Below are 72089 nucleotides of genomic sequence, written 5' to 3'. Positions count from 1 at the left end.
CATACTTCACTCTGTATAACAGACTCTAACTCCATCCACCTCATTACAAATACCTCCATTTCACTTCTTTTTATGGCTGAGTAATATTCCATTGTATATATGTGCCACATCTTCTTTATCCATTCATCTGTCATTGGACACTTAGGTTGCTTCCATGTCCTGGCTATTGTAAATAGAGCTGCAATGAACATTTTGGTACATGACTCTTTTTGAACTATGGTTTTCTCAAGGTATATGCCCAGTAGTGGGATTGCTGGATCGTATGGTAGTTCTATTTGTAGTTTTTTAAGGAACCTCCATACTGTTCTCCATAGTGGCTGTATCAATTTACATTCCCACCAACAGTGCAAGAGGGTTCCCTTTCCTCCACACCCTCTCCAGCATTTATTGTTTGTGGATTTTTTGATGATGGCCATTCTGACCGGTGTGAGATGATATCTCATTGTAGTTTTGATTTGCATTTCTCTAATGATTAATGATGTTGAGCATTCTTTCATGTGTCTGTTGGCCATCTGTATATCTTCTTTGGAGAAATGTCTATTTAGGTCTTCTGCCTATTTTTGGATTGGGTTGTTTGTTTTTTTGTTATTGAGCTGCATGAGCTGCTTGTAAATCTTGGAGATTAATCCTTTGTCAGTTGCTTCATTTGCAAATATTTTCTCCCATTCTGAGGGTTGTCTTTTGGTCTTGTTTATGGTTTCCTTTGCTGTGCAAAAGCTTTTAAGTTTCATTAGGTCCCATTTGTTTATTTGTGTTCTTATTTCCGTTTCTCTAGGAGCTGGGTCAAAAAGAATCTTGCTGTGATGTATGTCATAGAGTGTTCTGCCTATGTTTTCCTCTAAGAGTTTGATAGTGTCTGGCCTTACACTTAGGTCTTTAATCCATTTTGAGTTTATTTTTGTGCATGGTGTCAGGGAGTGTTCTAATTTCATACTTTTACATGTATCTGTCCAATTTTCCCAGCACCACTTATTGAAGAGGTTGTCTTTTCTCCACTGTATATGCTTGCCTCCTTTATCAAAGATAAGGTGACCATATGTGCGTGGCTTTATCTCTGGGCTTTCTATCCTGTTCCATTGATCTATATTTCTGTTTTTGTGCCAGTACCAAACTGTCTTGATTACTGTAGCTTTGTAATATAGTCTGAAGTCAGGGAGCCTGATTCTCCCAGCTCCATTTTTCGTTCTCAAGATTGCTTTGGCTATTCAGGGTCTTTTGTGTTTCCATACAAATTGTGAAATTTTTTGTTCTAGTTCTGTAAAAAATGCCAATGGTAGTTTGATAGGGATTGCATTGAATCTGTAGATTGCTTTGGGTAGTAGAGTCATTTTCACAATGTTGATTCTTCCAATCCAAGAACATGGTATATCTCTCCACCTATTTGTATCATCTTTAATTTCTTTCATCAGTGTCTTATAATTTTCTGCATACAGGTCTTTTGTCTCCTTAGGTAGGTTTATTCCTAGATATTTTATTCTTTTTGTTGCAGTGGTAAACGGGAGTGTTTTCTTAATTTCACTTTCAGATTTTTCGTCATTAATGTATAGAAATGCAAGAGATTTCTGTGCATTAATTTTGTATCCTGCTACTTTACAAAATTCATTGATTAGCTCTAGGAGTTTTCTGGTAGCATCTTTAGGATTCTCTATGTATAGTATCATGTCATCTGCAAACAGTGACAAGTTTTACTTCTTCTTTTCTGATTTGGATTCCTTTTATTTCTTTTTCTTCTCTGATTGCTGTGGGTAACACTTCCAAAACTATGTTGAATAATAGTGGTGAGAGTGGGCAACCTTGTCTTGTTCCTGATCTTAGTGGAAATGGTTTCAGTTTTTCACCTTTGAGGACAATGCTGGCTGTGGGTTTGTCATATATGGCCTTTATTATATTGAGGAAAGTTCCCTCTATGCCTGCTTTCTGCAGGGCTTTTATCATAAATGGGTGCTGAATTTTGTCAAAAGCTTTCTCTGCATCTATTGAGATGATCATATGGTTTTTCTCCTTCAATTTGTTAATATGGTGTATCACGTTGATTGATTTGCATATGTTGAAGAATCCTTGCATTCCTGGGATAAACCCCGCTTCACCATGGTGTATAATCCTTTTAATGTGCTGTTGGATTCTGTTTGCTAATATTTTGTTGAGGATTTTTGCATCTATGTTCATCAGTGATATTGGCCTGTAGTTTTCTTTCTTTGTGACATCTTTGTCTGGTTTTGGTATCAGGGTGATGGTGGCCTCGTAGAATGAGTTTGGGAGTGGTCCTCCCTCTGCAATATTTTGGAAGAGTTTGAGAAGGATAGGTGTTAGCTCTTCTCTAAATGTTTGATAGAATTGGCCTGTGAAGCCATCTGTCCTGGGCTTTTGTTTGTTGGAAGGTTTTTAATCACAGTTTCAATTTCAGTGCTTGTGATTGGTCTGTTCATATTTTCTATTTCTTCCTGGTTCAGTCTCGGAAGGTTGTGCATTTCTAAGAATCTGTCCATTTCTTCCAGGTTGTCCATTTTATTGGCATAGAGTTGCTTGTAGTAATCTCTCATGATCTTTTGTATTTCTGCAGTGTTAGTGGTTACTTCTCCTTTTTCATTTCTAATTCTATTGATTTGAGTCTTCTCTCTTTTTCTCTTGATGAGTCTGGCTAATGGTTTATCAATTTTGTTTATCTTCTCAAAGAACCAGCTTTTAGTTTCATTGATTTTTGCTATTGTTTCCTTCATTTCTTTTTCATTTATTTCTGATCTGATCTTTATGATTTCTTTCCTTCTGCTAACTTTGGGGTTTTTTTGTTCTTCTTTCGCTAATTGCTTCAGGTGCAAGGTTAGGTTGTTTATTCGAGATGTTTCCTGTTTCTTGAGGTAGACTTGTATTGCTATAAACTTCCCTCTTAGAACTGCTTTTGCTGCATCCCATAGGTTTTGGGTCATCCTGTTTTAATTGTCATTTGTTTCTAGGTATTTTTTGATGTCCCCTTTGGTTTCTTCAGTGATCACTTCATTATTAAGTAGTGTATTGTGTAGCCTCCATGTGTTTGTATTTTGTACAGATCTTTTCCTGTAATTGATATCTAGTCTCACAGCGTTGTGGTCGGAAAAGATACTTGATACGATTTCAATTTTCTTAAATTTACCAAGGCTTGATTTGTAACCCAAGATGTGATCTATCCTGGAGAATGTTCCATGAGCAGTTGAGAAAAATGTGTATTCTGTTGTTTTTGGGTGGAATGTCCTATAAATATCAATTAAGTCCATCTTGTTTAATGTATCATTTAAAGCTTGTGTTTCCTTATTTATTTTTATTTTGGATGATCTGTCCATTGGTGAAAGTGGGGTGTTATTAAAGTCCCCTACTATGATTGTGTTACTGTCAATTTCCCCTTTTATGGCTGTTAGTATTTGCCTTATGTATTGAGGTGCTCCTATGTTGGGTGCATAAATATGTACAATTGTTATACCTTCCTCTTGGATCGATCCCTTGATCATTATATAGTGTCCTTCTTTGTCCCTTTTAATAGTCTTTATTTTAAAGTCTATTTTGTCTGATATGAGAATTGCTACTCCAGATTTCTTTTGATTTCCATTTGCATGGAATATCTTTTTCCATCCCCTCACTTTCAGTCTGTATGTGTCTCTAGGTCTGAAGTGGATCTCTTGTAGACAGCATATATATGGGTCTTGTTTTTGTATCCATTCAGCCAGTTGGTGTCTTTTGTTGGGAGCATTTAATCCATTTACATTCAAGGTAATGATCGATATGTATGTTCCTATTCCCATTTTCTTAAATGTTTTGGGTTTGTTATTGTAGGTGTTTTCCTTCTCTTGTGTTTCTTGCCTAGAGAAGTTCCTTTAGCATTTGTTGTAAAGCTGGTTTGGTGGTGCTGAACTCTCTCAGCTTTTGCTTGTCTGTAGAGGTTTTAATTTTTCCATCAAATCTGAATGAGATCCTTGCTGGGTAGAGTAATCTTGGTTGTAGGTTTTTCTCCTTCATCACTTTAAGTATATCCTGCCACTCCCTTCTGGCTTGCAGAGTTTCTGCTGAAAGATCAGATGCTAACCTTATGGGGATTCCCTTGTGTGTTATTTGTTGTTTTTCCCTTGCTGCTTTTAATATGTTTTCTTTATATTTAATTTTTGACAGTTTGATTAATATGTGTCTTGGTGTGTTTCTCCTTGGGTTTATCCTGTATGGGACTCTCTGTGCTTCCAGGACTTGATTAACTATTTCCTTTCCCATATTAGGGAAGTTTTCAACTATAATCTCTTCAAATATTTTCTCAGTCCCTTTCTTTTTCTCTTCTTCTTCTGGGACCCTTATAATTCGAATGTTGGTGCATTTAATGTTGTACCAGAGGTCTCTGATACTGTCCTCTATTCTTTTCATTCTTTTTTCTTTATTCTGCTCTGCAGTAGTTATTTCCACCATTTTATCTTCCAGGTCACTTATCCATTCTTCTGCCTCAGTTATTCTGCTATTGATCCCATCTAGAGTATTTTTAATTTCATTTATTGTGTTTTTCATCGTTGCTTGGTTCCTCTTTATTTCTTCTACGTCCTTGTTAAATGTTTCTTGCATTTTGTCTATTCTATTTCCAAGATTTTGGATCATCCTTACTATCATTATTCTGAATTCTTTTTCGGGTAGACTGCCTATTTCCTCTTCATTTGTTAGGTCTGGTGTGTTTTGACCCTGCTCCTTCATGTGCTGTGTGTCTTTCTGTCATCTCATTTTGCTTATCTTACTGTGTTTGGGGTCTCCTTTTCACTGGCTGCAGGTTCGTAGTTCCCGTTGTTTTTGGTATCTGTCCCCAGTGGCTAAGGTTGGTTCAGTGGGTTGTGTAGGCTTCCTGGTGGAGGGAACTAGTGCCTGAGTTCTGGTGGATGAGGCTGGATCTTGTCTTTCTGGTGGGCACGTCCACGTCTGGTGGTGTATTTTGGGGTGTCTGTGGCCTTATTATGATTTTAGGCTGCCTCTCTGCTAATGGATGGGGCTGTGTTCCTGTCCTGCTAGTTGTTTGGCATAGGGTGTCCAGCACTGTAGCTTGCTGGTCGTTGAGTAAAGCTGGGTCTTGATGTTGAGATGGAGATCTCTGAGAGATTTTTGCCATTTGGTATTACGTGGAGCTGGGAGGTCTCTTGTGGACCAGTGTCCTGAAGTTGGCTCTCCCACCTCAGAGGCATGGCCCTGATGCCTGGCTGGGGCACCAAGAGCCTTTCATCCACACGGCTCAGAGTAAAAGGGAGAAAAAATAGAAAGAAAGAAAGAAAGAAAGAGGATATACTATAGTGAAGTAAAATAAAGCTATTATAAAGCAAAGCTATACAGACAAAATCTCTTCCAGAAGCATATACATATACACTCACAAAAAAAGGAAAAGGGGAAAAATTAATATATCCTGCTCCCAAAGTCCACCTCCTGAATTTGGGATGATTTGTTGTCTATTCAGGTATTCAACAGATGCAGGCACATCAGGTTGTTTGTGGAGTTTTAATCCGCTGCTCCTGAGGCTGCTGGGAGAGATTTCCCTTTCTCTTCTTTGTTCGCACAGCTCCTGGGGTTCAGCTTTGGATTTGGACCCGCCTCTGCGTGTAGGTCACCTGAGGGCGTCTGTTCCCCGCCCAGACAGAACGGGGTTAAAGGAGCAGCTGATTCGGGGGTTCTGGCTCCCTCAGGCTGGGGGAGGGAGGGGTACGGAGGCGGGGCGAGCCTGTGGCGGCAGAGGCCAGCGTGACGTTGCAGCAGCCTGAGGCGCGCCGTGCGTTCTCCCGGTGAAGTTGTCCCTGGATAACGGGACCCTGGCAGTGGCGGGCTGCACTGGCTCCCGGGAGGGGCGGTGTGGAGAGTGACCTGTGCTCGCACACAGGCTTTTTGGTGGCGGCAGCAGCAGCCTTAGCGTCTCACGCCCGTCTCTGGGGCCCGCGCTGATTGCTGCGGCTTGCGCCAGTCTCTGGAGTTCGTTTAGGCGGTGCTCTGAAACCCCTCTCCTTGCATGCCACAAAACAAAGAGGCAAGAAAGAGTCTCTTGCCTCTTCGGCAGCTACAGACTTTTTCCCAGTCTCCCTCCCAGCCAGCTGTGGTGCGCTAACGCCTTCAGGCTGTGTTCACGCTGCCAACCCCAGTCCTCTCCCTGCGATCAGACGAAGCCCGAGCCTCAGCTCCCAGCCCCGCCCGCCCCGGCGGGTGAGCAGACAAGCCTCTCGGGCTGCTGAGTGCTGCTCGGCGCCGAGCCTCTGCGCGGGAATCTCTCCGTTTTTCCCTCTGCGCCCCTGTTGCTGTGGGATCCGTACTGATAGCCGTGGCTCGCGCCCGTCTCTGGACCTCGTTTGGGCAGCACTCTGAATCCCCTCTCCTCGCGCACCAGGAAACAAAGAGGGAAGAAAGAGTCTCTTGCCTCTTCGGCAGCTGCTGACTTTTTCCTGGACTCCCTCCCAGCTAGCCATGGCGCACTAACCCCTTCAGGCTGTGTTTATGCCGCCAACCCCAGTCCTCTCACTGGGATTCGACCTCCGAAGCCCGAGCCTCAGCTCCCAGCCCCACCCGCCCCGGCAGGTGAGCAGACAGGTCTTTCGGGCTGCTGAGTGCTGCTCGGTGCCGAGCCTCTGTGCGGGAATCTCTCCGCTTTGCCCTCCGCACCCCTGTCGCTGCACTCTTCTCCGTGGCTCCGAAGCTTCCCCCCTCTGCCACCCGCAGTCTCTGCCCACGACGGGGCTTCCTAGTGCGTGGAAACCTTTCCTCCTTCACGGCTCCCTCCCACTGGTGCAGGTCCCGTCCCTATTCTTTTGTCTCTATTATTTCTTTTTTCTTTTGCCTTACCCAAGTACGTGGGGAGTTTCTTGCCTTTTGGGAGGTCTGACGTTTTCTGCCAGCGTTCAGTGGGTGTTCTGTAGGAGCAGTTCCACGTGTAGATGTATTTCTACTGTATCTGTGGGAAGTTAGGTGATCTCCGCGTCTTACTCTTCCACCCTCTTCTCTCTGCTATAGTCTAGTTATTTTAAATCACCACATTTGTAACTGCAACATGTTCCAAATCCTGAATAAATGGGGAACCACAACATACATTCATACTGTCAGGCCTTGGTTATAAAACAAGACCATTTACATTACTTGAATGGAAAACTAGTGGTCCATAAGCAAACTGTGACCGAGTCACATTTTTTTTTGGCTCGTACAACATTGACTCTTGAAACATGTCTTAAATTAGTCTCGATACACAAAATCTGAAGGTCACACAAAAATCTTTATATACAGGTTCTTTTGCATAATTAGAATGTCTGACAACACTGGACCTGCTTCCTGATTAGCAACAAGGACTTGGAGTTAAAACGGCAGCCACAGTCCCTTTGCCACGGTTTCTCTTTACTGGCAGCTTCTCTCATTTACATGTACTGGCTGACCCCTTAAGGGAGTTCAAGTTCACAGCTTCTGAAAAAGGCACTTGAAAAGTTAACAAATCATTTCAGCTTTTAGTCCACCTGGTGGCTAACACCACTTTAAATAATATGCCTATACTCCACTTTTAAATTTATCAAATTTAAATAATATTGAGCCCTGATTGTGAAAGAGCAACTTACATTACTTATACCACTTCCGTTTACCCTCATCTCATTTTTAAAAATGTATAATGCACATTATATTTAGCTCTTTTTCCTGCAATTCTTTCTAACAACACCAGGTATCTCTTGATAATCACCTGTGTGCGCAGACTCCCAAGCACTTCTCTTCCCCACCACAAGTCCCAACTATACTATTGCCCTCTGTACTATTACTCTTACAGTGTCAGAATTGATAACATCTGTAGTCTATATTGTAATAATTTTCTTTTATACATTGCTTATAGGTTTATTCTGGAGATTTAAAAAAATTAGTGTTAAGTGTATGGAAATATTATTCACTACAGAACCAACAGCATAACTGAACCTATAGAGGAAGAAATGTAATCAGTCTTATTGCAGGAAATATCTGCCATTCTACAGATACTGCTTCAATTTGTACAAACAGATTCTCATTTCTTTCGTCCTATCAGTGGCTCAAAGTGAAGCTATATTTTAGGAGGTTGAATATGGGGACTATGGTTTGCTTTTGTGCATTTTTATTGTTCCTAGAGTTTCTAACTTCCTTGTAAAATATACGAGAAGATCACCCCCACTTCATCATCACCACTCCTTATCAAATGGTAAGTTTTTATTCCTCAGGATGTTCTGCTAACTGCTATTAGTCATTGAAATCAGCTGCTTTGTAGACTCTTACTCAGTTGTCTTTTGGGAACCTATTTTCCTTGAAATCCTGGTTCAGTGTCACCATTTTTTAGTACAATTTTATTCTTTCTTTTGTTGCTCTTTTGTTTTTTCTGGGCTAGATAGATCTTTAAGTTTGTTTGGTTTCTTTTTTTTTCCAAAAAGAAGTATGAGGGAAATAAACTTCACTGAGTCTTTGTTTCCTGAAACTAACTTTATTTTCCATCTATTTACTCTCAGTTAGCTGTCAAAATATGTTTTCAAAATCACTTTACCTCACAGCTTTGGAGATATTGCTCCATTTTGCCCTCGTATTCCATGTAGCTGATGAGTATGATGTCAATCTGATTCATACTACTCGTTGGGTAACTTGTTTCTGAACCCTGGATTTTTTTGAGACATTATTTTTATTTTAGTTATTCTCAGTTTTTTTGAGGAGATGTCTATGTATGGGTTTTCTGTCATTCATTGTGTTGGTTACCTGTGAACCCCTTTACATGAAAACTTTTATCTCTCTTTATCTCTGAGAACTATCTCTTGAATATACTTTTAGGATGAAGATGTATCCTGAAAAATATCTTCTTTATTATTATCTCTTCTTGATTTTTCCCCCTGTACCCTCTTTCTGAAATGCCTATTAGAAAGATGGGATAGAGAGAATTAAACCTGAACATCTTCTATGTTTTCATTTGTCCAGATTCACTACACATTTATAACAGGATCTTTTGGCAACCTAGGAATAGAAAGGAAATTATTCAATCTAACATCTATGAAAAACTTACAGCCTGCATCACTGATACTTAATGAAAGTCTGAATGCTTTCTCTTTAGTATCTGGAACAAGCAAAGATATCCTCTCTTACCACTTCTATTAAATATCGTACTGAATTTCCTGTCATGTGCAGTAAGGCAAGAAAAAGAAATAAATGACATCCAGATTAATAAGGAAGAATTAAACTGTCTTTATTCACAGATGTCATGATTGTCTATTTAGAAAGTCCTAAGAAATCTACAAAAAAGCTTCTAGAGCTAATAAGAGAGTTTTGTAAGGTTGTAGGATACGAGACCAATATGCAAAAATCTATTGTTCTTATACACTAGCAATGAACAATTGCAAATTGAAATTTTAAAAATACCATTTCTATAGCAAAAAATATTATGAAATATTTTGGAAGAATTCACCAAGAATTCTCTACTTTGAAAACCAAGAACATTGCAGTGCAACATTGAGGAAAATTTTAATGAATTGAGAAATATCAAATGTTCATCGATCAGAGAACTTAATATTATTAAGGTGTAAATTCTCTTTAAATTTATCTATGGATTCAAAATAATCCCAGTCCAATTCCAGAAAGCTATTTGTTTTTAATAGAAGCTGAAAAGCTGCTTCTAAAATTTAATGGAAATGCAAAAGACTTGAAATAGGCAACACCGTTTTACAAGAGCGGAGCAAGGTTGGAGGAATTATTCTATCTGACTTCAAGACTTATAAAACAGTAATCAAGGCAGTGTGCTTTTGGCGTAAAGACTATATACAGGCAATGAAATATAACATTCAGAAAAATTTATGGCCATTGATTTTGACAAAAATTCTAAGGCCATTAAAATTGGAATACATAATCTGTTCAACCAGTGGTGCTGTAGCAATTATTATCTATACCTACACGCAGACACACCCCAACACTAAGCAGTTCTTGCTTCAGCCATGTGCAAAAATTAACTTGGATCATTCAAATAAGAGCAAGAAAACCTGAAAAACTTCTAGAAGCAAACATAAGAGAAAAATCTTTGTGACCTTGAGTTAGGCAAAAATTTCTTTTAACAGAACACTCACATAAAAACAAAATCTATATAAAAATAATAAATTGAAATTCTTGAAAATTAAAACCTCTTCCTTTTCAAAAGACAGTTAAGAAAATGAAATGTCAAACCATAGAATGGGTGAAAAGATTTGCAAATCTTATATCCAGACTATACAAAGAACACTTACAATTCAATAATAAAATAACCAGCAAAATTGGGCTAAATATTTGAACAGACACTCTATTAGAGTTAATTTACTACTGCCAAATAAACGCATTTGTCATTAGGGAAATGTATATGAAACCCACAATGTGATACCAAAACACACCACTGGAATGGCTAAAATGAAGATAATGTGACCATAACAATTGTTAACAAGGATGTGCAGCAACTGGAACTCTCATGAATTGCTGTTGAGAATGCAAAATGCTACAGCCACTTTGGAAACAGATGTACAATTTCTTATGAAGTTACACATACACTTAACATACTACCCAGCAATTCCGCTACTGGGTATTTACCCAAGATAAATGAAGACGTACATGTGAATTTTCCTAGCAACTATATTCATAATAGTCAGAATTTGGAAAAGACCCAAATGTCCATCAATTAATGAATAGATAAACAAATGGTGGTACATGCATTCAATGGAATCCTACGTTGATACATGCAGCATGACTGAATCTTAAAAGCATTGTGTTAAATGCAAGAAACCATACAAAAAAGATTACATACTGTATCATTCCATTCACACGAAATTCTGGAAAGGCACAACTTTAGTGAGCAGATTCACAGTTGCTAGAGGGTAGAGGATGGAAAGATGTTATTAATTGCAAAGGGTAGGAGGGAAATTTTGGTATGATAGGATGTTCTATATCCTCATTTTATAAAACTCATTAAATTGTACACCTAAAATTAATATATTTTATTGTGTATACATTATACCTCAAAAGTTGGCATAACCCCAAAGAATATGATCTTTGCTTTGGACCAGTTGAGTTTGACATATCTGTCAGACATCCACGTATTGTTGTTTAGTATGAAACCCGAGAGAGGAGAAGCATCCAAACTCAAGTTCCTGATCTGTGAGTCATCAGTGTATAGATGGTGAAGGTGTCTTGAGTTGCATGAGAGAGAATATTTTAAATGAAAACATAAAAATGGTCAAGGATGGGCCTTGTGTAATGTTCACATTCTGGGGATGTTTTATCACTTAATTTGACTGAACCAAATGGTTAGACCTGATTATTACCAAGTCAATTTAGTCAAATTAGCAATTATAGAGAAGTTAATGATTTTTTCACTATGTTAAAATGCTGAAATTGGTGGAATGTGCATTGACCAATGACTGTAAATGGCTTTCATAAGTTTATACTAAAAGACATAGATAACTACCTTGAAACTATATCAGTTATTCCCAGGAATGAGAATAAACATTCCAGAGAAGATAAAATAATTAAGGATAAATATCAAACAAATAACGGAGATCTTTTACCTTCTAGTGCTGATTGTATGTTAAGGTTTGGCTGTTCCTTATTTACTACTTTTCATATTCTTTTGTCAAAAAGATTGCCGGCAATTACCAAAGATAAAACATGCTATATGTTGGCTAACTCTTTTCCAAATTTCATTTGTTTTACTTATGTATTTATGCTTCTTCAGTTTTAAAACACATAAAAATCCAGTATCATACATGTAAATTCAGCAAAAATTAAGGTTTTCTATTTTATGTCTTTAAATATCAATATTAAATAAGGCTACTTCAAATCATCATTCTTTTTGGGCTCCAATTTCTGACTCCATTCAAGTTGACAAACTGCAACTATATAATGTTTTATTTATATTCTTTAATAGAATTTTCAGTTCATTTACATTGCTCATTCAACTTAATTTTACAAGTAAATTTCCTGAAGATCTGAACTAAGTCTCTTATATGGAAGCTAACAACTCAGGATTTGTTGTATTCATTTTCTATGTTAACTCTCTAATCTATTAAAAGCAAAAAATTTAAAAGTCTGCTTTTTTTGTTTTTTTTGTTTTTTAAGTTTTATTTATTTATTTATGGCTGTGTTGGGTCTTCATTTCTGTGCGAGGGCTTTCTCTAGTTGTGGCAAGCGGGGACCACTCTTCATCGCGGTGCGCGGGCCTCTCACTATCGCGGCCTCTCTTGTTGCGGAGCACAGGCTGCAGACGCGCAGGCTCAGTAGTTGTGGCTCACGGGCTTAGTTGCTCCGCGGCATGTGGGAACTTCCCAGACCAGGGCTCGAACCCGTGTCCCCTGCATTGGCAGGCAGATTCTCAACCACTGCGCCACCAGGGAAGCCCCTGCTTTTTTGTTTTTATCAGAACATAATTTACATATGTTACATATAATTTTTTTCTCCTCTACTGTCCTAAAAATATATATATATATGCTTTACCTGATTATAGTAACAGCAGACTTACTAGAAAATCATATTGAGGACCTCTTTCCTTACTTCTGAAACATGTTACTCTTTAAACATGCTACTCTTTCTCAGAGGTGAGTAGTGTATTTTATTGCATCACTGAATTTCTGGGTATCTCCTATTTCTGAGTATATTCAGGAGGCTGAAAGATGAGCTCATAAAACCCCAAGAGATGACACACACACACAGCTACTCTTTTTTTATATATAAATTTATTTATTTATTCATTTATTTAATTTTTGGCTGCATTGGGTCTTCGCTGCTGCACGCGGGTTTTTCTTTAGTTGCTGAGAGCGGGGGCTACTCTTTGTTGCGGTGCGCAGGCTTCTCATTGCGGTGGCTTCTCTTGTTGTGGAGCACAGGCTCTAGGCACGCGGGCTTCAGTAGTTGTGGCACACAGGCTCAGTAGTTGTGATGCATGGGCTCTAGAGCGCAGGCTCAGTAGTTGTGGTGCACGGGCTTAGTTGCTCCTCAGCATGTGGGTTCTTCCCGGACCAGGGCTCGAACCTGTGTCCCCTGCACTGGCAGGCGGATTGTTAACCACTGCGCCACCAGAGAAGCCCCTTACAGCTACTCCTTATGAGAGTGGCCCTGCCACTGTCTCTCCTTAAAGTACTGTAAATCATGAAGCAGGTGAGAGGAATGCTACAACTCTACAGCTAATTGAAAAGGGAGCTGAAGCACATGTGGGGAGGAGTTACCATACATAGGCTATGTGTGAAGGATACGTCGAACCTCAGCAGGCATTGGCATCAAATCTACCAGTAGAGGGTGCTCCATACCAGACAGCAGGCTATTGGTCCATAGCCAGTTATTTACCAGTGAGGGCAAGAAATCAGGTCACCTGTGCTCAAGTCATTGCTTCACCCAAGGAGTTACTTTTCCAGTTCTCTATGAAGCCAATTGCATATCCTCGTGTTGGATGAGCTAGGAGCTAGTGTTACTTATGAGGTAAGTTCCTGTGTGCATTTAGCATATCCTCCCAAGAAATCTTCATTACCCACAGTAAATTGTGGAAGTCTCCTCCTTAAAGCCCCAAGGAAGCTGACTCGTGGAGAGAATGATTAAAAACAAGATGCAACTAAACAAGTAACAAAAACTGAAATATCAAAATGGTATTACTTGTAACTAGGTCTCTTGACATAACAAAATTCTCAAGAAGATATTTAAATATTGACATTTTTAGGTTATATCTTCACATGTTTAGACCTGCTATTTTTCTTAAATTGTAATTCATCAAGTACATAACAAAAAATAACAATTTTGGATAAACCTCATGAGGCAAAGACGTCTGATTCAATCCAATTCAACGTCAGAGAATGTAATTGAAAATTTACATAGATTTATCAAAGATACATTTAACATTCCTAATTTTGTATAGTCTTCAATAGGAATTTTATATAGTAAGTTATTCCTGGAAAATAATGACTCTAAAAAGCTCCAATAAAATTACATCAATTTCATCTCTTTTATTTTTTTATGTCCAAGAGACAGTGTTTCTCTAAGAAGTTAAGCTAATTGTGCAAAGTATTTTTTTCTTATGGCTATACCCTTTTAACAAAGCCAAGATTATTTGAGAGTTCTGAATGCTAGACTGTGTCAAAATCAAAAATTATAAAAAGGGGTAGAATAATACAATCAGAAAATTAGGAAAGTTATGATAGTATGAGGTAATAGGAAAGTTACAGCATTTATTGAGATGTAAAATTCAAAAATTTTATAATTAGGCTTATACTGTAAAGATTGGCAGGTACACATTTTATATGAAACTCATTACACCCTAAATATTTAGCCCTATGCTTGTTATGGGCTGAATTATGTCCCCACAAAAGTTCACATATTGAAGTCCTAACCTCCAGTCCCTCAGAATGTAGCTCTATTTGTAGAGTTTTTTGAGAGGTAATTAAATTAAAATGAAGTCATTGTGTTGGGACCTAATGCAATATGACTGGTATCCTCCTAAGAAGAGAAAATTTGGATACGAAGACAGAGGGAAGACAATGTAAAGACAGAAGAAGATAGCCATCCACAAGCCAAGTAAAGAGGGTGGGAACATACCTTCCTCTCATGGCCCTCAAAAGGAACCAACACTGCCAACCCCTTGATCTTGTACTTCTATCCTCCAGAACTGAGAAAAAATAAATTTCTGTTGTTTAAGCCACAGTCTTATGGCAGCCCTAGCTGAGACAATGCTTTTGTTAAAATCACCTATAATATAAAAAACAAGAACTATGTGGGAAACTTTATACTGAAAAAGATAAGTATCCAACTTGAATTGACTTTTTAGAGAAAACTATGTTGTCACCCATAATATTTGGAAGCTATATGCAAAAAGGATTAACATTTAACCACAGGAAAATAATTGTCATGTGAAGAACATTCTTAGTACAGTTAAGTTTATAACAATTAAAAAAATCTACACACAGCACTTGTGAGTTTACCCTTGAATTATAAGAGATTTGTTAGATACTCAAAGTCTTCTCTTCAGTGTTCCTAATTCACAAGTGAATAAAAGAAAACTGTCTTAAATGAGTAAAGTATTGGCACTTAGTTTTAGATGGCATTTTAATACATGTGAGAGTCATTTATTGAATTTTGAAGGACTTTTGTAGTATATGCAGTAGATAAAGAAAATTAAATTTATCTATGAGAAAAAGTGAAAAGACAATTCTTGTAGTAAGTAGATTTAAAACACATTTTTTGTTATTAATGAAGTATAATGGAGCAGTTTGTATAAGTTTTTATGTAAAGGATCAGATAGTAAATATTTTAGGCTTTGAGGATCATAGGGTCTCTACTGAAACTATTTAACTCTGAAGGAACTATTGATGTTATGTAAATAGTGGTATTGCTGTGCACCAATAAAACTTTATTTACAAAAATCAGTGGTGGCCGGATTCAACTTGTAGGATGTAGTTTGTCAACCCTGTAATAGAAGACAAGAGGTATACAAAAAAGAGGACTTAAGAAAAACAGCTTTTTTAATGCTGGATTTGATATGGGGAAAGTTTCTTTTTTCCAAGTTGGGATTTTCTTTTCCTAATATTTAACAATCAGAATTTCTTCCATCTAGCCCAATTTTAAAATAGAAACAATAAAGCAGACTTCATTGAAATCCATCTTTTGTGAGGTAAATTTATAACACTATTTGTCTAAGATTTGGGAAAGTAGGAAACATTTTATACTTTTTAAAGAATTAGTATGCAGCCTCTTAGGGTATTTTTTAAATATGATTTTCCCTAACTATGTTTTGTACTCAGAAGAGAAGTTATTTAATAAGACCAACAGCATGAGGTGTTTGGGTAACATTTACTATGCTTAGTTACTGGTCAGTCAGGACTCCATGTAGCTTTGTATAATATGCCCATAGTATATTTCTAACAGTTAAAAAGCAAAAGTGCTGTTTTTTCCTTAAATGCAAGTTTTCATGTACAGAATTTGAAGAGCTGTACTATCATAAGACTACTGGCAAATTACATTAGTTTTTATTAGATGTCTCTTTTCTTTACTGATGATGAAAACAGAAAAATACCAAATCATAAATTTTTACAATCCTCTTGCCCTTCTAGAAGGCAGGAAGATGAAAAGTGGAGAAAAGCCTTTACTTGCAGTGTGGACAAAAGTGTAGTAGAGGAGAAAGGTTTAGTTCATGTAACTGGTAGGGAGAGAGGATTAGAAAAGAGAGATGAGGCAGCTGCACCAGAGAATGGCAGTTGGGGAAAAAGATGTTTAAAGAGGATTTGTATACAGGGAGCTATACTCAGTATTTTGTAATAACCTATAAGGGAAAAGAATCTGAAAAAGAAGAGCTATATATATATGTATAACTGAATCACTGTGCTGTACACCAGAAACTAACATGACATAAATCAACTACAATTAAAAAAAAAAGATTTCTAGGATGTTATCCTATATAATATGATGTAACCCCGTTTCTGTGTCTCCAAGAAAAAAAAGCTTGAAAACCCTACATTACTTGTATGCTTATGGAGGAATCCTAATTCTCTTTTCATGTTGCAAAAGATGACATTTTGAATTTGGCATTATCTTTAGAACAGTGCAGCTCAGTTCTCTTATCTTTGGATTTTTTTAGTGGTGATGATTTCGTGAATGAAAGTTTCTCTAAGTTCTGAATCTCAAGGTTCTTAGAGACTTATTTGTTCAAACCACTTCTATAATGGGCAAAACTACCAGTGATCAAAGGGTACTCTAAAAGGGATTACATTCCTTGATTTTCCCCCTCAAAGAAGGAGGTGCACTTCACATAAGATGAGGCAGGAAAGCACCTGGGAACAAGATCTGCCCTTTTTTTATGATGCAGAAGTATAATAGAAAAGTCTTTGTCCTAAGGGAAACAAACGTAAGGGGACTTTTTCATTACTGAACAAGACCAGCTCCTTCTAATGGTTTTAAGAGCTGTAATTTGCAAATAAAGCTGGAGGGCTCCTGGGAGTGAAAGACATGATGATCCCTGAGCCAGTCCTCCCAGTATTTACTGTTGGGGATACCAGAAGACCTTTGCCAGGCCCAGGGACAGGAAAGGGCAATATGATCTTTGACATAAAATTAGCGGTGGATTAGCATTTGATCAAAAGGGGCAAAGGGGACAGATACTGTAACCTCCTCTCACCTGTCTCATGTAGAAAGTGGCAATGATTTTGAGTGGAAAAACTTGGTTACCGGGAGCTGTGATGTTTGAAACTCTGAAACTCAGATTTACTGTGGCAAGCTCATCTGTCCTCAACCTTCAGTGATAGCTTTAGTTGAAGTCAGTGAACAAATTCATAGTTGAAATACAGAGTTGTCAGAAATGCAAATGCCTTATAAGAAAAAAACAAAAAAGAGAGTACATCATTTTTTGTTTTCTACATGTACCATTAATGGCTATTTTTACAAAGATGGGAGTAAAGAATTTTCTTAGAGTTTAGTATAACTTGAAAGTAAATTTCAAGAGAAGTGCATGGTGGTCCTTTAGCCGCATTCTTTCAGAATTATTTTTACAGAAGAGAGGTACTTAACATGAGTTTAATAAATATATTTCTCTGTGAATTTGTTCTATCAGATAGGACTAGACTGCTATTGCTGTCAGTCAGCCAACCAAATGATTGTTTTAATTGTCTATAAAGGTAAAAATTTCTTTTAAATCTATTTTCCTTAAAACAGCTTAATGGTTTTTAATATCATGTAAAATATTTTAAAATTGAGTCATCCTGTTTGTGCTTGTGTTGGTTCAAAGGACGTGTAACTTTTAACAATTTGGGAAACAGTTTGGTACAGGAGACAATATTACAAAACCATATCTCATGGGACAAGAACTTGTAGTTTCATGGTGTATAGCTGCCTGATGATTCCCAGGTTTCAATGTCCCAGGTAGGTAAAGGGAATCTCAGGAAGGTCAGAAGAGAGAAGAACAGATTTATCCTCACGTAGGAAAGATAACCATGTCTCAAGTGTACAGAAGAGGAAGAACTGAAGTATTTCTGGTGACCTGACTTTTCTTAAAAGGAGATTTCAGTAAAAAGAAAACATTAACCATTTAGGAGAAGTTTTGGGGGCATTGATACATGTCAGAAATATAGGTTCAAAAGTCAGCTCTTACCCAGAAATGCTAAAGGGAACCTAATAAGAATGGTTGACTCTGGGCTTCCCTGGTGGCACAGTGGTTGAGAATCCACCTGCCAATGCAGGGAACACGGGTTCAAGCCCTGGTCTGAGAAGATCCCACATGCCGTGGAGCAACTAAGTCCGAGCGCCACAGCTACTGAAGCCCACGTGCCTAGAGCCTGTGCTCCAGAACTATGAGAAGCTTGCACACTGCAAGGAAGAGTAACCCCCGCTTGCCACAACTATGAAAGCCCACGTGCAGCAACGGAGACCCAACGCCACCAAAAATAAATAAATAAAATAAATAAATTTATATAAAAAAAAGAATGGTTGACTCTACAAAACACAGGAAGAACATCAAGAATTTATTACATTAGAAATATAAATGGCATATGTGCTATGAGGTAAAATTTCTCTAGCCAAAGGTTGAAAGTTCCTTTAATTCTCTCTGGTTGTTTGACAACGCTAAATGAATTCTTGTACCTAGAAACACATTCTGTAAATAAGTTATGAAATCCTCTTGTAGTCATTTTGCTATGGTATTAGCATGACATTTGTCACTAATATGATGCAAATATATTGTTTATACACTTAGAACACCAGTAAATTTGATATGACATTAAAATATGTAGCTGAATGCCTCTAGTGTCAGTTATGGCTCATTTAGACACTGTCTTTGAATAAATAAATAGCTGAATTGATGGCACCTTTTAATTTCTTTTCTTCGACTTGATTTTAATAGATTATTGCCTCTCTCCATGCTATTTGAAATGTTTTTCTTCATTCATTTACAAAATAAATTAACATGTCATTTTTTTTATGAATTTTTGAGAGCAGATAGGATAGTGACAGTACTTGAACAATGCATATCTGTATATACATTTCAAGGCTTTAAATAAGTCATTTGAAGAATAGGCCTGTAAAAGCATCTGTCACTGCTATGCGATTATAGCTAACATTGCAATGTCACCATTAGAAAGTGAAACAATGCCAGAGTCGTAGTAAAATAAAAGTCAATCCTTGAAATTGCAACTTCTGGCTGTTATTTACTTTGCGTATTCTGAGGTTATCATTTGACCTTGATAGGAAATGTTTCTGTGAGTATTGATCAATATGATTCCCAATAAATTTTCACATTTATAAAATACATTGATTTCTTTTGTTTATGACACTTGAATAAAATAGAGATAATAAAATAAAAAGTAAATATAGCCTTTCAACTGTTGGAGAGTAATATAATCTTTTATTTGTACACAATATGATGATTATGCTCCATATGTTAGTGTATCATATCTTGACATTCTTTACAATATTTTGAAAATAATTCATCTTATTTTTCTCTTAATATTTATGAATTCTATTATTATATATTTTTACTGATTACTGTTTTATTTGACTAAATGACAGCTTCATTGTTATGTCCATTTTCTTCAATGATCTGTTTATTATGAAGCAGTCCAGTTTTCCCCAGGGTTCACATAATAATTAATCTAGAATCAACCAATATTTTCTATGTTTTAACTTATGTTCATTATGCTCAAGATATTTTGGTAACCACTATACCTAGACAACTGTACCTAATGATCATTTCTCCAGAAATTGATTTCATTGCCAGTTTTAGATGACAAGACGTACCCAACCCAACCAATGAACTTAATTTAACTAAATCTGCAGACATTTCTCAGAGCTGCTCTTCTCTCTAGAATATTGTCACGCAGGCCTTCTCTGACTAGGTAACACCCCGATTCTTTCAAGCAGGTTTAAAAATATATGTATCTTTCTAGTTGTTCTCTGTGATATAATTATTCTGAAACAAATTAGTCTGCCATTTGGAAGCCAAATTCTACCTTTAATCAGAAAAAGATTTTTATATTGTTTTTTACTAGTGCTTCTATTTCGATTGTTTTCATTTATTCCTTAGGAATATGTCCAATCCTTACATTGGAGCTTTGTTGTTTATTCCCATATCCTTTATCTTCTCTTGCATCATTTTAAAGTCTTTGAGTTTTTCTCTGAAATCTGAGAAAATTTCTATTTTTTTTCTCTACTTCACTAAGCTGATTTCTTGGAAGTCAATTCTGTTTTAACTGACGGTAGTTGAGAATGTTATTTTTTTAATTTTAATTGTCTTTAGTCATTTTAACCTTATTTATCTCATTGTCTTTACATTTATCCTGATGTTTAAAAATTTTACCTGTTCTCCCCTTTAGGATGTCTGTCTCCTGCTACTTCAAATAGCCATGTCTTGTCAATTTTTGTGATTACAAATAGTTTTCTAAATATTTATGTTTTTGTAGCTTATATCTAGAGAGAAGTTATTTCCTTGAATGTTCACTAAAGAGGTCCAATTTTTAAAATTTTCAATCTTATTTCATAAACTTTGTGTTTCGCTTTCTCATTTCTCCTTCTTACACATAAACTCTTGACCAATGAAAGTTAATGGCTATAAAACCATTGTTTTTACACTTTGTTCAACTGGATACTTGTCAAATATATTCTCTGTTGCATAGATTGAGGTTAGTGTGGTACCCACAACACTCACTCCAATTCCTAGTGTCGGACAAGAATTCATCTAAGGTCCAGCAGATATTCATTTGGGCTCTGCTCCACTCTTGGGCGTAGCATCACCTACCTACATGGCCTGGTTCTCTCTCATTTTTGTCCGGGTATTTTATGAAAAACTCTAATCCTATAATTCACTGCCTCCAGGATTTATTTTTACCTTTCCAATACTATATTTTATTTTAGGTTGCTATATTTTCTAAAGAAAATGTTTATTTGAGAGTCCTGAATTTCCCAATAAATCACTACCATTTATTCCCTTGTATATTCTATTTTGGGAATTTCATTCTCTGAATGCAAGTTATAGGTCTCTGTGTTTCTTCCCCCAGCATTGCTTCCCATCTCTTTGTTCTTATTATCTCAGATTCTCACTCATATTTTTCTGTTACCAAAACCACAATTTATCTTGCATTTTTTAAAATTATAACTTGGTTGACCATATGTCTGTCTTAGGTCTCAGTTTTCTTAGAATTGACTCATTTGTACCTGGGGTCCCAGACAAATAATTATGCTGCCCCTTTCCCTTGGTAGTGGTTAGATATAGATGATAAATTTTTGATCACTCTAGTTTTTGTCTAACCAATAAATTTTACTTTTAAGAAATGGCCTTATATACACATTGTGGTATGGCTCTAACCTAACATTTTATTGCTTTACATTTTTATGTAACAACAAAAAAAGTGAATGAGAATCACAATATTTAAAGTTTTTTTAGAGTTCTGCTTTTATTCTTATGAATATTTGTATGCCTCAGGACAGAAACCTTATTTTAGTATAGCCTGAAATGAACAAATTACAGAGAAAGCAAAAGAGCTGAGTTTGTGAAATGTTCAGTCACATTTGCTTGAAGAATTGGTTTAGAGAAACTTCAGATTAACCTTCAAACCCTATAAGGCTTATCTGCACAAAGAAACTAGACATTTAAGTGGTGTCCATCACTAATAACAGTGCTTTATAGTAAAATACACATAGAAATAGCTTCTAGCTATCATTATTAGATTTTTATTTTTAATCCTTAGAAAATGTTAATAAGCATGCCAGAAATGCCATTCTTTTCATGTGCCACTCTATCTGTTAAAGTGAATTTAAAGCAATCATAGGAATAGATTTATCTCTCTACAAAGAAATCCAAAGTCATAGATATGTTCTTTTTTGTTGGATTAAGTAATGAATCAGTGTTTAACTATTTCTTTTTAAAATAGTGAACGATGCAACAGATACTGCCAAATCCATATAATAAGTATTATTCTCTTATGATGTTTTTAAAGGCTTTGGATACATATTTCAAATGAATAGATGTAAAATTAAAACTTACTGATAGAGCATATACCAGTTCCAGCAGTAGCATTAAAAAAATATGATTGATGAAATAGTAGTATGTCTTATAAGAAAACTGCCAGCCTTTTTGGCATCTAAAGTGTACATTTTAAAATATGACTATATTTGAGCAATAGGTATCCAGGTTCTGAAAACTAAATGTTCTTGAATCTGGAGCCAGTATTTAAACCACTTTCATCATTTGAAATAGAAGTCATTTCATACACTGTGTACAAATGTGGGATCTGTTTTAAATGATGCATGCCATTCTACCTATAGATTTGATTAAGAAGTAAGAAATTAGTTACTCTCAAATTTCTAATGGGAAAGTTCTTAAAATATTTGTTTCTAGTCAAAGGAATAAAAAGAGGAAGATTCTAAGGAATTATTTCAGTGGTTCACAATGATAAGCTTCCAGGAGAAATTCTCAGTGACTTTCATTTTCCAGCCTTTATCCAGGGTGATATCTCAAGGGCCTGTATCATAGATCTTTCAGGAAAAAAACAGAAGTCTTATGTGGGGGAACAATTCAGTCATTCAGATACTATGTATCTGATAACCTTGAAAAAAAAAGAACACAGACAAGTAATAAGCAGACAATTATCTTACAATGTCAAAAATAAACTCAACATATCATTTATCATTGGGCCAGAGCCACTTGTCCATCTAACACAAATTACTTAACGTTTATGAACAATTATACCTGGCTTGAATATACAATACACCCACTCCTGTGTGTCTTTAATAAAATTTTAGAAAGTGCAAGAGGATATTCTTAGACGCAGGCAAATTAGCAATAACAAAAAGGAAAGTGAAGCAAGACAAACATGTTAAAAAACAGAGAGAAGACTGTGCCATACTGTAAAAGAAAAATTACCCTTTCTTCCTGACACTATAGGCTATTTTAGCCTGGATCTTATATATCTTTACTGATATATCACCTAACTATCCTCATACTATCTTAACTATCCTCATACTATCTTAACTATCCATAGAGATTTGTTTTACTGAGGTCAAAATTATCTAGATTGTTGCTAGATTCAGTGATATTTTTTCAATTCTATTATCTTCAGTCTCTCAGATGCATTTCACACAGAAAGTCACTCCTGTGCTCACTTGGCTTCTGTAGTATCTCAGAATCCTGGTGTTGGACCCATCTCACTTTTCTCTTTCTTTGATTTCAATAATCCCTCCCTTTTCTTTCTCCCACAGCCCTTCTCCACTATTCTGTAACTATTGCTTACAACATGGATCAATCAATCTCTTCCCTATTTTTTTCCCTCTTTGCCTACTCCTTCAGGAAATACAGTCATTCCTCTGGCTTCAACTATTGCCATACTAATGATAGCCCCTAAATAGGAAGCGTAGTGATTGAAGGAGAATGAATGGACACAAATCTAAAGGTTTTCACTGAAAGAAATCAAGCAACCAGTATCTGATTTGTTCTGCTGTTGAGGTTGGTATAGGATGAAGATCAAGTTTATATGTTTGTTTGCTTTTTTGTTATTGTTTTTAATTTTTTTTTAAAGAAAATCTTTTTGCCTTTTTAAGTAGTTTTCCATAAAAAATAACAAACATTAATATCAGAATATTGAAGTAAGTGGTATGAAAAAAATGTAAGTTGAAAATACATTAGTATTTTCCATTTGTAACTCAGAACTTTTTTTATTCATACTTTATAGGTCTTATAATAATATCCTAAATATTATTTAAAATATCACTCACAAGGGGATTTTTGAAGGGGCTTTTCACTTAAAGTCAAAGTATTCAGTTTAGGGTATTTTAATCAACTTCTTTGAGCTAAAGTTTGCTTATTATATGTGGTTCTTGGCCTAGGAGTCACTTCCCATTTCTTTTTAGGGATGGCAAATTGTTAATACGTCTGAAAGCTTTGAGCAAAGCTGAATTCTTCTAATGTTCTCCACATTGTAGTTGGTACTATGCCTGAAGAATATCAGTCATGAAATTTTCATTGAGCAAAAGGATATAGCAGGTATGAGGAAGAAACATGATATTCTTCATTCCTTTTATAATTTATTACATAGTTATAAGACAGATTCCCATTAGAACAGAACAAATAGATCAGACCCTTTCTTCTTTTTTTGTAACATTTCAGAGGAAAGTGATGTTTTTATTTTTCTCTCCTGAGGATAATAAGTGTAGTGAGCTCCTTTTTAAGATTTGCTGTGGCCTCCCGTATTTGAATTAATGCTTTTGCTGACAATCTCTGTGACATGGAAGACGCAACCCAAGAAATGAGTACATAATTTTCTGTGGTACTCCAAAATAGAGCAACATACTATTGAAAACACTTTACAAGCAATTTCTAGAAACTATAGACTGTCCTTTGGCATTATACCTTTTCTGGTCATAAGATAATAGGACACCAGGCATCGGTCAGGAAAAAAGAAAGGGCAAGGGTAAAATGTGCCAGCCATTCAGCACGTTTTGAAAAAATGCATTCTCAGAAACCCCAATGATTATGTATCACTGATCAGAATATAATCAAATGGTTGCCCTTATTTGCAATGGAGGGGGTGGTCTTTAACTATATACATATCCCCATATAAGGGGGGAATGGCTATTGGGTAGGTAACTAGCAGCCTGCTCAACAACGCTAAACACTTATCTCACAGCCAAATTTGCGTGCATTTTCCTATTCATGTCTTACAAGGTAGATATTGTTAACATTCTCATCTTACAGATGAGGACATGGAGGTTTAGACAGGCTAAATAACTCACCTGCAGTCACACAGGTAGCAGGGTAGAACCAGGAATTGAACTTATTGCTACTTGAAACAGCTGTCGAGCTCTTAACCACTCTACCTCATTGCTTCTGAGCTGGTGCTCCTGGTCTCTTGTTGGCTTTCTTTCAGGAAACCAGCACTGGAATCCAACAATGAATTAATTCCTCTGAGGACATACAGGGAACCTGGGCTTATGTACAAATACAGTAACCTTTTAAAAAATTCATAGGCCCAAGATATCTGCAAAGACTTATGAATCTGCTTGCTTTGCTATTTCTTGATTTATTAAGGAGACAGGGCACCATGACTTGGCTTAATACTGGGAAAAGGTATTTAAAGATAGAAAGAACCTCTTTCCATGAAATGAAATTTTAAATATGATGCTTCTGATAGTTGAGGGATTTTACAAATCTGCTTAGCTTCTTTGTTTAAAAAATATTCTGGATCAATTGGTAGATAATTGGAGTAGCAGATATTATTGGTAAATTAACCCCAAACTTGTTCCCAATCTCCTTCTCACTTCCTTGCCTCTACCATAATGGACTGGGAAAGCTGCATGCTTGCTTTCACAGTCTCTCTTTACATGATGAATGGCCAAGTGATACAGTTCTGGTTAATCATATGTAAAAAGAAGTCTCTTGGGGATATTTCTGGGAAATCTTCCACTTTCTTGTTAATGAGGACAGATACAGTAGACACCTTCCTTCCTTCTTTCTGCTTGGATTTAGACCCAATGACTGGAGCTTCAGCAGTCATTTTGAAATCATAGATATTCATAGAGATACTGACTTTGATATCACTGAGTTGCCGAATTATGCCTACTTTCAGATTTATTTTCTTTATCTACTCTTAGTTATGTTATCTTTTACTTCACCCAAAGTTATTTCTAACTAATATAATTGGTCATTTCCTTTCAACAATGGATATAACAATTAGTGAATTTTTTTATTTCAAAAATAAATAAAAATTTGGGGTGGATTGGCTCAGGAGACCCAATTCCTATAAGCCCTTTTAGACCTGGAAAGTAAATAAATTACATGTTAAAGTTAGATAGCCACAAAGGAATTGCAAATATGGCTCACTGCCAAATGATTGTTTTGTTCAACAGGATTTTCCTACAGAGATAAAACAGGAATGAGATGTTAACAAAAAGTGGATTGCCTTCATAGCATGTAAGTAGCCAATTATGGCTGTCCAAAATTGAATAAATCTGTTCTCTTAATTCAGGCTGCTGTAACAAGATACCATAGACTGGATAGCTTAACAACAGAGATTTATTTCTTATGTTTCTGGAGACTTGGAAGTACAAGATTAAGGTGTTGCCCAATTCAGTTCCTGGTGAGAGCTCTCTTCTTGGCTCGTGGATGGCTTTGTTCTTGCTGTATCCTCACATGGCAGAAAGAGAGAGAGTTCTGGTGTCTCTTTCCCTTTTCATCAATATAAGTGTAGTAAATGCCATCATGAGAGTTCCACCTTCATGACATCATTTGAACTTAATTACTTCCCAAAGCCCTCACATCAAATACCATCACTTTGGAAATGAAGATTTCAGTATATGAACTTTGGGAGGACACAAGCATTCAGTCTGTAGCACTTGTTTTTTAATACACAAAGCATTAACAGAGGTTCTCATCTCAGCCCATCTTGGAAAGAAGTCTAATCTACTCTTTCTTCATGGGAGGCCTAAGATTAATGATGATCCATCATTCTACTTTTTCTCTTTTCAGTCTGGCTACATAGGTAATAGTATTTTCCATATAACATTCTCTTACTCAAAATTTCCTTTGTCAAGACCAAAAAAAAAAAAGTAAGCAGAAAGCAAAGAATATACTTTAATCTTTATTTATTGTTTTTTCTCTCCAGAACAATCTTTTAGTTCTTTCTCCATTTCAGTGTTATTTGAGAACCTTAGGTCATGTCTAAATTTCTTCTCAGCTGTAAAATTATGATATACATAAATAAGAGGGTGTGTCCTTTTATTTTACAAATGTAATTGTTGTTCATTTATACTGTGTTTATTTTCATTTTCTATCTTATGTAGTTCATGAGAATTGTGGCTGAGAACTTAGCATTTAGAAATTAAATTTAGAATTTAGACTGCACATTGATGTAGGTCAGAGAATCATGAAATTTGAATAAAGACGCAGGGGATGGTTCAGATGGTGAATGTGATGATACTTAAGAGGCAGCATTGACAGGGCTTGGAACATGTTTTCTGTGGTGATGATGGTGGAGAGAATGTGGGAGTAATTTTGGATGGTTTTCAGATTTTGGTTTTGCCTGATTACTAATGGCCTTGGCACTACTTCACCTAGATTTGAGTTGGTTTCTGTCAATGAGTCAGTCTGTAGACATACTGAGTTTGAAGTATATATGGGGTTATTAGATAAAGATGTCCAGTAAGAAATTCATATGGATTTAAACTGGTAGCTTAGATAGAAAAGCTAAGCTACAGATCTCAATTTGAGAATCAGAGCAAAAGGTAATTGATAAAGCCAAAGTGTGGATGAGTCTCTTCAGAGCTAGTATGATTCAGAAGTAGACAAGAAATATGCTTGTTAAGGATCCTGAGTAATTTGATCATTTAAAAGACAGATGCAGAAAGGACCCCCCCCCCCCAATTCCACACACTATTAAACTGAGTAAGTCGAGGGCAAGGAGAGCCATATAATGAAAGACAAATGGTTAGAGTTTTTTTTAACAGTAAAATATTATTGTCTATATTAATTATTCTGTGCATTTGATCTCTATGGCTTGTTTACTACTTGTTATGAGTTTGTACCCTTAAACACCATCATTCTTTCCTTCTCCCCCACCTCTGATAAGTACCATTTTACTCTCTGTTTCTTACAGGTTTATGAATGATATCATGTAGTACTTGTCTTTCTCTGTCTGATTTACCTCACTTAGCATAATGTCCATGCATGTTGTCAGAAATGGGAACATATCTTCCTTTCTCATGACTGAGTAATATTCCGTTGTGTATATGTACCACATTTTTTTTATCCACTCATCTATTGATAGACATTTGGGTTGTTTCCATATCTGGGCTATTGTGAATAATCCTGTGATAAACATGGGAGTGCACGTATTTTGTCAAAATCCTGTTTTCATTTCCTTTGGGTGTATACCCAGAAGTAGAATTCCTGGATCGTATGGTAGGTCTATTTTCAATTTTTTCAATTTCCATATTGTTTTCTGTAATGTTTGGACCAATTTACATTCCTACCAACAATGTATGAAGTTTCCCTTTGTGCTGGATTTTTTAAGGAGAAGGAGACCAACAATATCAAATCCTGCTGAGTATTCATAAAAGTTCAGTACTAAATAATGCCAACCTAATTTGTTCATTAGAAGAACATTATTTAACATAACTGGTGGCAGATCAGATAGAAGACTAAATGAAGAGGAACTACTAGCTAAAGAGGGACACAGAGATGAAGGAAATACCTACATTTTTAATTTAAAACATTATGATAAGCATATATCTATGTTCATGAGAAGAGCTAATAAAAAAGGCATGGAAAATACAAAAAGGCATGGGAATAATACATGGACCATTCCTGAAGAGGCAAAAGAGGTTATGTGTGCTCTGTACGTGTGGGTAGGATAGGGAAGGGGCTGCAGTAAGAATTTTGAGTGCACTGGTAAGCCATGGTTAAGCTGAGTTATTATATCCTGCATGCAATAGGGAAAAAATGAGTATTTTTAATTAAAAGATGAAAGAACTTTTCTGTATATTTTTTCAAGATCATTTTAGCTAATGATGGGAAGAATGAATTAGAGAAAGTAAGACTTGGGGCAAGAACAATTGAGGAAAGTAAGGCAGAGGGAGATGGACAGAGGGAATAATTGTAGAAACATTAACTTGGGAAGATCAGTAGTGTTTAGTACTCACTGGGGATGGGGAAATTAAAGGCAAAGTAGATGGAAGATTTGAGAAGGATTCAAAGTTCCTATTTAGGCACCTGGTAAAAGCATGATAAAATTAACTAGGAGTAGTTAGATGTGTGAGTCCCATTTTAGACATTCTTTATTTTGACTGCCTTTGGAATATCCAGGTAGATAAATATCATTTAGATGGTTGAAAAGTAGAAAAGGTAGGTAATAGGAAGGTATATGGGCAGCAAATGCTGGAACAAGACAATCTGGGGCATTTGTGACATGGATGAGAGCTGAAAGCACAGGAGTAGAGGAGTTTGCCTGCTGAGAATAGATACAGAGAGAGATGTCCTTGCATGGAAACTTGAGGCGCACTAACATTTAGAGGCAAACAGCAAAAGGGAAATCAGTCAAAATGGTGAAAATAATACCCAGAGGGGTAAAAGTTGAACCAGAAGAGAAAAGAATCACCGAAATTACATCCAATCAAATTATATTCAAATATGAGAGCACGATCAAGTTATATAATTTAAAAGTACCTATTGAATTTGCCACTGGAAGGCCATTGTGATTTGAAGTGAGGAAATTTTTAGTTAATGATGAAGGAAAACATCAGATTACAAAAGGCTAAGGCACTAACAGCAGTTGAGGAAGTGCAGGCAGAGTGCAAACCACTCTTTCAAGACGTTGGTCAATGAAGGGAATGAAGGAGACATAGGAACAGAAGAGGAGTTACTTTCTTCTTGCCTGAGGTCATTTTTTAGAGGAGTGTTTGATGACTGTAAAAGCCTGTGTTTACTGTTTCCCATTGAAGTAGCACATGCATCAATATTAGTGTCAATGATACTGCATATTTGTGCTTTCCTCTTAGCATCCATCTTTCAAGAATTTGATGATATGGAATAACAGATGTTAATGCACTAGTGAGCATCTGGTCAAATGAGGAAACAAGCCCAAATCCTTTAAATGTTATGTCTTAAGACACATTCTAGTTTGTTAGTGATAGATATTTGTAACTTTCTTCAGGGCTTTGTTTGTAGTCCTATAGATAACTTAATTTGTGCACTCTAAACAAGATTGAGTATTTTAATAAAGTCTTGACTAGTGCTAACTACATTGTGATGATAACATTTAAGAAATATCAATTTTATCATGGAAAATGATGAGTGTCTTATAATTACGTGTTTTCATCAGTACCTATTGTTTCTTGTTATTGCTTATTTTCATCTGCATCTTATTATTTCTACCTGTATTAGTGACTGTTTTAGTTTAATTTTTCTTTTAATGGGTTTCAAGTTAAGTTTTAAAGTTTTATTCCCACCCAAGAATAAAAACTAGAAAATCTTTTCTTCAAACAGATACCTTTAAATACGCTAGCTGAAGATTTCTTCCTTGGTCACGAACCTAACTCTTCCCTACTAAATTGTATCTTGAGATATTTGATACCCATATTAGAGTCCCTTTATATTCCAGAAGTTAATCATAGTCAAAATATTATGCTGTTCCCTTTTATTGAAGTATTATTTGCATATTTATTTTATATTACTACTTGAAAACTGGTGATGTCTTTAAATGAGGTTGAAAGCAGCTAAAAAATATTTCCCTGGGTTTTTTACCTATTAAAAAAATTTTTAGGTGTGTGTGTATATATATATATATATACACACACACGTATATATACACATGTACATACACTACTACTTAAATACAACATATGCTATCAATTATATATTAAATATATACTGTATCTGAAAATGAAGATATTTATATGTGGTAAAAAGTATGTAGCTGCATATCAAGAGTATAAAAAAATCTCTTATATCCACTTAATTAAAATGTAAATAAGAAAGCAGAAGACCACAGGATCAGTTTATTCCATCTTGTCTTCTTTTTTATTTTTTAACATCTTTATTGGAGTATAATTGCTTTACAGTGGTGTGTTAGTTTCTGCTTTATAACAAAGTGAATCAGTTATACATATACATATGTTTCCATATCTCTTCCTTCATAGGTCTCCCTCCCTCCCACCCTCCCTATCCCACCCCTCTAGGTGGTCACAGAGCAGCGAGCTGATCTCCCTGTGCTATGCGGCTGCTTCCCACTAGCTATCTATTTTACGTTTGGTAGAGTATATATGTCCATGCCACTCTCCCACTTTGTCACAGCTTACCCTTCCCCCTCCCCATATCCTCAGGTCTATTCTCTAGTAGGTCTGTGTCTTTATTCCCATCTTGCCCCTAGGTTCTTCATGACCTTTTTTTTTTTTTTTTGGATTCCATATGTATGTGTTAGCATATGGTATTTGTTTTTCTCTTTCTGACTTACTTCACTCTGTATGACAGATTCTAGGTCCATCCATCTCACTACAAATAACTCAATTTTGTTTATTTTTATGGCTGAGTAATATTCCATTGTATATATGTGCCACATCTTCTTTATCCATTCATCTGTTGTTGGACACTTAGGTTGCTTCCATGTCCTGGCTATTGTAAATATAGCCGCAATGAATATTTTGGTACATGATTCTTTGAATTATGGTTTTCTCAGGGTATATGCCCAGTAGTGGGATTGCTGGGTCGTATGGTAGTTCTATTTTTAGTTTTTTAAGGAACCTCCATAGTGTTCTCCATAGTGGCTGCATCAATTTACATTCCCACCAGCAGTGCAAGAAGGTTCCCTTTTCTCCACACCCTCTCCAGCATTTACTGTTTGTAGATTTTTTGATGATGGCCATTGGGACCAGTGTGAGATGATATCTCATTGTAGTTTTGATATGCATTTCTCTAATGATTAATGATGTTGAGCATTCATTCATGTGCTTGTTGGCAATCTGTATATCTTCTTTGGAGAAATGTCTATTTAGGTCTTCTGCCCATATTTGGATTGGGTTGTTTGTCTTTTTTGATACTGAGCTGCATGAGCTGCTTGTAAATTTTGGAGATTAATCCTTTGTCATTTGCTTCATTTGCAAATATTTTCTCCCATTCTGAGGGTTGTCTTTTGGTCTTGTTTATGGTTTCCTTTACTGTGCAAAAGCTTTAAAGTTTGATTAGGTGCCATTTGTTTATTTTTGTGTTTATTTCCATTTCTCTGGGAGGTGGGTCAAAAAGGATCTTGTTGTGATTTATGTCATAGAGTGTTCTGCCTATATTTTCCTCTTAACAGTTTGATAGTGTCTGGCTTTACATTTAGGTCTTTAATCCATTTTTAGTTTATTTTTGTATATGGTGTTAGGGAGTGTTCTAATTTCACTCTTTTCATGTAGCTGTCCAGTTTTCCCAGAATCACTTATTGAAGAGGTTGTCTTTTCTCCACTGTATATTCTTTCCTCCTTCATCAAAGATAAGGTGACCATATGTGTGTGGGTTTATCTCTGGGCTTTCTATCCTGTTCCATTGATTTATATTTCTGTTTTTGTGCCAGTACCATACTGTCTTGGTTACTGTAGCTTTGTAGTATAGTCTGAAGTCACAGAGCCTGATTCCTCAAGCTCCGTTTTGTTTTCTGAAGATTGTTTTGGCTATTCGGGGTCTTTTGTGTTTCCATACAAATTGTGAAATTTTTTGTTCTAGTTCTGTGAAAAGTGCCAGTGGTAGTTTGATAGGGATTACATTGAATCTGTACATTGCTTTGGGTAGTAGAGTCATTTTCACAATGTTGATTCTTCCAATCCAAGAACATGGTATATCTCTCCATCTATTTGTATCATCTTTAATATCTTTCATCAGTGTCTTATAATTTTCTGCATACAGGTCTTTTGTCTCCTTAGGTAGGTTTATTCCTAGATATTTTATTCTTTTTGTTGCAATGGTAAATGGGAGTGTTTTCTTAATTTCACTTTCAGATTTTTCATCATTAGTGTGTAGGAATGCAAGAGATTTCTGTGCATTAATTTTGTATCCTGCTACTTTACCAAATTCATTGATTAGCTCTAGTAGTTTTCTGGTAGCATCTTTAGGATTCTGTATGTATAGTATCATGTCATCTGCAAACAGTGACAGCTTTACTTCTTCTTTTCCAATTTGGATTCCTTTTATTTCTTTTTCTTCTCTGATTGCTGTGGCTAAAACTTCCAAAACTAGTTGAATAATAGTGGTGAGAGTGGGCAACCTTGTCTTGTTCCTGATCTTAGTGGAAGTGGTTTCAGTTTTTCACCATTGAGGACGATGTTGGCTCTGGGTTTGTCATATATGGCCTTTATTACGTTGAAGAAAGTTCCCTCTATTTCTACTTTCTGCAGGGTGTTTATCATAAATGGGTGTTGAATTTTATTGAAAGCTTTCTCTGCATCTATTGAGATTATCATATGCTTTTTCTCCTTCAATTTGTTAATATGGTGTATCATAGTGATTGATTTGCATATATTGAAGAATCCTTGCATTCCTGGGATAAACCCCACTTGATCATGGTGTATGATCCTTTTAATGTGCTGTTGGATTCCGTTTGCTAGTATTTTGTTGAGGATTTTTGCATCTATGTTCATCAGTGATATTGGCCTGTAGTTTCTTTGAGACATCTTTGTCTGGTTTTGGTATCAGGGTGATGGTGGCCTCGTAGAATGAGTTTGGGAGTGTTCCTCCCTCTGCTATATTTTGGAAGAGTTTGAGAAGGATAGATGTTAGCTCTTCTCTAAATGTTTGATAGAATTCACCTGTGAAGCCATCTGGTCCTGGGCTTTTGTTTGTTGGAAGATTTTAATCACAGTTTCAATTTCAGTGCTTGTGATTGGTCTGTTCATATTTTCTATTTCTTCCTGGTTCAGTCTCGGAAGGTTGTGCATTTCTAAGAATTTGTCCATTTCTTCCAGATTGTCCGTTTTATTGGCATATACTTGCTTATAGTAATCTCTCATGATCCTTTGTATTTCAGCAGTGTCAGTTGTTACTTCTCCTTTTTCATTTCTAATTCTATTGATTTGAGGCTTCTCCCTTTTTTTCTTGATGAGTCTGGCTAAGGGTTTATCAATTTTGTTTATCTTCTCAAAGAACAAGCTTTTAGTTTTATTGATCTTTGCTATCATTTCCTTCATTTCTTTTTCATGTATTTCTGATCTGTTCTTTATGATATCTTTCCTTCTGCTAACTTTGGGGTTTTTTTGTTCTTCTTTCTGTAATTGCTTTAGGTGTAAGGTTAGGTTGTTTAGTTGACATGTTTCTTGTTTCTTAATGTAGGATTGTATTGCTATAAACTTCCCTCTCAGAACTGCTTTTGCTGCGTCCCATAGGTTTTGGGTCGTCGTGTTTTCATTGTCATTTGTTTCTAGGTATTTTTTGATTTCCTCTTTGATTTCTTCAGTGATCACTTGGTTATTAAGTAGTGTAATGTTTAGCCTCCATGTGCTTGTATTTTGTACAGATCTTTTCCTGTAATTGATATCTAGTCTCATAGCGTTGTGGTCAGAAAAGATACTTGATACGATTTCAATTTTCTTAAATTTACCAAGGCTTGATTTGTGACCCAATATATGATCTGTCCTGGAGAATGTTCCATGAGCACTTGAGAAGAATGTGTATTCTGTTGTTTTTGGATGTAATGTCCTATAAATATCAATTAAGTACATCTTGTTTAATGTATCATTTAAAGCTTGTGTTTCCTTATTTATTTTCATTTTGGATGATCTGCCCATTGGTGAAAGTGGAGTGTTAAAGTCCCCTACTATGATTGTGTTACTGTTGATTTACCCTTTTATGGCTGTTAGTATTTGCCTTATGTATTGAGGTGCTCCTATGTTGGGTGCATAAATATTTACAATCGTTATACCTTCTTCTAGGATCGATCCCTTGATCATTATATAGTGTCCGTCTTTGTCTCTTGTAATAGTCTTTATTTTAAAGTCTATTTTGTCTGATATGAGAATTGCTACTCCAGCTTTCTTTTGATTTCCATTTGCATGGAATATCTTTTTCCATCCCCTCACTTTCAGTCTCTGCGTGTCCCTAGGTCTGAAGTGGGTCTCTTGTAGACAGCTTATATACGGGTCTTGTTTCTGTATCCATTCAGCCAGTGTATGTCTTTTGGTAGGAACATTTAATCCATTTACATTTAAGGTAATTATCGATATGTATGTTCCTATTCCCATTTTCTTAATTGTTTTGGGTTTGTTATTGTAGGTCTTTTCCTTCTCTTGTGTTTCCTGCCTAGAGAAGTTCCTTTAGCATTTGTTTTAAAGCTGGTTTGGTGGTGCTGAATTCTCTTAGCTTTTGCTTGTCTGTAAAGTTTTTAATTTCTCCGTCGAATCTGAATGAGATCCTTGCTGGGTAGAGTGATGTTGGTTGTAGGTTTTTCTCCTTCATCACTTTAAATATGTCCTGCCACTCCCTTCTGGCTTGCAGGGTTTCTGCTGAAAGATCAGCTGTTAACCTTATGGGGATTCCCTTGTGTTATTTGTTGTTTTTCCCTTGCTGCTTTTAATATTTTTTCTTTGCATTTAATTTTTGATAGTTTGCTTAATATGTGTGTTGGTGTGTTTCTCCTTGGATTTATCCTGTATGGGACTCTCTGCGCTTCCTGGACTTGATTAACTATTTCCTTTCCCATATTAGGGAAGTTTTCAACTATAATCTCTTCAAATATTTTCTCAGTCCCTTTCTTTTTCTCTTCTTCTTCTGGGACCCCTATAATTCGAATGTTGGTGCGTTTAATTTTGGCCCATAGGCCTCTGAGACTGTCCTCAATTCTTTTCATTCTTTTTTCTTTATTCTGCTTTGCAGTCGTTATTTCCACTATTTTATCTTCCAGGTCACTTATCCGTTCTTCTGCCTCAGTTATTCTGCTATTGATCCCTTGTGGAGAATTTTAAATTTCATTTATTGTGTTGTTCATCACTGTTTGTTTGCCCTTTAGTGTTTCTAGGTTCTTGTTAAACATTTCTTATATTTTCTCCATTCTATTTCCAAGATTTTAGATCATCTTTACTGTTATTATTCTGAATTCTTTTTCAGGTAGACTGCCTATTTCCTCTTCATTTGTTAGGTCTGATGGGTTTTTACCTTGCTCCTTCATCTGCTGTGTGTTTTTCTGTCTTTTCATTTTGCTTAACTTACTGTGTTTGGGGTCTCCTTTTCACAGGCTGCAGCTTCGTATTTCCCTTTGTTTTTGCTGTCTGTCCCCGGTGGCTAAGGTTGGTTCAGTGGGTTGTGTAGGCTTCCTGGTGAAGGGGACTGGTGCCTGTGTTCTGGTGGATGAGGCTGCATCTTGTCTTTCTGGTGGGCAGGTCCACGTCTGGTGGTGTGTTTTTGGGTGTCTGTGGCCTTACTATGATTTTAGGCAGGCTCTCTGCTAATGGATGGGGTTGTGTTCTTGTCTTGCTGGTTGTTTGGCATAGGGTGTCCAGCACTGTAACTTGCTGGTCGTTGAGTGAAGCTGGGTCTTGGCATTGAGATGGAGATCTCTGGGAGATTTTCACCGTGTGATATTACGTAGACCTGGGAGGTCTCTTGTGGACCAGTGTCCTGAAGTTGGCTGTCCCACCTCAGAGGCACGGCCCTGATGCCTGTCTGGAGCACCAAGAGCCTTTCATCCACATGGCTCAGAATAAAAGGGAGAAAAAATAGAAAGAAAGAAAGAAGATAAAATAAAATAAAGTAAAATAAAATAAAGTTATTAAAATAAAAATAATTATTAAGAAAAAAAATTTTTAAAGTAAAAAAAAACAACAACAATAAAACGGACGGACTGAACCCTAGAACAAATGGTAAAAGCAAAGCTATACAGACAAAGTCACATACAGAAGCATACACATACACACTCACAAAAAGAGAAAAAGGGGGAAAAAAATATATATCTTTGTTCCCAAAGTCCACTGTTTCAATTTGGGATGATTCGTTGTCTATTCAGATATTCCACAGATGCAGGTACATCGAGTTGATTGTGGAGATTTAATCCGCTGCTCCTGAGGCTGCTGGGAGAAATTTCCCTTTCTCTTCTTTGTTCGCACAGCTCCTGGGGTTCAGATTTGGATTTGGACTCGCCTCTGCCTGTAGGTCGCCTGAGGGCATCTGTTCTTCACTCAGAGTGGATGGGGTTAAAGGAGCAGCTGATTCGGGGGCTCTGGCTCACTCAGGCCGGGGGGAGGGAGGGGTACGGATGCAGGGCGAGCCTGCGGCGGCAGAGGCCAGCGTGATGTTGCACCAGCCTGAGGCGCTCCGTGTGTTCTCCCGGGGGAGTTGTCCCTGGATCACGGGACCCTGGCAGTGGCGGGCTGTGCAGGCTCGGGGAGGGGAGGTGTGGATAGTGACCTGTGCTCGCACACAGGCTTCTTGGTGGCGGCAGCAGCAGCCTTAGCGTCTCATGCCCGTCTCTGTTGCTGCGCTCTCCTCTGTGGCTTCGAAGCTCCCCACCTCTGCCACCCGCAGTCTCCGCCCACGAAGGGGCTTCCTAGTGTGTGGAAACCTTTCCTCCTTCACAGCTCCCTCCCAGAGGTTCAGGTCCCCTCCCTATTCTTTTGTCTCTGTTTTTTCTTTTTTCTTTTGCCCTACCCAGGTACGTGGGGAGTTTCTTGCCTTTTGGGAAGTCTGAGGTCTTCTGCCAGCGTTCAGTAGGTGTTCTATAGGAGCTGTTCCACATGTAGTTGTATTTCTGATGTATTTGTGGAGAAGAAGGTTATCTCCGTGTCTTACTCTTCCACCATCTTGAACTATCTTGTCTTCTTGAATAATATTAAAATAAGCCATAAAACAATGCCATTTCAATGCTAAAAATCCTTTGATCTTAGCTTAGTGTTAACATCAAAGAAGAAAAATCTTGACAGGGATAAAACATGGTTAATTTAAAAGATATATTATATATAAAGAAAGTAAATCTCAGATAGAGGTGAAAAGACTGTTGAAGCCATTTTGTTCAGGTTGGCCTGTTTGTTCTGAAAGTTGCCTCTGAGCAATCTTTGAAGGTCTGTGAACCCACATCAAGGGCTGACCCTGGAGACATGGGGTTTTGGGGAGGCAGGACAGGGAATTGGTTAGACCCCTGTCATTGCTACTGAAATCTTTCCCACTGGGGATTTATTTCTGTTACGTGTAGAACCTCTCTGTGGGCTTTCATGAGTAAAAAGAATTTTACAGTTTAAAAGCGTTTCAGAGCCATGGGTGCAACCTCTTCTTTCCCCTTCCCTGGTAGAGATTAAGTGACCTCTTCAAGGTCACAGAAGTGAGTTGCAGAGCTAATCACAGAGTACAGGTCTTGTAACCAATAGTGCTGTGCTCCCCCTACCGCAGTTAACTCAAACTGTGTTATGTATATAAAACTACTGACTTTTTCCATGTGTGCTCCTTGGAATATGAACAGATTCCATGGAGAGTCAGGATTCCCAGGATTTTATTTTGAAAGGGATTTTTGAAATTAAGTCCAAGGTCCCTCTTCAGGCAGTAATCCTTCTTATAACATCAGAGAAAAGGGACATGCACACAACTTCTGTTAATGTGTCCAGGACAGGGACTCTTCTACATCCTCAAATAACATATTTCATTGCTGGGCAGTTTTCAATATTACAAAATAATTTCCAGTGTTAGCTAAACCTTCATTCCTAACACGTCTGCCTATTAAACTTCACTGTTCTTTTTAAACTAATAAATAATAAATTAAAGCTATTTTCCATTTAGTGGTTTGGGTTGGATGTGGATGTGTAAATGTGTTGATGAGTTGGCATTTTGCTGCTTTCTCTACCCAGGCTTTTGGTTTGGGATATGTGGGAAATGAGAGATTCCACTAGAGAAGCTGTGTGAGAAGCGGTATCTTCATGGCACATCTTTTATGTGGAACTAGGTGATGATGGATGATCCTGTAATAAGGATAAAGAGGAGAGTTAACCCTTTCTTCAGACTTGCTGTGTTCTAAGTTCCCTGCATATATTTACTCATTTAACCTTCACAATACCCTGTGAGTGAAGACTATTATTATCCCACTTTATAGATGAAAAAAGAAGTTTCCCAGACTCGCAAGAGCTAGTCAATAATCGAGCATAAATTTGAAAACAGAGAAACTAATTTCAGACTCAAACTTTTAAACTGTTAGGCTATACTGCTACTCTGGAGATAGAATGTTCTGCGAAGAGGTTGTGAAGAAAATGTATTTATTAATAATGTTAGGAGTTTCCAGAGGGCACACTGGACAGAGTTGAAAGTGGAGAGGAACAATGGGAAAAGGCGAGGAGGTGGCCCAGAGGAGCAGGATGGTGATTGGGATGTGAAGTACAGCCACCGTGCTCTGGAGAGAACCTGAGAACGTGTAGTTAGAGCTTTGCTGCCTCAAGGGTGCAGAGAAAAGACAAACACTCTAGTCTTACCAGGGCCTCTTGTGTGTTATATCATTCATCTTTCTTGTCAGTGGAATGTGGCTTCCAAACATTTCCTCTATGGAAATGGTTCTCACCCATTTTGGATCATGGACCATTTTTGAAAATGTGGTGGAAGTTTTTCACTTTATCTCTAGGGAACAAATGTGCATAGGCATAAACATAGACAGAAATGTTTATTTCCCAACAAGGCAGAGAACTGAGGAAAGCATGTAATTTTGGAAGGACCCTATAAGGAAGCAGGGACTGGATGATATTTCTCAAGGATTTGTATGGGACAGGAAGGGCCTATGATAAATACAGATTTGGAAAGGACAGAATATGTGAATACTAACTACAAGGGCAAAGGAAGAAGGGAAAAAAATCCAGGGAAATCTTATGAGCTGCTTCTTCATGACCACACACATTTTGGTACATCCATAAAACTCATGATATGTTTGCTGTGATTGGAATTTCTCATGAAGGCAAGTGAGAAGGACAGAGCTTCACTTCTGGTCCAAAGGTAGGGCAACACAAAGCAGGCTGTCCTGATTCCAGATCAATTAGAAAGAAGCACAGTAAGGCACACACACACAGTGAGTGGGGCTTTTCAGTGCCCCATAGCCTGAATCTGGAGTTTGAGTGAAAATTCCCTGAGCCTCTAAGGGCAGAGAAAATCCCAAATGACATTTGTGTTACATGTATGTACTGGCAAAACTTTTCCCCTATTAGTTCAGGGGCTTCTTGGACTCTCTGAAGCAATCCACATACCTTAGGTTAAAGCCTTGATCTGCAAAGATGTTTCTCTCATACTAAGCTGGCTTCCAATGATGAAAATGTGACTCTAATCAATCACCAGCAGCCTTTCTACTATAGGAGAATCTGAGGATTTCTGTGAGTTTGCTTTTGTGTGTCTCTTTTTCCTTCATGCATCACTGAATATTGAACAAGTTCATTATTGAAGCCGCTGCCTGTGTAGACATGGGGCACTGACAGTGTCTTAAGTGTCATGTCAGTTCTCTGCTTTTCCTCTTCTGTTTCCTTTGCCATGGGACCTGCACTCGCAGCGTTCTGAGTGAGAATATTATGTGGGGAGTTTGAATTGGGCCAGGTCTGCTGCCCAGAGGAGTGTAAAGCCCAAGCACACACAGGGCTGAGCCCAGATTTCTCCACTGGTAGAAGGGGAGTGTTATTTCACAGGCCTTTGTCTGCCTGATTTTGCTGAAGAAGCAGAAGTCCTCAGGAATAGCTCTGTGATATCACTGACCTCAGTTGGTTTTGAAGAAACGGTAGCTTCCAAGACATTTTTGAGCTGTCAGAGCTGAAGCCCACATATATTTCCTTTTTTTGTCTGCCAAAGAGCTAGATCATTCTTTTTTAAAGGACTAGGGACCTAATTATGTATGCATTTGTACAATATTTTAGTCAAACATCAAATGTCCTTCTCATCCCTCTATCTCTTAAGGGACATAGGCAATCCAAAGGTCAAACAAAGCAAAGTATCTCAGTTAAGCAGAATTAGAACTGCTTACTTAGGTGGGGGGTCCTAATTAAATATAGAGATATAGGCACTTGGAATATAAAAATGAGTATGATGCTCTCATTGCCCTTACAAGATTCACATTATATCTATGAATATAGATACAAAGATAAATAAGCACGCTGAAAATGAAAAAAAGACTGCGGCTCATTAAAAAAATGGCATATACATGCAAATCATTTACCTGACCATCTGCACATGAACTTTAAAGAATAAGACAAACATTTAAAAAATAATTAACATGACAAGCTCTATGTTAGCTAATAAACCCAGAGATATCTCCATTCTCCTAAGTTCATTTGGCTTGATCCTTCCAACTCCAGCTTGATTGTGAAACTTCTGAGATCACCCCAGTGATGTGAGTTGAGGACTGAGAAGCATTAATTAGTCTAGAGGTGCCCAGCTGTGTTAGACAGAATTCTAAAGTGACTCCCAATAACCCATGCCTTTGCATAATCCCCTCCCCAAGTGTACATGGAACCTTTGAATACAGTGAGGTGCCACTCATGATTATGTTACATTACATGGCAGAGGTGAAGGGATTTTGCAGATATAATTAAGGTCCATAATCAGTGGGTTTTGAGTTAATCAAAAGACAGATTATCCTGGATGGACCTGACGTAAACAGATGAGCCCTTTAAAAGAGGGACTGGAGCCCTCCTTGAGTTCAGAGAGGTTCGTATGCTGGTCGTGAGAAGGAAACTAACATGTAGTAAGAAGGGGCCATTCTATTATTCATTCCGCAAGCATGTCCATACTCTGTACAATGCTCTGTCCCAGGTTGTAAGACACAGCACCTGCTTTTAAAGAGGTCCCATATTAGTGTGAGAGAGAAAAATGCACAAACATTTGCGATAATAGAATAAATGGCATTCAAGAAGCTGATATTGAACCAGAGCAGATGGACTACTCATTTTTCTCCAGGTACCAAAGTCCGTCCCAAGAGAAGTATTCTGACACTTGTGCTGAATCCTGAGAATCAGAAGGACTTTCCTAGTGGAAGAGGAATGGGGGAAGGGAGGGCATAGTGCCATTAGAGAGAAATGAATAGCCAAAGAGCAGAGGTAAATGTGAAAGTAAGAGAGTGCCTGTAGGAAGCAGCAAGAGATGAGGCCAGAAAACAGGCAAGGCCATGGAACAGTCTTTTATGTCCTTCTAAGAATTTTATACTGTATTGAGTAGGTATGGGATATATTGAACCCATGTGATCAGATCTATACTTTAAGAAAACATACTGAATAAAAATATGGAAGATGGTTGGGAAGGAAAAAGAAAGACTGAAATAAGGAGACCAGTTATGAGACTCTCACATTAGTCAGCAAAAAAAAGAAAAAAGATATCTAAGACAGTGGCAATAGTGATGTGGATGAAGATAAAATGGAGGGGAAACTGGAGAGATATTTAAGTAGTGGAATTGGCAGGATTTGGTGTCTGTATGTTGGTCTGAGAATTTAAAGTTGAGGTAGGTTTTTGGCTACCAATTAAGTATAACCAATTAAGTGTAACCAACATAGTGGGAAAAATTGGGTTGTAATTGGAGTAGGGCTGGAGGAAGGAAGGGGATATAATACTTATTTTAGGATATATTTCCTTTCAGTTGTGGTGAGGTCTAGTAGACAGTTTGATACTTAGCACTGGAGAGTGGTCTGGCCACAAGCTGGCTTAAAGCTAAACTCAACCCTAAACTGTATAGTTACAGGACCTTATATATTCTGTTTGAACCCATGAAGCAGGCCAGGGGTATTATTTCCCTTAGTATCAGTACACCTTTAATGTGCTGATTTTAAATTTCTCTAAGGAAAATAAATTTCTTTCATTCATTCATTCAAGAAACATGTATTGAGACTCTACCATGTGCCTTGTACAGTCATCCCTCAGTACCTATGGGGGATTTGTTCCAGGACCTCACAGATACCAAAATCCATGGATGCTAAAGTTCCTTATATAAAATGACCTGGTACAGTTGGCCCTCTGTATCCACAAGTTCTGCATCTACTGGTTTGGAGGGCCAACTGTACTTTTCTAGGCAGTAGGAATGGGGGACAAAGCAATAAATAAGTGAGACAATGTCTTTATTCTGCTGGAACATACATTTTAATGGAAGATACAGAAATCAGTATAAGTAAACACACACATCTAAACATAATTCAAATAATAATCAGTACTAGAAAGAAAATTGAGAAGAATAGAAAATTGGAGTGATTGTGTATGTATTCTAAGTGGCAAAGGTAGGGAAGTTAGGGGAGTGAATTTCTTCATATCCTGTCAGTGAAAGAGAACATTTTATTCAAAAAACTACAGTAGAAATTCATTCAGCAATCCCTTGATCTTCAGACAAGGTGCTTTTCCTTACCTCTTTCCTATCCTGTACATCCAGGAAAACTTGAAGTACCATCTGTTTCTTTTTGAGAATCTCAGGCCCAGTTTAAACAAACTTTTCAACTATGTAATGTGAATTGCATCAGAAGAAATAGTATCTAAAGGACTTGGTTGAGGCCATTCTGGGTCCTACAACCTTAAATGGTGAATACAATATTAATCTCCCCAAAATGACCTGAATTGGACAGACTGTGGAATGAGATACTCTGTGAAAGGTGAATATTCAATCATAGGCTACAGTTGCTGCTTTTAAATGTGTTTCTTTAATGCTGGGTTAAAGAGGATGGCCAGCCATAGACTTACAGGAAAAGGGCTGTCTTGTCAAGGGGACAGACCCTAAGCTGTGTCCCTTTCATCCATCTTTAAAATTAAAGTGAGCTTCAGCAGATACCTTGAGGAAAGATTAAATTGCAGATTTTGCAGTTTTGTTGTGCCTGCAATTTCCCAATGTTGCTAGTGAGAAGCCAAGAAGGCCGTTAAAAGCCTTTGTGCTTGGCACCTGCAGAAATCTAATTTCTGATGAATAGGACCCTAATTGGGTCAATTATTCTATTATACTATACAAGAGTACTTCAAACTGCTGCTTCAGTAAAGAGAGCGCTTTAGTCTCCCCATCGGTGTTCTCCAATTTGAACAGAACTCAGAACCCTGCATTTAACTTTTCCTTTTCCGGTGTCAATTTTCTCCTTCCAGTCTCAGTTTATCACATGTGAGTCAGCTGCTGAGTAAAAGCGAAACTAATTTTTCACCTTCTGAAACCATGAGTAAGATTACAAAGGAGATTCTTTGACTCCTTTAAAAATTGTTTCTCATACATTTGCAAATACATGAGGCAATTGCTTCAGAGCTCCTTATTCAATGGGAATATCCTTTTTAAAAACTTTAATTTTTTATTTGTTTATAACATTATATAACTTTTACATGTATAATATTATATTTAGACTTATGTATAAAGAAGACATACAGATGGTCAACAGGCACATAAAAACTTGTTCAACATCACTGCTTATTAGGGAATATTCTTTTGATTAATTATTATCTTTGGAGGAGGAAGAATAGAGAGAGGTCTGCATTTTATATGTGGATTATATTGCACTTTTGCACATTTGTAAGCCTCTAATTTCAATTTTATTTCCTGATTATTTCAAAGAATTGTACCAGTTTCCTTTTCCCCAATCACATATAACCTGTGACTTAGAAAGGAAAATAATATTTGGAAGCTGACACATGATGATTTTTACTGACTCATTATTTTAATGAGATTTATTTCTTACACATTTCCTTTATGCTAAATGTTCAGATTTGTAACTTGAAAGAGAAACTTCTTTAATTAGAATGAATACTTTCACTAATGAGTTGGTCTGTAGTTCAGACTTTACTTGGGAGAAGATGGAATTATGTGGCTGATGGCAGTGCATTTAAACTACTACTATGTGATAACTTGTTGCCTTTGAAGAAGGCTGTTGCTTTGGGTAAAGCAGAGAGGGAATATCTTGGCTTTTGTAAGAGGCCGGTGAGAGTCGCATCATACCAAAATATTGAATTCAATAATATACTCAAAGAGGTATTTTTTTTAAAAACTCCAAGCTTAGTGTCTGGCACATATTAAACACTCACAAAATTGATTTTCTTTATTTTCTTGACCTGTGTAAGGGGCTGGTTCCTGATGTTGGCATTACAGGAAATAGAACAGTGAAAAATAAGTGAGGCCTAGTCTTTATTTTCAAGTAGTTTGTAGTCTAAAATGGAGATGAAAAACTGCATGCTTGGTTGAAATATAAAGTATTCTTTAATGAGTGTCCTTGGAAGGTTACAAAGTGCTATGAGAGCTTAAAAATGTGTGTGTGGGCATGTGTGTCTTTGTGTTTCTATTTTGTAGCATCCTAGCATATTCATTTTGTAATTTTTGAGTAGATGCATTCATGTCTGGACTTACAGGTACCAATTCTGTGCCTTTTCTTAGGTGTACTTAATACTTCCCACATACTACACTGGAACTGATTTGTCTCTGCTTGATCTGAAAACCACAAATCTAGCGAGGAAGAAGGTTTGATTGATTTTATGGCAAGTTAGAGAGAGGAGAAATTAGTATGCTACTTTTCCTGGTTTCTTTCAAGAGGAGCTTGGAAGAAGTTATATGATTAGTGCTTTCTGGGAATTCTCCATGGATTAATTTCCCTCATAGAGGCAGTACTAGTTTGGTTAACTCTTTTCCTTCCTCAAAGAAATTTTGAAAGTTGAAAGTTTTTATTTTTAAGCCTTTTCCATTGATTTAAATTTAAAATTTGGCAAAGTGTCTATAATAATATACTTTTGGCATTTTCTCATAAGCATATTGTCCTCTTTATTCTTCAGGTAAAAGAATATTTTAACTATATTTCGTCCTTTTTCCCATTATCATGTGTGGTTCCTTGCTATGTCTATTATTATTTAGTTTTGCAACTGCTATAAAACATTAGTGTTTCAAAGATGTTCCATTACCTAGTTGGTCATGAATTTGAACAGGGACACTTGACAAATATTTGTCATATCTTCCTTTGAAATAAATATGCATCGTGACAACTATGTGTTATAGTATATGAGGTACTCCACATGAATCATCTCCATTAGTCCTTATAAATCTTTTAAAAAGGTATTAACATCCCCATTTTAACGATGAAACTGAGGTCCTGAGAGATTAACTTACTTGTTCAAATTCATACAGTTAATAAATGACTATTGATTCCGAGTCTAAAGCCCTTGTCCTTTTCACCATCTTATTCAGCTTCAGTCCTTGGGCTACTCCCTAATACTATAATTGCTTATAGAATCACACAGTTTTGGAAAGTTCAAAATGCTCTGTTGAAGAATATCCCTTTGAATATTCATTCCCATAAACTTAGAAGCAGTGGCCTAAAGATGAACTTTTCCCCCATCATTTTTAAAGCTCAAACTTCAATGCTGTTCCCCAAATAAGTGTAACACATATGGCTTTGATCATTAAGTATGCTGCTTTGAAGATATAAAGTAAGAGGAAGGATGACTCCTTCAGGCAAAGAACCTTCTCCCACAGTTCTGCGTATAGCTGAGCAGATTAGGTCAAACATACTGTAGGCTTGAAATGCTCAAATCTAGACTTCCACTGGACACTTTAAATGAGACCCTCACTCAATCATCTCTGCTGCCTCAGTCCATCAGTCAGAGTCAGTCAGCCAGTACTTGTGTGGGAAAAGAAACGGTCTGTGCCCTCAGGGAGTTCTTACTCTGTTAAGTGAAGCCAGACATGCCCACAAGGAGTTATAAGGCAGGATGTAAAAGATGACTCAAGAGGCAAACAAGACTGATATGTGATGTGAGAAGCAGAAAAAGGAATCGTAGACGGGGTATTCACTAATCTTTTTGACTATAAATGCCATGAAGGCAGGGACCATGTTTGTTTATTCACTACAGTGTCACAAGCGTATAGCACAACACCTGGCACATAAGACATTGCATTATAAAAAATTAGTTATGTGCATGGGTAACACACTCTGTGTGCCCATGATGCCTAGGAAAGTGAGGAGGAACAATTTCCTAGGCAATAATTCATGCACACAGAGTCCAGGGTCAGCTGCAAAATGTATCTTTCCCTACCCTATCAAGTGCCCAGTAATTACGTAGAGTCCATCTTGGATAAGCATCCACGAGTTCCCTTCACACTTTGTGATCTCTTCTTCTTCTTCCCTAAACTCCCCTGGGTCTTTTCTGCCCTCTCTCCAGTACCCTCTTCTGTATTGGAAGGACAAGGGCATCACATGTTTGTGGCCTGGCCTTTACCCTAAGGAGGCTTTAAAACTTTCCACTTCTCCTGAATGAAACATCCTAAAAGGTAAATAAAATTTTCTCTTGCCTATTACTGACCACCTTTCAAAGCATAACTCAGATATGCTATTATGGGAATAGTCTGTATTATTATTTTACATTAGTAAGATCTCCCCACTGGGGTGGAAGAAAAAACAAAAGGCCTTGGGGAGTGTGTGTGGCATGGAGGGTAAGGGTGAGGGGAAGGAAGCTTCTCAGTCTCCCTGAATGAATGTGCAATGGTAGAGGTTCACTTGGCAGAGTAGAAGGGAAGGGATTCTTGGTGGAAAGGGATTTGTAGCACATGGAACATGTTTGTTGAAGAGCGCTATCATTCAGCTGAAATCCAGGGTCCACATAGTACTGTACTTCAGCTGCCAGTAGGGAGAGCATCACCTTTTCCATCTGCAGTAGGGCTTGATGTCCTGCCCCAAATCCTCTCCACCCAACTCTGAGTTCCCCTGCTGCTTCAACAGACCATTCTGAAAGGAGCTGACAGCTTTCACTTGAAGCACCCTCTACCTGGAGGCTTCTCAGGGGCCAGAGAGGTTTCTCCAACCCAAATTCAGACAGAAATGGGGGAAGGAATTATTTAATCCTCTTGAGATCAACCCTCAGCCAATACAAGACAGAATTTGATGGCTAAAGCCTCCATCTTCCACCTGTAGTGAAGCAGTTCTAAAGGGGGATTTACATGACTTTACAGGGTTGAATTCTGTAACATAATCATAAACACATCCCCCATTCCTGTTTTACCTCCCCATCACTCACTGTGTTCTCTGCAGCTAAATTCTTCCTCCAGGCCCGCTTTGGGAGGAACCTAAACTAAGGCACCATCTTAAAACTTATTTCTATATTCACCCAGTCTTTCCTTTCCTTTCCCTTCTATCCGGTCACATTTCTTTTTTTCAAGAAAAGGTCTACTTTTTTTCTTTTTTTTTAACATCTTTATTAGAGTTTAATTGCCTTACAATGGTGTGTTAGTTTCTGCTGTGTAACAAAGTGAATCAGCTATGCATATACATATATCCCCATATCTCCTCCCTCTTGCGCCTCCCTCCCACCCTCCCTATCTCACCCCTCTAGGTGGTCACAAAGCACCGAGCTGATCTCCCTGTGCTATGCGGCTGCTTCCCACTAGCTATCTATCTATTTTACACTTGGTAGTGTATATATGTCGCATCACATTTTTGCTCTCCATTTCCTACACTACTTCTCTTGTCTAGACTCCTAATAGATTTTTTCATGATTCCAGTCTCTTCCCTCTCCATTCGTTTTCCATGGTATGCTAGAGATTACTAATGTTAGTAAAGCTAATGCATGAGGATGATCAGCTTGTGGTTAGATTTATCAAATCTACTATCACTTATAGTTCTGTGCCTCGCTTTACCCATATTTTTGTCTCTTTCTGTAAGATAATGAGTTTTGACTCACAGATACTGCATTTAAAATACTTCTCTCATTACAGACTATTTCTAAATGATCTTGAGCTTTGAAATGATCACTACTAGAAAATAAAAGCTTTTGGGTGTTTGATTTCCTAATGTTAGAGGTAGTTTTCTAATTTGCTCATGTTCAAAATTTTCTGCCCATAGGTAGAAAATGATAAACTTTAAGGATGATATTTTGGTTATCATAATATAGTGAATCTTCTGGTGTCTTGTAATATCACTTTAGCACCTGCAGAGTCCTTCCTGACCATAATTTAAAATGTGCCAAAAATTGTATGCATCCATGTAAAGAATCTTCTACTTTTTATTACAGCTTATAGATATTAGTAACTGTAAAATCAACCCAGTAATTTTTTTTCACCAGGCTTGTAATTTCATTCTTATTTTTGGTTTTTTTTTTCTGTCTCAGATTTTTGTGTGCCTCTTAATAAAATACAGTTTTAACTAGAACATGGTTATTTATTTAATTACCAGTTTAATTCATTATTATTTTATACTTTCCAATAATTTATTGATTATATTACCTATAAATGGCTGTATAATTGACATTCCACATAGTAAAGAGGTGTACATACCAAAGGGTTTTTTAATTAAACAACTTAGAGATTTGCAACCACACTTTAATAATACAGTTTTGTTAACAGTACAAAAATTATTTCAGAATCAATAGATTTTGCTAGGGCATAGCATGAAAAAGGTGTAAATGGAAGATGTAAATATGCATGGTATATTGCTCTTAGTATCTTACATCTAGACTTCTTTTTATCTTATGTTAGAAAGCTAACTGAAGGGTTTACAAAAAGAAAAAGATTAACCCAGCAAATACCAAGGAGACCAAGAAAAATGGAGGAGCAAGACATGTTTAATCAAGGAGAGTAATGTTTTTCAAGAAGGGTTTATTTAATTTCCATCATCCTATTACCTCTATCACAGTTTAGGTTAGAGATGGTTTATTCAGTAGTGGAATAAGAATGGGATTTTGAGAAAGTTATTTTTCTGTCAAATGGCTTATAGCTGCCCGGATTATACATACAAAATATCATATACTCAAACGTGAATATTTTAATCTATTCAGCTATATATTAGGTCAACTTTGTAGAGTCTTAATATTTTGGGTTCACAGGGACACTCCTTAAACAAGTAAGTGTAAAATGCGTTGAGGTACACCAAAGCTAACAAAAGCCAGAATTTCTCAGCTTCACATATTATATAAATAATAAAATCACTTGAAAACATGCTTTCCAATAAGACATTTTAATAAGAATTCCAGAGAAAATGAGTTACTATTATTCATTAATTCATAAGAACAGTACTTTTTCCTTTATATAAATTATTGTTTAGATAAAGTTGCATTTTTAGAAACATTTTATACTATCTCACGTTCCTCAGCAATTCTAAGCAGTACACTGAAACTTAAATTTTTTTTCGGGAGAAATCAAAGTCAGTTTCCAACAGAGAAAATACTAGATTTGGGTTAAGGAAGCAAATGGACATTTTTGATCTTTAAATTTTCCCCTGCAGGTAATTACGGTTCAAAACGTGGTCTAAGCCTCTGGAAACTACATTAAAATTAGGATTCTCATTTCAGCTGCTAAAGCGAATATTTTGCATAACACACACTGCCCCAGGTATCAATACTGTTTTTTGTAAAAAGAAAGTGTTGATACTTTTGCTATCTGAACAAAGTTTTTTCAAAACAGGAATTTTCAAATGAACAAAAAATGTTTACTTTGATATAAGGAAAGTTTCTTAAATGTACAAATAAATGAAGAAAGCTTTGTGTTTCCTGCATTGGGTAACACCTTAAATCTCAGTTGCTTTTGAACTTTGTCTGTGCTGCTTGGGGACTGCCTTATGCATGTGTGGTTCAGGGAGCAGCCATTTGGGCCAAGTTTACATGTAGAATTGGGACTGCAGCTCAATGACTCTCTCCTTTGTTAGATTTGCCTCTGGTTCTTCAAAACAGTAGGCTATAGGTTTTCTAATCAACATTTTAGCTGCTTCACATAGGGCAGGGTAAAATTCAGGCTAAAATTCTTTAAAGTAAATTTTAAAAAAGTTTTACCCACTGCTATTTCCTTCTTCTTAGTTAAAATCACCTCCAGCATCTGCCTGTTTTTAGTCACTCCCTAATGTTTTCAGATAGTTGTTTCTTTTCTGATTAGAATTCACAGTTATTTTATGGGTCTGTTGGTCCAATAGAATCATATTGGAAGCAGAAACATTAAGATGACAAAATTTTGGAAAAAAATATAGTTGGTTTTGGAATATCTTGGGAAATTACCAATTTCATTTCCCATACAAGGTATCATATTTACTGATTTACACTTAGAGTTAACAGAAAATGAAATAAACCAAGCAGAGTTGACTGGTGAAAAGAGAGAAGCATCCTAGTATAAAAAATCCTATACTTAAATAAGAAAATTTAAGACTTCGAAGAATTACTAAGCCTACTTTTATTCTATAAACTCCCTAATAATGAGAATCACTAATATGTAAATAGAATACACATCTACACTATGGTAGAAATTTCAAATTATAATAGGACTATATGTAACTATAGCCTTATGTAAATGTAAATATATCCAATTAATACAATATAATTTTATTGCCTATTTTCTCTATTTTATCTCCTAGCTATGAAAGAAGAGAAACTCATGATTAGCTGTTCATTATGCCTAATACGTTAGCCAACAAAAGTCCTATTCATGAGCAGTATTGCCTTAGAAATGCTCAGAAGTTAAATTTGTGGCTCCTTTGCCAGGCGCATTCAAGTAGACATTGTCAAGAATGTTTTTTCTTTTTATAATAGAATCCAGCTTTTATTAATGAAAGTGCATTCTTCTAAAATACTTATTTAAATTTAGAAACTTTGTCTAAGTGAAGGAAAGATCAGCTCGCTCTTCCCAAAAACTCAGGCTAAAATTTTACCAAGTTAATATTATATGATTGACAATAATATAGCTTTTAAAATGAAATTCAGTTTTGTTAAGACTGAATTTGGCCAATATTGTTTCTTATATATTAACATGAAATAATTGATTAGATTGTATTTTTACTTTCTTTTCCTGTTAATATCAATATCAATAATAGTGGGAAATTGTTTCCTTTATTTTGCAAGACGCATTTTTTTGTCTGCTCATTATCATTGTGTATAACTTTTCTTGAAATAATACTGACACTTACCATTTGTATTGTGCTTTATATTTTTCACATTTATTTGCAATCATTCATATGATATTTGTGGCTCTTTTTAATGAATGAATCACACGTGATAGGTTTACATTATAGTGTTTTCTCTCTTTCATGTGATTGAAAGCGTGATAGGCTGAGTAGCTTGTACACTTAATGTTTTTTTGAGGCATTTGCGAGAACAGTTTCTATATTTTGCTCTTAAAACTGCTGTTTATGAGTTCTTAGTCTGTGCAGTTACCAATTCTATAGTAATGAACATTAGAGAAAGTAATAAAATAACAGCTTTAGTAACTCATGGTTTTTTAACTCAAAATTTACTAATTTTTCTTTAAGGACTCCAACTTTTCAAGTTAAATCCTGCTTAAAGTTACTTTTCTGGTGATTTTTTGTTGTTTATTTATTTAAAGAAGACTTTGTAAATAAGAAAACGGAGTGTGGTTTAATGATACGCACTGTCTAGGTTTGCATTCCAGTTCTATCATTTATTAATTATGCATCCATAACCTCAGCTTTCTTGTCTCTTAAATGGAGCGAATATCAGTACTTGCCACATGGGATTTGTAAAGAGGATTAAAGGATTAAGTGAGATATTCCCTGTAGAGGTCTCAGAGAGGCACCTACTACATAACATGCATGCCATAGAATTATACACTGATTCTGTGTATTATGGGCTTTTACAATGATGCAACAACATGACGTTAGGTAACATTAGATATGTTAGCATTTATACAGAGTTAAAAACAAAAAACCTCTATTTTACTTTATCTGAAATGTTGTAGTATTTCTATGTATGTTTGTTCCTATATTAGTGTCCATTATGACACATGATTATTCCCCAGTGATCTCTAATAGAGAACTGAAACCTAAATGCACAGAGAGTATCCTTTGAACAGTCCCTCTTTATGGTAAGAGGAATTATTTATAAAAGTAAGAGAATAGTCCCTTCAGTGTAGATTTCTCTTTCTCCTCTCACATGTTACAATATTTCTGATGTTTAGCACTAGCAATATATTTCCAAACTCTGCTTTGCAACATACCAAGTAATTTCTCTGTCCCTCTTAACACCAGGTAATTTTTTAAACTCTTCTGAGCAACATTGCTCCCACCTAGACACGATCCACTCTGCTTCTTCCATAAAATAGTGATAAATGAATAGAGCAGTGACCTTTTATAATGAGAAATATCACAAGACTGCCTTTCTCACAGTATTTCAAGTGCATTTTCTCCTGAAAGATTATAAAAACTGCCTTTTATGCTCTTCTCTCTGTAAAATTGGCCAGCTCTTGAATTTTGTGCTGATTCTTTCATGTGTAGAACCAGATGGGATAAAATTCACCATATTCTATTAAAATAATCAAAGGCTTTGGAAGCCTGTTCATGTATTTATTTAAATGAACAGAATCATAAAAATAATGTGGATATATTTGTTTAATCATATTTTTGAAACTCAGTCAATATTTCCTTATATATTTAGATTTCTGAGTTGTAAAAGTCCATCCTAAACAACCTAAGTGTTTAAGAACAATAAGAAGAATATTATAATGAATTGAGCATTTGATAAAATAGACTTTTGTTCTCACATGCATAAAAACAGCACTTATGTTAAATTATACTTTTATCTTCTTGACCAGCCCAGGCAGAGCAGAAGCATCTGGATTAAGTCAGGTTGTGAGAAATCATCAGTCAATTCTTTTTTTTTTTTTTTTTTTTTTTTGTGGACCAACCAATGCTACTCCAGATAATTTGGACCAATAGATGTCAATTTCATTCTTTCAGGGAAGAAATTATTCCTGTAATTTTCTTTAGTTATTATTTGTAATATTGAGAATAAACTGTACCTAAGCTTTGGTGATAGATGGTGTGGTGTTATGTACAAATTTAGGAAAGACAGTAAATTCATACCAGCGTTTCTGAATCTGGTTAAAAAAAAAAACACAACACAATACCATCACCATAATAATAAGCAATGTGGGAAAAGTGCTTAATGCTTTGGAATTCAACACAGAAAAATTCCTTCTGATTAGAGGACAAAGGACATGGAGTAAGTAAGTTTTTGGAATGGAGTAAAACAAGGCAGAACTTTGATTAGAAGAGCCACACGTAAGCTTGGGGACATTATAGAAGCAAAAGTAGGTGTGTGTGTGGAGAGATGGGTGAGGGCAAAGCTCACAGTATTGTGACATATAAGCTGAGAAACTACTAATTAGTGGGGGCAAATGTCCCAGGGGGATGCATGTGGCCCCCTAATCTCTTGGCATCATTTTGAAAGGGATGTGTGTCAAACAGTGGTGAATGCACCGTGACTGTGCTTCAGGGAAGAGTTCCTGTCCCCTCTCCTGTTCTACTTTCTTTTAGCACAAGCATGAGAATAACCTTATGAGTAGAAAAATAAATATTTAGAACTCAGCCCTCAGAGTCAGAGATTCAATGCCAGCAATTTTTGTGAGTAATGGGAAAGCCATCTGTGCAAACTCTGAGATTTAGGGGTCTTAGGATATTGCAGTTCTTCCTACTGGTGGGAGGAAGTGACTGCATCATAGGAAGCTGATGTTTGAGTGCTGTCTCTCTTACTGGAAGAATAGAAAACTTCAATTTCTGTCAGTCCATTACTAAGCAAACTAGAGAGAGAGATCCTGAGGCACTGGTTATATAAGGTATAGGATAGTGATAATTTATAGGATAGTTTAATTTGCATGAAACTTAGCACATGAGCAAGAAAGTGTTAGAAAACTAAGCAGTAGTTTCAGGATGGATTGTGAATGGTAAGGAAACTTTCTAGTTTTGAAATGACATTCAGAAGATAGTAAAAAGTTTTAAGCCCTAGAGAGTGTAAGTGTTATGATCAAAATGTTGCTCAGGAAATTAATCTAGCAGTGATTTACAGGATGATTATATATGAAAGAATGCGTAGAGCCAGGATATCTACTTGGAAGCTATTAAAAGTGATCCACTAATAAGGGTTTATACAAAAAAAGTGGCAGTGGAAATTGGGAAAGAGATTAATGTGGGAGGTTATAAATAATAAAATTATAGACGATTGATATGAGAGTAAACATTTCTGAGTTTTCAAGCTTGAATTATCCAATGGAAAACATTCTGAAGAAAGTACATTAGGGAAAGGTGAGGGACCTCAGTTAGCTAGGTAATGTAACGAAGCAGATGGCACATGTACGAGACAGTGCCCAGAAAACTAAATATGTTGTGGTAGATCTTTGAGATAGATTGGAACTGAAGGTACACTTGAAGAGTTATCTACATATAGACGATGCCTTCAGTCTAGAGAGTCTACCTAAATCGAAAGTTTTTACATTCACAAACAAATAACTTAGCAGTTGATGAGCCAAGATTGACAATAGTTTGAGACTGAGAGTGGGAAGAAGGTCTTTAAAAAATCTCCTAGATTGAAGGGCAAATAATTCTGGAGGCTCTTTATCTAAATTATCTGGGTAGAGACATGGATATTCGGGGAGTGCTTAAAGGAGAGGATAGTGAATGGACAACAATTTTTGATAGTTGCTTTCTTTGATATGAATGTCTTGGGCAGTGATGTTTTTTCTTTTTTAACATCTTTATTGGAGTATAATTGCTTTACAGTGGTGTGTTAGTTTCTGCTTTATGACAAAGTGAATCAGTTATACATATACATATATCTCCATATCGCTTCCCTCTTGTGTCTCCCTCCCTCCCACCCTCCCTATCCCACCCCTCTAGGTGGTCACAAAGCACCGAGCTGATCTCCCTGTGCTATGCAGCTGCTTCCCACTAGCTATCTATTTTACGTTTGGTAGTGTATATATGTCCATGCCACTCTCTCACTTTGTCCCAGCTTACCCTTCCCCCTCCCCATATCCTCGTCCATTCTCTAGTAGGTCTGCGTCTTTATTCCTGTCTTGCCCCTAGGTTCTTCATGACCATTTTTTTTTTTTTTTTTTTTTTTTTTTAGATTCCATATATATGTGTTAGCATACGGTTGGGCAGTGATTTTTAATGTTATTAGTTCTTCTCTAAAAGTTTCAATTCTGTCCCTCTTTAAAGGATGAGTAGAAATTTCTCTAAGTCACTGTTATCATGTGTTTACAACTTATACCTGGGTGATTACCAAATCATCACCTGGGTGATTACCAAAATGCAAAGAAATGTAATGTGACTCCAACTTTGGAAAAGGGTCTTTGGAAAAGGAAGTTTAAGTCAGCACTCACATGAGAGAACCCGGTTGAGTTTCATATTTTTCTCCGCATAGTTTAAGACTACCACTTATAACATTCTTGCATCCTGTATGAGGCAGTATTGTAGAGGCTAAAAGCAAATACTAAACAAGTCTGGCTTTCAGTCATCGTTTTGTCATGTCACAATTGTGTGACTTAAAGAGAATTAATTTCCTGCGTGCCTAAAATAGAGCTGGTAATATTTTTCTCCCACAGTTTTGAGGAAGAAATGAGTTTGTAAGGAGCACAGCATAGAGACTAGTACATATTGAGCATTAAGTTAGTACTTGTTTTCCTTATAACTTATTAAGCTAATTATTCTATGCTATAGCCCTAGGACTCTAATGACCTGTGAATAACTAAGACCACCCAAGGACAAGTTATCTAATGTGCTGTTTTCTTGAGTTTGTGATGATGAATTATCAACTTTAAGTTTCTCAGGAGGCTCCCCCTGTTTGTAAAGTAATAGTTCCCATGATGTAGCTGGTGTTGGTTAGTATGAACTGATAGCTTATATTATGGATAGCACTGAATTAGAAGTAGAATCTTTTATTACTGTGACATGAAAAACGCAGTCTCAACGTCAAGAACTTTCCGTTTTATTTTTTAAAAGGATTTAAACTCAGGGATTTAAGGTCTGGAGGACAAATTTGGTTTTTAAAAAAATCTTGAGGAAGTAAAAATGCCACTACTGCTAATGATTCTCAATCCATCTTAGCAGATTTACACTGCGTCCTGTTAGCCATTTTTCTAGGTGATTATGATTCCTTCCTTGTCCACAGAAGGCAAAGAGGAGAATGTGGCATCTTCCTGCCTTAGAACCCCCAAATCCTGTGCCTTCTTTTGAAACCCAATCCCCAGATTTCTTTTGCAAAATATCTTCACTTAGTATTTACTTTCATACTCAATGTATAATAAAATATTGTGTTAGTTTTCTATTGCCGAGTAAAAACAAATTACCACAATCTTAGCAGCTCAAAAGACCAAACATGTCTTTCTTATCTTGCTTTTTCCATGGGTCAGGAGTAAGGCACAGCTTACCTGAGTCTCCTGCTCGGAGTTCACAGAGCTGCGTTCAAGAGGTCAGCCAGTCTGAGTTCCTTACTGAAGCTCAGAATCCTCTTGCAAGTTCATGTTGGCAGAATTCAGTTCCTTGTAGCTGTAGATTTCGTGGTGTCTTGCTTCTCCAAGGCTAGCAGGAAAGAGTTTTTATTGATTTCATTCAGTTCTGACATCTAGACCCTCTTAAAAGAATTCATTGATTAGGTCAAACCCACTTAAGAGAATCTCCTCATAGATTTACTTAAAATCATTTGATTAGGGACTTTAATTGCATCTGCAAAATCCTTTGAACTTTGTCTTATAATGTAATCATAGCAGTGATATTACAACATATTTTCCATATTCTGTTGCTTAGAAGCAAGTTACATTTGAATTAGCTTAGGCCTAAAAGGGTGTTTATAACCAAACTAACGAAATGGGAAGAGTTTGGATGAAGATAAAAAAAGAGACTCCAATTTCATCAAGGTTCTATTCTATTTCTCCTGTTTCCTGCTCCTGTGTCTATACGTCAGCTTTGGGCTCTCAAACCAGCTATTATGCTAAAACCATGACGGAAGATTTGCAGGTCATGTGATCAGAGGCTTGGAAACTGAAACTAAAGAACCCTTTATTTTTCTTTCATTTTGGAAAAATGCCATAGTGATACTATGATTTGCTCCATCATGGATCACAGCCCCATCTCTTTAGAGGTAGGGTATGGTGATTGAAGACTCTACCAGTATCATTTAGATAAAAGGGAGAGGTTAATTTTCCAAAAGGAGGGTGGGTAGCACTGACATGTCCACTATGGGAATTGTTGTAAATTGAGAGAACTATCTCCAACTTTTTTTTTTTTTTTTTTTTTTTTTACACATCTAAGAGTACACATGAAGTATTTTTTTTTAAATCTTTATTGGAGTATAACTGCTTTACAATGTTGTGTTAGTTTATGCTGTATAACAAAGTGAATCAGCTATACATATACATATATCCCCATATCCACTCCCTCTTGCGTCTCCCTCCCTCCATCCCTATCCCACACCTCTAGGTGGTCACAAAGCACTAAGCTGATCTCCCTGTGTGATGCAGCTGCTTTCCACTAGCTATTTTACGTTTAGTAGTATATATATGTCAATGCTACTCTCTTCCTTCATCCCAGCTTACCCTTCCCGCTCCTCGTGTCCTCAGGTCCATTCTCTACATCTGCTTCTTTATTCCTGTCCTGCCCCTAGGTTCTTCAGAACGATTTTTTTTTTTTTTAATTCGGTATATATGTGTTAGCATACGGTATTTGTTTTCTCTTTCTGACTTACTTCACTCTGTATGACAGACTCTCGGTCCATCCACCTCACTACAGATAAATCAATTTCATTTCGTTTTATGGCTGAGTAATATTCCATTGTACATATGTGCCACATCTTCTTTATCCATTCATCTGTCAATGGACACTTAGATTGCTTCCATGTCCAGGCTATTGTAAATAGAGCTGCAGTGAACATTGTGGTACATGTATCTTTTTGAATTACCGTTTTCTCAGGGTATACACCCAGTAGTGGGATTGCTGGGTCATATGGTAGCTCTATTTTGAGTTTTTTAAGGAACCTCCATACTGTTCTTCATAGTGGCTCTATCAGTTTATATTCCCACTAACAGTGCAAGAGGGTTCCCTTTTCTATAGACCCTCTGCAGCATTTATTATTTGTAGAGTTTTTGATGGTGGCCATTCGAACTCGTGTGAGGTGATACCTTGTTGTAGTTTTGATTTGCATTTCTCTAATTATGAGTGATGTTGAGCATCCTTTCGTGTGTTTGTTGGCAATCTGTATATCTTCTTTGGAGAAATCTCTATTTAGGTCTTCCACCCATTTTTGGATTGGGTTGTTTGTATTTTTGATATTGAGCTGCATGAGCTGCATGTATATTTTGGAGATTTTTGTCAGTTGCCTCATGTGCAAATATTTTCTCCCATTCTGAGAGTTGACTTTTTGTCTTGTTTATGGTTTCCTTTGTTGTGCAAAAGCTTTTAAGTTTCATTAGGTCCCATTTGTTTATTTTTATTTCCATTTCTCTAAGATGTGGGTCAAAAAGGATCTTGCTGTGCTTTATGTCATAGAGTGTTCTGCCTATGTTTTCCTCTAAGAGTTTTATAGTGTCTGGCCTTACATTTAAGTCTCTAATCCATTTTGAGTTTATTTTTGTGTATGATGTTAAGGAATGTTCTAATTTCATTCTTTTACATGTAGCTGTCCAGTTTTCCCAGCACCACTTATTGAAGAAGCTGTCTTTTCTCCACTGTATGTTCTTGCCTCCTTTATCAAAGATGAGGTGACTATATGTGCGTGGGTTTATCTCTGGGTTTCTATCCTATTCCACTGATCTCTATTTCTACTTTTGTGCCACTACCATACTGTCTTGTTTACTGTAGCTTTGTAGTATAGTCTGAAGTCAGGGAGCCTGATTCCTCCAGCTCTGTTTTTCTTTCTCAAGATTGCTTTGGCTATTTGGGGTCTTTTGGGTTTCCACACAAATTGTGAAATTTTTTGTTCTAGTTCTGTGAAAAATGCCTGTGGTAGTTTGATAGGGATTGCATTGAATCTGTAGATTGCTTTGGGCAGTATGGTCATTTTCACAATGTTGATTCTTCCAATCCAAGAACATGGTATATCTCTCCATGTGTTTGTATCATCTTTAATTTCTTTCATCAGTATCTTATAGTTTTCTGCATACAGGTCTTTTGTCTCCTTAGGTAGATTTATTCCTGGGTATTTCATTCTTTTTGTTGCAGTGGTAAAGGGGAGTGTTTCCTTAATTTCTCTTTCAGATTTTTCATCATTAGTATATAGGAATGCAAGAGATTTCTGTGCACTAATTTTGTATCCTGCTACTCTACCAAATTCATTGATTAGCTCTAGTAGTTTTCTAGTAGCATATTTAGGATTTTCTATGTATAGTGTTATGTCATCTACAAACATTGACAAGTTTTACTTATTCTTTTCTGATTTGGATTCCTTTTATTTCTTTTTCTTCTCTGATTGCTGTGGCTAAAACTTCCAAAACTATGTTGAATAATAGTGGTGAGAGTGGGCAAACTTGTCTTGTTCCTGATCTTAGTGGAAATGGTTTCAGTTTTTCACCATTGAGAACGATGCTGGCTGTGGGTTTGTCATATATGGCCTTTATTATGTTGAGGTAGGTTCCCTCTATGCCTACTTTCTGGAGAGTTTTTATCATAAATGGGTGTTGAATTTTGTCAAAAGCTTTTTCTGCATCTATTGAGCTGATCATATAGGTTTCATTCTTCAATTTGTTAATATGGTGTATCACATTGATTGATTTGCATATATTGAAGAATCCTTGCATTCCTGGGGTAAACCCCACTTGATCCCAGTGTATGATCCTTTTAATGTGCTGTTGGATTCTTTTTGCTAGTATTTTGTTGAGGATGTTTTGCATCTATGTTCATCAGTGATATTGACCTGTAGTTTTCTTTTTTGGTGACATGTTTGGTTTTGGTATCGGGGTGATGGTGGCCTCATAGAAACTTTGGGAATGTTCCTTCCTCTGCTATATTTTTGGAAGGATTTGAGAAGGATTGGTGTTAGGTCTTCTCTAAATGTTTGATAGAATTTGCCTGTGAAGCCATCTGGTCCTGAGCTTTTGTTTGTTGGAAGATTTTTTTTTTTTTTTAATTTTTATTTATTTATGGCTCTGTTGGGTCTTCGTTTCTGTACGAGGGCTTTCTCCAGTTGCGGCAAGCGGGGGCCACTCTTCATCGCGGTGCGCGGGCCTCTCACTGTCGCGGCCTCTCTTGTTGCGGAGCACAGGCTCCAGACGTGCAGGCTCAGTAGTTGTGGCTCACGGGCCCAGTTGCTCCGCGGCATGTGGGATCTTCCCAGACCAGGGCTCGAACCCGTGTCCCCTGCATTGGCAGGCAGATTCTCAACCACTGCGCCACCAGGGAAGCCCTGTTGGAAGATTTTTAATCACAGTCTCAATTTCAGTGCTTCTGCTTGTTCTCTTTATATTTTCTCTTTCTTCCTAGTTCAGTCTCGGAAGTTTGTGCTATTCTACGAGTTTGTCCATTTCTTCCAGGTTGTCCATTTTATTGGCATATAGTTGCTTGTAGTAATCTCTCATGATACTTTATATTTCTGCTGTGTCAGGTGTTACTTCTCCTTTTCATTTCTAATTCTCTTGACTTGAGTCTTCTCCCTTTTTTTCTTGATGAGTCTGGCTAATGGTTTATTAATTTTGTTTATCTTCTCAAAAACCACACCTTTTAGTTTTATTGATCTTTGCTATTGTTTCCTTCATTTCTTTTTCATTTTTTCTGATCTGATCCTTGTGATTTCTTTCCTTCTGCTAAATTTGGGGGGTTTTTGTTCTTCTTTCTCTAATTGCTTTAGGTGTAAGGTTAGGTTGTTTATTTGAGATGTTTCTTGTTTCTTGAGGTAGGATTGTATTGCTGTATACTTCCGTCTTAGAACTGCTTTTGCTGCATCCCATAGGTTTGGGGTCATCATGTTTTCATTGTCATTTGTTTCTAGATATTTTTGGATTTCCTCTTTGATTTCTTCAGTGATCTCTTGGCTATTTAGTAGCATATCGTTTAGCCTCCATGTGTTTGTATTTTTTAAAGATTTTTTTCCTCTAACTGATATCTAGTCTCATAGTGTTGTGGTTAGAAAAGACACTTGGTATGATTTCAGTACTCTTAAATTTACCAAGGTTTGATTTGTGACCGAAGATATGATCTTTCCTGGAGAATGTTCCATGAGCACTTGAGAAGAAAGTGTTTTCTGTTGTTTTTGGATGGAATGTCCTGTAAATATCGGTTAAATCCATCTTGTTTAATGTGTCATTTAAAGCTTATTTAAAAAGCTCATTTAAAGCTTGTGTTTCCTTATTTATTTTCATTTTGGATGATCTGTCCATTGGTGAAAGTGGGGTGTTAAAGTCCCCTAGTATAATTGTGTTACTGTTGATTTCCCCTTTTATGGCTGTTAGCATTTACCTTATGTATTGAGGCATTCCCCTGTTGGGTGCATAAATATTTACAATTGTTATATCTTCTTCTTGGATTGATCCCTTGATCATTATGTAGTGTCCTTTGTTGTCTCTTGTAATAGTCTTTAATTTAAAGTCTCTTTTCTCTGATATGAGAACTACCACTCAAGCTTTCTTTGCATTTCCATTTGCATGGAATATCTTTTTCTATCCTCACTTTCAGTCAGTGTGTGTCCCTAGGTCTAAAGTGGGTCTCTTGTAGACAGCATATATACGGATTTTCTTTTTGTATACATTCAGCCAGTTTATGTCTTTTGGTTGGAGCATTTAATCCATTTACATTTAAGGTAATTATCGATATGAATGTTCCTATTACCATTTTCTTAATTGTTTTGGGTTTGTTATTGTAGGTCTTTTCCTTCTCTTGTGTTTCCTGCCTAGAGAAGTTCCTTTAGCATTTGTTGTAAAGCTGGTTTGGTGGTGCTGAATTCTCTTAACCTTTGCTTCTCTGTAAAGGTTTTAAATTTCTCCGTTGAATCTGAATGAGATCCTTGCTGGGTAGAGTAATCTTGATTGTAGGTTTTTCCGTTTCATCACTTTAAGTATGTCCTGCCCCTCCCTTCGGGCTTGCAGAGTTTCTGCTGAAAGATCAGCTGTTAACCTTATGGGCATTCCCTTATATATTATTTGTTGCTTTTCCCTTGCTGCTTTTAATATTTTTTCTTTGTATTTAATTTTTGATAGCTTGATTAATATGTGCCTTAGCATGTTTCTCCTTGGATTTATCCTGTATGGGACTCTCTGCACTCCTGCACTTGATTGACTATTTCCTTTCCCATGTTAGGGAAGTTTTCAACTATAATCTTTTCAAATATTTTCTCAGACACTTTTTCTCTTCTTCTTCTGGGACCCCTATAATTCGAATGTTGGTGCATTTAATGTTGTCCCATTTGTCTCTGAGACTGTCCTCAATTATTTTCATTCTTTTTTCTTTATTCGGCTCTGTGGTAGTTATTTCCACTATTTTATCTTCCAGATCACTTATCCGTTATTCTGCCTCAGTTATTCTGCTATTGAGTCCTTCCAGAGAATTTTTAATTTCATTTATTGTGTTGTTCATCTTTGTTTGTTTGCTCTTTCATTCTTCTAGGTCCTTGTTAAACGTTTCTTCTATTTTCTCCATTCTGTTTCCAAGATTTTGGATCATCTTTACTATCATTACTCTGAATTCATTTTCAGTTAGACTGCCTATTCCTCTTCATTTGTTTGGTCTGGTGGGTTTTTACCTTGCTTCTTCATCTGCTGCATATTTCTCTGTCTTCTCATTTTGTTTAACTTACTGTGTTTGGGGTCTTCTTTTCAAAGGCTGCCGGTTCATAGTTCCCATTGTTTTCGGTGTCTCCCCCCCAGTGGGTGAGGTTGGTTCAGTGGGTTGTGTAGGCTTCCTGGTAGAGGGGACTGGTGCCTCTGTTCTGGTCAGTGGGGCTGGATCTTGTCTTTCTGGTAGGTAGGGCCACGTCTGGTGGTATTTTTTCGGGTGTCTGTGAACGTAGTATGTTTTTAGGCAGCGTCTCTTCTAATGGGTGAGGTAGTGTTCCTGTCTCGCTACTTGTTTGGCATGGGGCATCCGGCATTGGAGCTTGCTGGCTGTTGGGTGGAGCTGGGTCTTAGCGTTGAAATGGAGACCTCTCGGAGATCTCTCGCCGATTGATATTACACAGGTCTGGGAGGTCTCTGCTGGTCCAGTGTCCTGAATTCAGCTCTCCCACCTCAGAGGCTCAGGCCTGGGACTAGGCCGGATCACCAAGACCCTGTCAGCCACACGGCTCAGTAGAAAAGGGAGAAATAAATAAATAAATAAATAAATAAATAAAAAATAATAATATATTTTTTAAAATTATTAAAAGAAAAAAAGAAAAAAAATAAGAAGAGAGCAACCAAACCAATAAACAATTCCACCAATGATAACAAGCGCTAAAAACTATACTAAGATAAACATAAAAATCAGAAACAAATCAGTCACAGACAGCAAATCCGAAGTCTATAGTGCTTCCAACGTCCACTGCCTCAGTTTTGGGATGATTCATTTTCTATTCAGGTATTCCTCAGATGCAGGGTACACCAAGTTGACTGTGGGTATTTAATCTGCTATTCCTGAGGCTGCACAGAGAAATTTCCCTTTCTCTTCTTTGTTCACACAGCTCCTGGGTTTCAGTTTTGGTTTTGTCCCCACCTCTGCATGTAGTTCGCCCTCAGGCATCTCTTCCCACCCAGACAGGACGGGGTTAAAGCAGCAGCTGATTAGGGGGCTCTGGCTCACTCAGGCCGGGGGGAGGGAGGGGTACAGTAGTTATAATTGTAACGCGGGGCGAGCCTCGGCGGCAGAGGCTGGCATAACATTGCAACAGCCTGAGGCATGCCATGTGTTCTCCCGGGGAAGTTGTCCCTGGATCACAGGACCCTGGCAGTGGCGGGCTGCACAGGCTCCCGGGAGGGGAGGTGTGGAGAGTGACCTGTGCTTGCACACAGGCTTCTTGGTGGATGCAGCAGCAGCCTTAGCATTTCATGCCGTCTCTGGTGTCTGCACTGATAGCCTCAGCTCGCGCTGGTCTCTGGAGCTCGTTTAGGCAGTGCTCTGAATCCCCTCTCCTTGTGCACCCTGAAGCAATGATCTCTTGCCTGTTAGGCAGGTCCAGACTTTTTCCCGGACTCCCTCCTGGCTATCTGTCGTGCACTAGCCCCCTCAGGCTGTCCTCACACAGCCAACCCCAGTCCTCTCCCTGGGGTCTGACCTCCAAAGCCTGAGCCTCAGCTCCCAGCCCCTACCCACCCCAGTGGGTGAGCAGACAATCCTCTCAGGCTGGTGAGTGCTGGTTGGCACCGATTCTCTGTGTGGGAATCTCTCTGCTTTGCCCTCTGTACCCCTGTTGCTGTCCTCTCCTTCATGGCTCCAAATATTATCCCCTACCCATCCCCTGTCCCCGCCAGTGAAGGGGCTTCCTAGTGTGAGGAAACTTTTCCTCTTTCACAGCTCCCTCCCAGAGGTGCAGGTCCCATCCTTATTCTTTTGTTTCTGTTTGTTTTTTTCTCTTTTGCCCTTCCCAATATGTGGGGATTTTCTTGCCTTTTGGGAGGTCTGAGGTCTTCTGCCAGAGTTCAGTAGGTGTTCTGTAGGAGTTGTTCTACATGTAGATGTATTTTTGATGTATTTGTGGGGAGGAAGGTGATCTCCATGTCTCACTCCTCTGCCATCTTGAAGGTCTCCACGTATCTCCAACTTTTTAAGCAAGTGCCTGAGCCATATTTTTTTCCTCTGAGATGGAGAGGAAATATTTAGAGTCACAGAGCTTGGGAAGGTATAAAGGAATTTGTGTCTATAAGGGGTGATTTATTTGTGTCTTCTTCAATTTCTTCATCAATATCTTATAATTTTCAGTGAATAAATTGCTTTTCTTTATGTAGGCGTTTTTTGCTATAAATTTCCCTTTTAGAACTGCTTTTGCTGCATCCAGTAAGTTTTGGCATGTTGTGTTTCCCTTTAATTTGTCTTAAGATACTTTTTAATTTCCCTTTTGATTTCTTCTTTGACCCATAGTTGTTATGGAGTGTATTGCTTAATTTTCACATATTTGTAAATTTTCCAGCTTTCTTCTCGTTATTGGTTTCTAGTTTAATATGACTGTAGTTGGAAAAGATACTTAATGTAATTTCTATCTTCTTGAATTTGTTGAGACTTGTTTTATGCCCTAATATATGCTCTATCCCAGAAAATGTTCCATGTGTGCTTGAGAAAATGTATATTTGGCTGCTGTTGGATGGAATGTTTTGTATATGTTTGTTAGATCCATTTGGCTTATGGTGTTTTTTAAATCCACTCTTTTCTTATTAATTGTCTGTCTGAATGATCCATTTTTGAAAGTGGGATATTAAAGTCTCCAACTATTATTGTATTATTGTTTATTTCTCCTTTTAGTTCCATTAGCATTTGCTTTATATATTTAAGTGTTCCGACGTTGACTTCTAAGTTCATTAACTTCTAAGTTCTTTGTTCTTGCTGTTTAAATATGTCTATGAAGCAGTCAGAGTACTGGTATTATCATTTCTATTTTATAGGTGGGAAAGTTTAAATACGTTTCCTACAATGGTATTACTGTTTGAATTAGAACCCAAACCTTGGTTGACCCAGGTTGGAGCTAAATTTTAGTGGAGCTTCTTTGTGTCAGTACTTCTTACCCAGCCCTCTCCTTGCCTCATGCCCTCCTCTGGCCACTTTACTCAGCTTGGCAGTGGGACTTTTGGCATGCTAATTCCTGCCATCTCTTCATGCCTATAAAGGCTGGATTTTCCATGATTAGAGTGGTTCATCCATTGTAGTTATGGCCTTTGCACTTCATGTTACCTTTTCTCCAAAAACTTTTCCCACAGATATTCCCACGAATTGCTATAATTTTTCCTTTAGGGATCTTCTTAAATCTCATTTCTGGGAAGGAGATCTTCTCTGATCACCCTATCAAAGAACACACCTAGTTCATTCTATATCCCCTTACTTTGGTTTGTTTTTGTCACTGCTTTCATCTTTTCCTGATCTTATACTCTATATATTTATCTGTATACCTCCCCACTATAATATACACTCTGTAAGACAAGGGACTTTTTTTGTTGCCACTCTGTTTATAGCATATAAAACTTGAGGGTTGGGGTAGGATTGATTGTATAAATTGTATAAGTTAATGGACATCAAAGAGAGGATATTAGAATTGGAATGTTTCTCAAGGTTCGTAAGGGAGAGGGAAAACTTCATCCATGACCAATGACTAAATTAACATTTTTCTTGCTTAATGTCTTATAAGAACAAGAGACAATTCATATATACTAACATAGTCATAAAATCACGTGTACAAGTCTCAGTCTTTGGTTTTGAGTGATTCCAAATAATCATGACTGATTGCTGAAGAAGTTAATTGATGGGTATTAACAGATGCATACAATAACAGAAAAATAGAAAATGTGGGAAAGCAAGTTGAGATTTAAAGCCAACTTAACTGTATTTCCCCTCTAATTTTATTGGTATCTTGTCAAACTCCCAGAACTACGTACTTGAATGTTTCGTGAATGGTCCTAGAGTATTTCTCGAACTTCTTTTTTATCCTTTACATTTTCTTTATTGTTTTTAGTTGGAGAAATAATGCATACTTATTGCAATGAGTAAATTAATTTTAGATGTATAAAGAAAAAATGAATACTTTTATCCATTTATATCCCTATATCATTCTATAATGTAACCCAGTGTACTTCTCTTTATTCTCCATATCCTTAAACAATTACCTCCACATATATGTATAAAAACCAGAATTATACTGCATACTACTGTATAATTTGCTTTTTTCAGTTAATTAGATAGCATGGTCACTCTTCCAATCCAGGGATATAAAACTTCCTCTTATTAAAAGCTACATGTTATTTCTCATGGACATACTGTCATTTATTAAACCATTCTTTTATTGGTGGGTGTTATAGTTGATTCCAGATTTTTGCCATCATAAAAATGCTTCAGTAAATACATTGTGTAAATATATATTTTGTGTTTAGGAGATTCCCACAGGGAGGATTACCAGATGAAAAGCTTTGTGTACTTCTAATTTTAAAAGATAATGAGGGATTATTTTCCAAAAGATTGTAAAATAAAATATTTATCTTGCTTTAAATTCACAAAGATTGTTGAGATACCCCTGGGCTTCCTGCTGTTTTCTTATAAATTCCAGATGATTCAGCTATAATTTACAAATCTAAAAAAAATTTCCTAACATCAGTAATCGTGAGCATTACATGGACATATTCATATATCCATAAAAATGCATGTTTTTCAAATTCTACTGAATTGCCTAAAGCCAAGTTATTATATTAAAAGTATGTTGAAATTTAAATTGAATATGTTTACATAAACCAGAATCTTCAGTTTCTTTCTATGGAAAATATTCAGGAGCACAAAGAAGAATAAAAAAATCAAACAACTAAACAGACAAAATTCCTTATCTGTAAGGGTTATCAGAAGCAGCATACATAGAACATAAACAATACATTAGTGAACAACTTGCTAAGAGAATTCTCAGGAGTGTAGCAGCAATTTTTTAAAAATTCATGCAAATTTCTCTCCTCAACAAGACAACTGTGCTGCTTCTTGGGATATATCCCTACTTCCCACAGTATTATAATTAAGATTAATTCATAGCATAACTGAGTCAGAATCAGGGATTAAAAAGAACAAGTGAGTAAAGGGCCTCTACCACAAAGAAACTACAAGGATTACATGAGGGACTGGATCCTGAGGATGCTTTATGAAAGGGGTCAGGACACAAATCAAATAAGGGAGAGCTTATTGGTTTTGGGGGCACTCTCCTGAAATTCAGGATTTAATATCCCGCCAAAGATCACAAGAGATGTTAGCAAGCATGCTATAGCCATGTTAAGTGAGGTTAAAGTGCTAAATTTGTTATGTCGGACAACGGAAGAAGGATGAAAAAACTCAGAGAAGTGTGTGTGCTGGAGTGAATATGCTATATAATGTTGGAAGACCTACCAGATTGCTGTGTTTTATGGAAATGTCCAGGGGATACACCATTTATCAATGTCATAAGGCTATCTCTGATAAGAAAGGCATCAAAATCACTAAGAAGTTCAATGGTTATTCTCCTCTGTTGCTCAGGTATGATGGTAGGAGAATCCATTACCTAACTAGGTAAAAAGCTATCATCCCTGTCCAGTTTCCAGACTTCAGCCAATTTCCAGACTTGTAGTCTATTAATTGAAGAAAAGGCTAGATCCCCAGGAAGAGGACTCTACAATACATGACAATCATACATGGTAATAAATCTTCATGTTCTTCCACCAAGGAACCTATAATGATTCACTTGATTAACTGTATACTGGGGAAAAAGGAATATGTTGAGGACTCAAATAATAGTTGTCATGGTCTTTTTGTTAAAATTGGAGCATGTGGAGGCTAGGTAATTGATAGGGTCTTGGCCATGGTCCAATTCACAGTGGGACTATTGTAAACTTATTCTGTGATTATTTCCCTAGTACCCAAATATATAATTGGGACAGACATACTAGATAGTTGGTGCAAACCCCACAGTGGGCCTTTGGCTTGTATGGTAAGAACTCTCACAGTGTGGAAGGCCAAGTAAAAGCCTCCGGAACTGAGCCGCCTCTGGAACTGAGCCTCCTCTGGCCAAGGTAGTAAGTCAAAAGGAGATTGCATCTGGGGTTAGGCATGAAAATCAGTGCCACGCTCAAAGACTTAAAGGATAAGTGGGTGGTCATCCCTATATAGCTCCATTCAATAGTCTTGCCCCTCCAGAAACCAAACAGATCTTGGATAATACTTCAAAGAAGAATTACAAAATAATGAAATAGAACAAACATTAAATACAATGTTAAACACACTGTTCAAGAAAAGACTGTCCTGAAATAAAAGAGCTCAATTTACACATTGAGAAAGGATAAGGCTAGGAAAAATTGACTGAGGTTAGCAGCATGACATATCCTAGTAATATTATGGGACACTAGGATAAGAGAAAACTGAGCTTCCAGGGAGAAATACCAAATCTCACATAAGGGCAAAATGTCAAATTGACTTCACATTTCTTTTCACTGAGATTCAACATCAGCAGACAGTGAAGAACATACACATATGTTCTGAGAGTATAAATAAGTGAAACTGCTCTTCAGCTATACAGATCACAGTCATGCTACTTTGAACATGCAAGATTTAGGGAAATTTTTTACATGAGCCTACCTTAAGAAAGTGCTAGAAACAGACTTTCCGTGGCTAAGAGATGAATGGGGAAACCAAGGCTAAAGGATTGGCAATGAGAATTGAAAATATTTAACTATAGAATTACAACTATATATAATGGGCAGATTAGGAGACTAGAATAGGATGTAAATGTTTGTAGAAAAAGTAGAGAGGACATATCTAATCACACATGGTGAGGAGAAGGGTGTTAAAAGATAAACCGAGGCATATTAAGTATTTTAATTTATTTGAACAAAAATAGATTCAAGTGGGGCAGTGCCAAACCAGAACTGGTTAAAAGCACTCTACTGACAGAAGCTATGGGAAAGACTTATATAGGGAAGATGTGGCAGTAAAGACAGGAAATTAATTGATTGGCTATAGCTTCAACCCTGGTTGGCTGTTTGTAATTGGTTGTCCTTGGGTTTCAATTTTGTAACCATGAGGCATTTATAGGCTTAGATTTTGGTTTACTTATTTAGACCTCCATGGCATTGGAGCCAGTACAGTGTAATAGCCCCCTTGTTTAATTAATTTAACAGGGTAAACAACTTAGGGATTAAGTAGTTTCTCAGATTGCCTCTTTTCTAATAGCTAGAATTCAAAATATATTATTTTAGTCTAACAGATCAAATGTAAGTATAAGCATCTTGGACATTTCAAAGGTTCTATATTAGAAAGAAAATCTTACTAATACGCATTACTGAAGAAGAGAGTGTGGAGGAAGAAAGAGAGAAGAAGTAAGGTAATTTTAATATTGCTTACAATACAAAATTAATATTCTATAAATAGAGGAATAACAGCATAATGTAAAACTGTAAAGCTAGCCAAGCTACAACAGCAACAATACTTTATAAGAATCACACACACACACACACACACACACACACACACACACACATCAAGGTGCAAAGAAGCAGATCAACATAAAAAAAATTATTTAAAAAAAACTATGCAAACAAAACAAACTAAATAAAACCAGTTTGCTAAAATCAAATGTATTTGTCATTTTAATAAATGTAAATTGTCTCAATTCATCTATTAAAAGGCAAACAATTTCAGGATATATCACAATGAAAAAGGAAACTGTGGGCTGTATACCAAAGAACTATCTAAGACAAAAGTGAAAGCAGGGTTAATAATCTTAATATCAGACAAAATGGAAGTCAGGTCTAAAAGCAAAAAATGAATTTCAGCTTCTGCCCATGAAGGATTAATTGCCATAGCAATTGTTATCCACTGGAAACATTTAGAAAACTAGAAAATTAAGTGAAATGATTGTTTTCAGGTAGTGGACAGTAGGAGGAAGGAAAAGAATGTGATCTCTGAGAGAAAAGAAACAAATGAAATGGGCCATAAGGTTGACCTGGTTTCTGACTGTAGGTGATTTCCTGAATACAATACAAGGTGAGGAACCAACAAAAAGCCTAGTTGAATTGAAAAGACAGAGATCAAAATTCCCTGATTTTGATCAGAGAGGCTGAGGGGGCTAGAATTTGAAACTTTGAATAAGAGTGACAGAAAAGAGGGAGCTGAGGAAAGAGAGAGAGAGGGAGAGAGAGAGTGAGAGCAAAAGAGAAAGCAAGAATAAGTTCCAAGAATGGTAATTATGTGAATAATATAAAATATATTTTTTCTAATTTTAGTTTCTTTAAAAGACAATTGAAGTAACAAAAATGTATAGCTAAAAAATAGATAAAATTGTAATGGAATTATAAAGAATATTCAGATAATCCAAAAGAAAGCAAGAAAGGGAAACAAAAAATAGGGAGAAACAAATGAAAACAAAAAATAGTAGATCTCGGAACAGGATAGAAAGCCCAGAGATGAACGACACACATATGGTTACCTTATTTTTGAAAAAGGAGGCAAGAATATACAATGGAGAAAAGAGCCTCTTCAATAAGTGGTGCTGGGAAAACTGGACAGCTACATGTAAAAGAATGAAATTAGAACACCATACACAAAAATAAACTCAAAATGGATTAAAGACCTAAATGTAAGACCAGATGCTATAAAACATAGGCAGAACACTCTATGACATCAATCAGAGCAAGATCCTTTTTGACCCAGCTCCGAGAGAAATGGAAATAAAAACACAAATAAACAAATGGCACCTAATGAAACTTAAAAGCTTTTGCGCAGCAAAGGAAACCATAAACAAGACGAAAAGCCAACCCTCAGAATGGGAGAAAATATTTGCCAATGAAGCAACTGACAAAGGATCACTCTCCAAAATTTACAAGCAGCTCATGCAGCTCAATATCAAAAAAACAAACAACCCAATCCAAAAATGGGCAGAAGACCTAAATAGACATTTCTCCAAAGAAGATATACAGATTGCCAGCAAACACATGAAAGGATACTCAACATCACTTATCATTAGAGAAATGCAAATCAAAACTACAGTGAGGTATCCCTCACACCAGTCAGAATGGCCATCATCAAAAAAATCTACAGACAATAAATGCTGGAGAGGGTGTGGAGAAAAGGGAACCCTCTTGCACTGTTGGTGGGAATGTAAATTGATACAGCCACTATGGAGAACAGTATGGAGGTTCCTTAAAAAACTAAAAATAGAACTACCATATGACCCAGCAATCCCACTACTGGGCATATACCCTGAGAAAACCATAATTCAAAAAGAGTCATGTAACACGGTGTTCATTGCAGCTCTATTTACAATAGCCAGGACATGGAAGCAACCTAAGTGTCCATCGACAGATGAATGGATAAAGAAGATGTGGCACATATATACAATGGAATATTACTCGGCCATAAAAAGAAACGAAATTGAG

This window comes from Balaenoptera ricei, chromosome 9, assembly GCF_028023285.1.
Source record: "Balaenoptera ricei isolate mBalRic1 chromosome 9, mBalRic1.hap2, whole genome shotgun sequence".
Lineage (NCBI taxonomy): Eukaryota > Metazoa > Chordata > Mammalia > Artiodactyla > Balaenopteridae > Balaenoptera > Balaenoptera ricei.
This window is presented reverse-complemented; position numbering follows the sequence as displayed.